At 52.2% G+C, this 60,948-nt stretch overlaps 1 protein-coding gene across 3 annotated transcripts; it reads right to left on the reverse strand.

Moving 5' to 3' along the window:
- Positions 1–23,738: 23,738 nt before the first annotated feature.
- KIF18B (kinesin family member 18B) lies at positions 23,739–60,407 on the reverse strand. Of its 3 annotated transcripts, none has more exons than XM_005283105.4 (16): positions 60,274–60,407; positions 55,294–55,640; positions 53,698–53,855; positions 52,683–52,787; positions 47,131–47,241; positions 39,660–39,857; positions 39,126–39,302; positions 38,540–38,614; positions 35,246–35,358; positions 34,591–34,726; positions 34,222–34,322; positions 32,495–32,712; positions 30,386–30,977; positions 27,935–28,048; positions 27,452–27,549; positions 23,739–26,745 (listed from the first exon to the last, which is right to left on the reverse strand). In XM_005283105.4, exons 2-16 carry the CDS (start codon positions 55,613–55,615, stop codon positions 26,639–26,641), a joined length of 2,625 nt encoding a protein of 874 aa, XP_005283162.2. In that variant the 5' UTR covers positions 55,616–55,640; positions 60,274–60,407; the 3' UTR covers positions 23,739–26,638. The 3 variants fall into 3 exon arrangements, with proteins under 3 accessions (XP_005283162.2, XP_042700747.2, XP_065433520.1); XM_042844813.2 differs by having other exon boundaries at positions 55,294–55,738; positions 60,274–60,318; XM_065577448.1 differs by lacking the exon at positions 60,274–60,407 and adding an exon at positions 59,662–59,782.
- Positions 60,408–60,948: the final 541 nt, after the last annotated feature.

The raw sequence follows: 60,948 nt of genomic DNA on the forward strand, positions 1-60,948 counted from the left end.
ATTATGGGAACAAGTAAATAACTTTTCCTTATTCACTTTCTCCACATCACTCATGATTTCATATACCTCTATCATATCCCCCCATAGTCTCCTCTTTTCCAAGCTGAAAAGTCCTAGCCTCTTTAATCTCTCCTCATATGGGACCCCTTCCAAACCTCTAATCATTTTAATTGCCCTTCTCTGAACCTTTTCTAATGCCAGTATATCTTTTTTGAGATGAGGAGACCACATCTGTACACAGTATTCAAGATGTGGGTGTACCATGGATTTATATAAGGGCAATAAGATATTCTCCATCTCATTCTCTATCCCCTTTTTAATGATTCCTAACATCCTGTTTGCTTTTTTGACTGCCGCTGCACACTGCGTGGAAGTCTTCAGAGAACTATCCACGATGACTCCAAGATCTTTTTCCTGATTCGTTGTAGCTAAATTAGCCCCCATCATATTGTATGTATAGTTGGGGTTATTTTTCCCAATGTGCATTACTTTACGTTGTCCACATTAAATTTCATTTGCCATTTTGTTGCCCAATCACTTAGTTTTGTGAGATCTTTTTGAAGTTCTTCACAGTCTGCTTTGGTCTTAACTATCTTGAGCACTTTAGTATCATCTGCAAACTTTGACACCTCACTTTTTACCCCTTTCTCCAGATCATTTATGAATAAGTTGAATAGCATTGGTCCGAGGACTGACCCTTGGGGAACACCACTAGTTACCCCTCTCCATTATGAAAATTTACCATTTATTCCTACCCTTTGTTCCCTGTCTTTTAACCAGTTCTCAATCCATGAAAGGATCTTCCCTCTTATCCCATGACAACTTAATTTACATAAGACCCTTTGGTGAGGGACCTTGTCAAATGCTTTCTGGAAATCTAAGTACACTATGTCCACTGGATCCCCCTTGTCCACATGTTTGTTGACCCCTTCAAAGAACTCTAATAGATTAGTAAGACACGATTTCCCTTTACCTAAACTATGTTGACTTTTGCCCAACAATGTATGTTCTTCTATGTGTCTGACAATTTTATTCTTTACAATTGTTTCAACTAATTTGCCCGGTACTGACATTAGACTTACTGGTCTGTAATTGCCGGGATCACCAATAGTGCCCTTTTTAAATATTGGCGTTACATTAGCTATCTTCCAGTCATGGATACAGAAGCTGATTTAAAGGACAAGTTACAAACCATAATTAGTAGTTCCGCAATTTCACATCTGAGTTCTTTCAGAACTCTTGGGTGAATGCCATCTGGTCCCAGTGACTTATCAGTTAATTCCAAAACCTCCTCTAGTAACACCGCAATCTGTGACAATTCATGAGATTTGTCACCTACAAATACTGGCTGAGGTTTGGGAATGGCTGGAAGGTGAAAAGAGACAAATTCCTATGACAAATAAGGCACAAATATTCAACAGCGAGGATGATTGACCACAGGAAGAAGCTACCAAGGAAAGTGGTGGATTCTCCGTCTCTTGATGTCATTTAAGAAAGACTAGATGCCTTTCTGGAATGTGTTTACCCCAACAGTAGCTATTGTGGTAGACAGGAGGCCTGTGATATGCAGGGGGTCAGATTAGATGCTCTAACTGTCTCTTCTGCCCATAAAGTCTACTCATTTCTGAGAAACCGAGTGTAGCATTGGGAGCAGCTTGTGATGTTTTACTGTCTAGCCGGCTTGCTTCCTAGAATGAACACTCATTGAGCGGGGTGATCCACAGGGAGTAGCTCAAACCTCCAAAGGGTCTGGCCTGCGGCAGAACATTAGCACTGCAGGGGAGGGGTGGGTGTGGCAGTGACATCACAAAGGCCTTTTGCAGGACCTCCGCCTATTGGTCAAAGGTGCTGGGGAGGTGGTGACCTCACAGACAGATGCTGACATCAGCCAGGCAGGACAGGGGCGCAGGGCCATGGAAACCTCAGAGTCCCCTGTAGCTTTGCTTCAGCAAGTCTCCTTCTCGAGGTCTCTCTTTGAGGACTGAGAGAGTATTTAGGTTCACGTATATGAGAGCCAGGAGGAACCTCTTTTGAGTTTTCTCTTTTGTTTTTCCTGATTTTACTAGAAAACAGACGTCCCTGTTTAGAAGGTAAGAGCCTCCGAGAGGTTTGGAACCTGTTCAGTCTGATGCATCTGGCGCCAGCTGAATTCTAGGCATGGAAAACACTAGCTTAAGGTGGTCGAATTTTATTCCCCACCTGGGATTTTGTCCCTTAGAATCACTGGGGACATTAGGGTTTGTCCTTTTTGTTTTACCTTTTCCTCCATCCCTCCCTCCTTTCTCTTCATCTCTTACATCTTCTGTCCTTTCCTCTGTTCCCCTCCCACCACCAGGAGGACTCTGTGTGTGTGTCGTGGGGGGTGCTTTGCAATGGGAACAGGGACAATTCTCCAACTTTGGGCAGTCGAAAGCCTGGGTGAGATAAGGGGCGTTAAAGCCCTTTGTGAAGGAGAAAGGGGAGTTTCACGGTGTTGAGCACCAAGGAATTCTAAACTTTGCTAAAACATCTAGTCTGCAGAAGCCAGAAATGGTCGTGGCCACATTATAACCATTGTCTTTTTTAAAGCCCATTGAGGGATGTGAGTCCCACCTTTTTAGGTATCTGGGGTGCTGGGAGGAGAGAAGAGGTGCCTGTCTCCATTTTATGGCCTCAACAAACTAAGTGCTGTGCCCCAGTTCTCGTCAGAGATCCCTGAAAAAGAACGCCTTCCCATCCATTAACATACCTGGAAAGATACTGGAACTCCTTATTAAACAATCAGTTTGTCAGCACCTCCAGGACAATTTGGTTCTTAGGACTAGTGAGCATGGACTTGTCAAGAACAAATCATTCCAAACCAATCCTAGCTCCTTCTTTGGCAGGGTTACGGGCCTAGTGGAGGTGGGTAAACAGTAGATGTGATCCATCTTGGTGTTAATAAGGACATTCTCACAAACAATCTAGGGAGATGTGGTCTAGATGCAATTAGTATAATATGTGTGCACAGATGGTTGCAAGCCCGTACTCCAACAGCCCAGAACCAAACAGCAGGAAGCAGATCATGCAATGAACTCCTGCCAGTGCATGTAGATTGCATTACATGCACCCCTGTGCGGGGAGGAGGAGCTGCTCTGGCTGGGGCAGGGATGGGGAGGGACCAAACAGGCTGGTTAGTGAGAGGCTGCCTTGACCCCAGACTCACGCCCGCTCCCCGCTCGGTTCCAGGCTGGCCAGGCTCCTGAGGATGTTCAGGAAGAAGGCTCTGCAGGTGGCCCCAGAGCCTGAGGGAAGCAGCTGCCATCTTCCCCAGGAGCAGAGCGGCCCCTCCGTCCCCGCTGGCGGGGAAGGAGCTCCCGGCCAGGCCAGGAGGTGGAAGTGCCCAGCCTTCTGGCGGAGAAAACGCGCTCCCAGCACAGGCGCCGAGGTGGGAGAGGCCAGGTCGAAATGGAGCTGGGCCAGGCTGCGGCTGGGCAGGCAGGACCCAGCGCAGGAGGGGAGCCGGGCAGGGTGACTCTGGGGCATGTTGTGTGGGCAGCAGCAGCCCCAGGAGCCCAGCCCTGATTCCCAGCAGGAGGCATCGTCCTGCCCGGTCACTGAGGACCTTCCAGCCTCCCCAGGGCAGGAGGTGGAGGATCCCTGTCCCACCACCAGCAGCTCGGCCCGCTCCCCATGGGACAGCAGCAGTGCCTGGGACTCGGACAGCAGCCTGGCCGACGGACGCTTCTGCTTCGTTCAAGGTGAGGGGCCAGGCTGGGCTCAGGGAGGGGTGAGGAGGGGGCTGTGAACACCATTGGCCCAAACCCTCGAGCAGCACTAGGGGGGCGGGTCCCCAGCCCAGGGGTCTGGCCTGAGCCATGTGAACCCCACTGACACTAGATGCTGCCACTTTGGTCCTTGGTGCTCCAGTTGGGGGGAGGCACCTCCCAGGGAGTCCAGGACAGTGTGTGTGTGTGGGTGTCTCTTTGCTATTGGCTCCTGAAAGAGTTGGGGGCTGAAGGCATCACTGAGAGGGGGGAGTGTGGGGCCCGATCTCCCCTGGGTCCCGGAGGTGGGAAGGGGACACATTGCCCCACCGTGCCTCTGTCCTTCCCCCAAGTGGCAGCAGGCGTCACCCTGTCCCCTTCTCTCCCTGGTGCAGGGACTGCCAGGGACTCAGGGGACGAGGAGGAGGAATGGGTGGACGTGGCCACAGAGGAGGCTGCTCTCAATAACAGCCGAGAGCAGCTCCAAGGCGGAGAAAAGGTACAAACGTACCCAGCTGTGCTGGAACCGAGACTGTCCTGCCCCTTCCCAGCACCTGACCCCCTGCAGAGGGTCTTGTCCCTGATGATCCACCAGCCCTAATGGGGACCTTTCTCCTCCATGATCTGGGACCCCAGAGGTGGGGGTGTCTGTCACACACCAGCCGGGTCTCCTCCCCCCACAGGCACTGTCCCAGTTCCTGACCCTGCTTGTGGTGGAGTGGTGGGTGATTTGGACAATGGGTGGGTCCCCACTATCCCCCATTCAGGCCTGAGTCCTGCAGCTGCTGTGTGGGGGCAGGGAGGTCCCTGGCTAACTGGCTCTCTCTCCCCTAACCCCACTCCTGGTGGGTGCAGGAGGAGGCCCAGCAGCTCGTGTTCCTGCACGCCATCCACCTCGCGTCTCGCTGCACAGCAGAGAGGCAGGACACATTGGAGCCGCACTGCTGCAAGGCGGCTGTGGCGGAGAGGATTGTGGTGAGCAAGACACGGTGCCCAGCAGCTGGAGGAAAGACAGAGACATGGGAGGGGCAGGGGTCTCCCCAGGCCAATGGATGGGGGATGGATGGTGCTGGAGGGGCAGCAGAGGGCAGGGATTGCTGGGGCTGAAGACTGGGGAGAAGAGACGGGAGAAATTCGGAGAGTGGTCACTATTGGGCAGGAATCGGAGGAGCGGGAGGCAGGTGGGGGGATCTTGCTGGCTGTGTGGGGCCCTGGCTGTGTAATCTCCTCACTGAGAAGTGTCAGTGAGGCCCGAATCTCACACGCTCCTTTGTCTCCTTTGGGTCTCACAGGAGCTCATTGAGGAGCTGCCTGATAACTCTCCACCCGGCGCCGTCCTCGCTAACTCCCTGATTGCTGTGGGCAACCTCAGGTACCGAGACCCTCCGGCCCGGTTCCCCTAACCCCGGTGCTGCTCAGGCCCGTGGCTGGGAGTCACTGCCCCTCCCACTCCCAGGTCACCGCCCAAGGGTGGCTCCTCTGGCAGAGGTGGGGGGAAGGTTCACTCTCTCCTGGCTGGGCTGTTCTTTTCACTCCAGTAACATTGCAACGGCTTTGGGGAGAGGCTCACACCCAGGATCAGATACAGGAGGGGCAGCAGGGTCCAGGGAACAGGGGCTATTCCTGCCCTGCCACTGTCTGTCTGAGAAACCTTGGCCTTGTCATTCCCTGGCTCGGTGCCTCAGTTTCCATTCTCGCCAGCCTGTGCCTATTTCCCTGCAGTTTCACCTGCATGTTGGTGCCAGTCCCATCCCCGCACTGCACAGTCTAATACCGGCTCCTCTCTCTTGCCAGCACCATGACACCTGCCCTGGAGCCAGAGCTGGAGACCCACCTCCTCCGAGCTGCCCTGCACGCCGTCTTCACCCTGGGCATGGAGAAGGACACCACCCAAGTGCAGGTAGATCAGCTAAAGTCATGGATTGAAGAGCCAGCTGTCATCCTGCCATGAATCCTTGCTAATTGCCTGCAGTGGGATGTGAATGAGAGAGGCCAGGATATGTGTTTGGGGGTCTCACCAGTGCTTCCCAGAGACCCCATTTCCCATCCTGTGGCAGGTGTAGCCCCAGTTTCCCTAACTCTGACCCATGGCTCTCCCTTGCTTTCAGGATCTGCCTAGGGTCTTGCCAGACCTCCTGGACGCCATGCTGGGGAACCTGCTGGCAGAGTCCCCAGACACCGACAGGCTCCAGTACATCTTGGAGGTGAGCCCGATGAGAGGGGTGGGGGCAATTTTACCTTCACTCTTAGATCCATTTTCCAGTCTGTCCTCCTAGCTGAGCCCCCAGTGGGCATCCTTGGTCAGGGCAGTCAGTGCAATGCAGTGTCAGGCCCTTCCTCCTTAAAGGACAGAGGAAGGAGCTGGGACTTCAAGCCAGAGCTCTGCCTGGTTGTGTTGAGCACTAACCACAGGGCCCCTGGCTGGCTTGGGGAGTGAGAGTCTGAACCCCTCCTGGGAGATCCAGAAGAGGGTCCTCAGAGAAGAGTCACAGGCTCCTTCCTAGAGAAACAGGAGGGCCCCAGAGAATCAGCCCGTCTCTCCGACGGGCCCTGAGATTTCTGAGGGGATTGTTCAGGAATCAGGAGTGCAGAGAGGATGGGACCAGCCCCGACACTGAACATTGTTCCAGTCTAGAGAGACAATGACAAGTTGTGACCTGCAGGATTCAAGAATCGTCCTGCGGGCAACAATCCCCTTCCAAAGCTCTGCAATCAATGAATCAGATATTCCACCCTGCGCACAATGTCTCAGCCCCCTGGGGATGGGTGTGTGTCTGTGTCTCATTTCCACAATACGTGCACCTGCCCATTGATCCTGATCTGCCTCCTTTCCCCACAGCACATTAACTACTGGATCGTGTCCAGGGTGCCGCGAGAGAGAGCCAGGGCCGTTAAGAGCAGCACGGCCCTGCTCAGATTCACCATCACCCTCCCTGAGTTTGACATAAGTGACCTCTGACCCCAGCTTCCTGACTCCAGGTGTAGGTGATCTGGCTCCGACGGGCTGTAGGATCTGCTGCTGCAGGGGCTGTGGGTTAGGAGTGTTCCTCTTGGGGAGGCAGAGTCAGAGCAGAGAGTGAGCCTGGCTTGAGTCAAGTTCTTCTTGTCCTAGTTAAGTGGTGACTCTGGGCTTTTAAGGGGACTGTGCTCCAGGTTCATGCCTCCCTGTCATCCTGGAGCAGCTGGGGAAGCAAGTCCTCATGGAGGGCCCTGCCCACAGCCCTGTGCTCCAGGCTTCCTTGGGGGCAGAGGAAATTAAGGGTCTGGCTCTAGCATCTCCTGCAGAGGGGCTGAGGGGAAGGAGAGTCCTGGCCCGGGGGGGACGGGGAGCTGACAGGAAAATGCTGATGGAGTCCCCTCTCCCTCTCCCGTCCATTAGAACTCAGCGGAATTCCCCAGGATGGGTCACCACATGGCACAGCTGGCTCTGTCCGTCAGTGACCCAGCCAAGGACATCAGCCGGCAGGCCAGGGAGGGGGTTTACCGGCTCTCCCAGCTGCTGCTGCACCAGAGGGGTAACGAACCCAGCTGGGAAATGGCACCCGCTAGAAGAGTGAGACTGGGACCCCAGCCAATTTCTCTCAGACTGACCCCGGCTGGAGGATGAGTCTCTCTGTCTCTTTCTGTGTTCCACACCACGCCCTGCAATTCTGTTGGGCCGGGCACGCAGCGAGGACTCTGCCCACTGTGCAGCCACCAATGGGATTGGAAGGACACAAGCCCTGCAACCAGAAGGACAAATGTGTGTGTGTCTCTCTCCCTGTCACCTACTCCCTCCTGGGGGAAACCCAGCAGCTGATGGGGGACAAGATGAGCAGCTGCATTAGACTCAGGAGATTGGGGCGGGGCCCAGGCCTCATTCCCATCCGGTGGCCATTCGCTGGCCTGGCACAAGGAGCCTGGTGGGGAATGAAAGGGAGAGCAGGTGCTCCGTCCTGGGAAGGGAGATGAATTCACCTCCATGAGCAGGAGCGAGCCAGCTTGTCCCCGGAGCAGCTCCACCCAGCTCTTTAGCCAGGCTAATTAATGACAAGCTTTGCCTCATCCCAGACTTATGTTCTTAGGACACGGTGCTATCGCTCTTGGGAAGGGCAGGAGAGTCCCCCAAGTGCCCTCTGCGAGACTCTCCTGTCCCACAGGGCCGCACCCAATTCCTAGTGGTCTGGTGTCTGTGTCACCCGAGCCACCACCCAGAGTTGCTCCCATCACTGGCAGCCTGGGAGGCCAAGGACTGACGGGTGATGGCGTCTGACCAGGCAGGGCTGAGGCACATGGGCAGGGGACGCTTGCCCTGCTGCTGGCAAGGCTGGACCCGTTCTGGAGAGAACAGGAGGATTCAGTCAGCAGTAGGGTTACCATGTCTAATAAATAAAAAAAGAGGACCCTCCACGGGCCCTGGCCCCGCCCATTTCCCCTCCACTAGCCCCGCCCAACTCCACCCCTTCCCCCGCCCTAACTCCGCCCCCTCCTCCCCACTCCCAGCTATGGGGAAAGGGCTGCCCCAGCGCTACCGGCTTCACGGTTTGCCGGGCAGCCCCCAGACTCTGCGCCCCCGGCCGGCGCTTCCCCCGAGCCGCCGGAGCAGAGCAGCTGGAACCGGGAAGGGAAGTTCCTGGCCCGTGGCTCGGGGTCCGGAGGCAGCGGGGGCTGTCCGAAGCCGGTAGCGCTGGCTCGGGCAGCTCGGCTCTTAAAGTCTGAGAGGGGAGGAGCGGAGCAGCTCAGCTGGAGCCCGGGAAGGGAAGTGCCTGGCTGGCGGCTCGGGGTCCGGAGGCATGGGGGGCTGCCCGAAGCCAGTAGCGCTGGCTCGGGCAGCTCGGCTCTTAAAGTCTGAGAGGGGAGGAGCGGAGCAGAGCAGCCGCGGGAGGGGAAGTGCCCGGCCGGCATTTTCCCGGACATGTTTGGCTTTTCGGCAATTCCCCCCGGACAGGGGTTTGATTGCCGAAAAGCAGGACATGTCCGAGAAAAAACGGACGTATGGTAACCCTAGTCAGCAGGGGCTGCCGATCCGTCCCATTCACCAGGGCTGCCATCCTGCGGCTTCAGCATTAGTGGCTGGGGTGACTTGGGGAAAGGTCTCAACCTCCCCACATCCCACTTCACTGCTGCCAGAATCCCTCCTGGCCCCCCCCACGCTACAGTCCCCTCCCTACCCAACCTGGGTGGGGGTGGAGGAGAGGGGTCTGAGAACTTGAGCTGTGGATTGGAGGTGGAACAGCTGTCAGGGGCACTGAGGGGGACGTGGCAGGAGCTCCCCGTACAAGGAGGGGGGTTGCCACTGGAGGTCACTAGGAAGGAAAACAAGATTCCATCCTGGGGGTCAGGCGGGGGAATCCATCCCTCAGAGGTGGGCAGGGGCTGGGTGGAAATGCTGCTGGTTCCAGGGGCCGTTAATCCCCCCTGATTCCTCGGAGGCGTCTGAGTCTCAGACAGGTTCTCGTTCCCTTGCAGCAGGAGGACGTCACGGCCAATGTGATGCGCCAGCTCCGTATCATGCGGCACTTGCGCCAGGTGCCCGAGGCGCTGCAGGGCCTGTGCCTCTGAGGCCACCAGCAACTCCCGCTCCCTGCTGCAGGTACTGCTCTGGCTCTCTGTAAATGGGGAGCTAGTGGAAGGGGAAATGGAGCCCCCTGGCACTCACAGAAACCCTCTCCCCTCTCTGTGGAGCAGGGTCCTTTCCTCTGCCCCCAAATTCCTTCATCTGGGACAGGAGCTCTTTCCCTCACACCCATTCCCCTCCCCCCTTTCCTTGATCTACCCCCATCCCATTTCCCCTGCACCCAGGCAGAGCTCTGCCTGCCCCATATGGTGCAGAAAGGCCTGTGATATGCAGGGGGTCAGATTAGATGCTCTAACTGTCTCTTCTGCCCATAAAATCTACTCATTTCTGAGAAACCGACTGTAGCATTGGGAGCAGCCTCTGATGTTTTACTGTCTAGCCGGCTTGCTTCCTAGAATGAACACTCATTGAGCTCAAACCTTCAAAGTGTCAGGCCAGCAGCAGGACATTAGCACTTCTGGGTTTGGTTGGGTGTGGCAGTGACATCACAAAGGCCTTTTGCAGGACCTCAGCCTATTGGTAAAAGGTGCTGGGGAGGTGGTGACCTCACAGAGAGATGCTGACATCAGCCAGGCAGGACAGGGGCCCAGGGCCAGGGAAACCTCTGAGTCCCCTGTAGCTTTCCTTCAGCAAGTCTCCTTCTCGAGGTCTCTCTTTGAGGACTGAGAGAGTATTAGGGTTCACGTACGTGAGCGCCAGGAGGAACCTCTTTTGAGTTTTCTCCTTTCTTTTTCCTGATTTTACTAGAAAACAGACGTCCCTGTTTAGAAGGTAAGAGCCTCCGAGAGGTTTGGAACCTGTTCAGTCTGATCCATCTGTTCCACAAGTCCTTCAGTCCAATCCACTTCCCTAACTAATTTCCTTAATTTTTTAAAGTTAGCCCTTTTGAAAAAAAACCCCTAGTCACGGATCTATTTTTGTTTACCCTTCCATTTAGTTTAAACTGAATTAGCTCATGATCGCTCAAACCAAGGCTGTCCCCTTCAACCATTTCTTCTAAGAGATCCTCACTACTCACCAAAACCAAATCTAAAATGGCATCCCCTCTTGTTGGTTCAGCAACTACTTGGTGAAGGAATCCATCAGCTATCACATCTAGGAAAATCTGAGCCCTATTATATTAATAGCACTTGTCCTCCAGTCTATATCTGTTAAAGTCTCCCATGATCACACAATTCCCATTAGTATTTACTTCATTAAAAACATTGAAGAGGTCTCTATCCCTATCCAAATCAGACTCCTGTTCTAACAGATAGCAACCCCCCCCCCCCCCCAAAGGCAGAGATAGAGCCCAGGAATCGAGATGGTGGGGAAATTTCATTGAAACCGTTTCTGACCGAAAATCCTATTCAAACAAAACCAGTTTGTTTCTTGAAATCATAACAAGTGGCAATGAAAATTCTTTGTCACAATGTGTTAAATTGTCTCGTCGCACTCAAAGAAGAGACACTTAGATCTCAAAAATTAGATAAGATGCTTCAGTCTGAGCTAAGTAGTTGCTGCTCTTAACAATTGCAAAATAATACAATACAAATAAAATAAACTCTTTCAGCCATTCTATTATGTCCTAATCTGCTCTGAGTAAACATGATAGGACACCTCATCTTATGCACTGCTCCTAGTGACACTCTCCAATAGACCCAGCAGTCCTTATTTCCAGGCCCTTTCACTAACCACTGCTGCACGCTCCCTCCCACAGCTGGCAATTACAACCAGGCCCTCATGTCCGGTCCCCCTGCTTTGAGAGGGAGTGTGCTCCGCTGGAGTGATTGGAGCAGGGAACTGGGAGTCAGGACTCCTGGGTTCCATTGCTGGTTTCCTATTGACCTGTGGGACTTGGGGTAAGTTGCTGCCCCCTCTAGGCTCTGTCCCCAGCAGTCAAATGGGGATTTCATACTTTCCCACTATTGGAAAGTGCTGGGAGAATCCCCCAGCAAAAGCTGCTCTGACAGTGCTAAGCAGCATCTGTTTGCTTGTGAGAATGTCCTATGGGACTGTGTCAAAAGCCTTATTAACACCAAGATAGATCACATCTACTGTTTACCCACCTCCACTAGGCCCCTAACCCTGCCAAAGAAGGAGCTAGGATTGGTCTGGAATGATTTGTCCTTGACAAGTCCATGCTCACTAGTCCTAAGAACCAAATTGTCCTGCAGGTGCTGACAAACTGATTGTTTAATAAGCAGAGGCTGCTCCCAATGCTACACTCGGTTTCTCAGAAATGAGTAGACTTTATGGTCAGCAGAGACCGTTAGAGCATCTAATCTGCCCCCCTGCATATCACAGGCCTCCTGTCTACCACAATAGCTACTTTTGGGGCAAACACATTCCGGAAAGGCATCTAGTCTTTATTATATGACATCAAGAGATGGAGAATTCACCACTTTCCATGGTAGCTTCTTCCTGTGTTCAATCATCCTCGCTGTTGAATATTTGTGCCTTATTTGTCATAGGAATTTGTCTCTTTTCACCTTCCAGCCATTGGGTCTTGTTCTGCCTTTCTCTGCTCGATTAAAGAGCCCTTTAATACCCAATATTTTCTCTCCATTAAGGCATTTCAACACTTCAGTGAAGTCACCTTTCAATCTTCTTTTGATAAGCTAAACAGGTTGAGCTCTTTCAATAGCTCACTAGAAGGCATTTTTCTCCAGCCCTCAGAACATTTGGTGGCTCTTTGCTGCCCCAGCTCCAATTTCTAGGACCATCTTTTTCAAAGGAGGACACCAAGACTGGAGGCAGTATTCCAATAGCAGTCTCACAGCTGCTGTGTCACCTCCCTATCCTACTCACGGCTCTGCTCCTTCGTCTAATGATGGCTTTAGCCCTGTTCACCACAGCATCACACTGGGAGCTCATGTTGAGTGGCTTCTCCACTCTGGCCCCTAAATCCATTTCAGAGTCACTGCTTTCCTGGATACACGTCCCCATTCTGGAGGTGTGGCCGGCGTGCCTTGTTGCCACGCATAGGACCTTGCATTGGGCTCTGCTCAAACTTGTTTTCTTTGAATGGGTCCAGCTGGCTGAATGAGCCAGATCGCTCTGTATCACTGCCCTCTCCCCATCAGGAATTACCACTCTGCCTGTATTTTGTCACCCCCCCAATCTTATCCGCAGTGATTGTATGTTTTCTCCCAATTCATTGATAACAATTATTTTTAAAAATTAGTCCTTGAGAGCTTCTTCAGACCCTTAGTACCCAGGACCTGCTCCCCACATCACAGTGAGAAATGCTGTCCAGCCCTGCTGGTACATAGGGGATAAGCACAGAACAAACGTACCTTTAGGAGCTGTGTTGTCCATAGGCTCTGAACAACATGTGGGGGTCAGCAGATTACAAACGCACGACAGACCTGTAGTGTAGACAGGTCCCAACTGTGTCTCGGTTTCCCACCCTGTAAAATGGGGAGAACAAACAAAACCTTGATTAGCTCCATTTGATAGCTGGGGAAACCGAGGCACCCAGCGGTGCAGAGATTCACTCATGGTCCGAAAGCCAGGAATAGAAAACAGCAGATCTGATAGCCAGGCCTGGGACCTAACCCTGGTTTTCCTGGCCTTGCTGCTCTAAGTTTAGTCATAGCCTCCATGTCTTTTCCCCCGTGTCCCTTAACCCCACATCACTGCAGAAGAGAGATTTTCTGGTAGCCAGCTGGCTCTCCTGCATGTGGACGTCGTTCCAAAAGACATGCTCTGGCTCAGTCCCATGCTATGGTTGGCTGAAGGAACCACTTGGTCACATTCTAGCCCTGAGTTATACAGGAGGGGCGACTAGATGCACATAATGGTCCTTTCTGACCTGAACCTCTATCAATCGCTACATTTTCTGCTGCTAGGAAGAGAACTCTGGACCTATTTTCTCTCATTCACTTTCAGTCGGAATAATTTCAATCCAGGCCAAAGGATTTCCTCTTCCATTGTGTCTTCAGCACCTTTGCGAGCAACCAGTTACTGTTACCCACAGGTTTCCAGTTTCAACCTGTCCCTGGTTGAGATGGCCAGGAAAGGGGTTGGAGCTCAACTGCACCTGGCCCAGGTGATGCAGCTCCCTAGGGGGATGGGAATAAGTGTGGGGGTCACGTGACAAGACGCAGCCTGTGACTAGGACCGAGGCCTGCTGAGAGATAGAAGGGCAGCCTGTGCTCAGCCAGGAGAGAGACCCCAAGGGAAGCAGGCATGGGAGGGGCTTGGAGAGTCCTTTAAAGGTCAGGGACAAGCTGGGAAGGGGCCAGGCTGAGCACTAAGGACAAGGCCCTAGGAGGGAAAGACAGGGCAGTTTAGGAGATGGGGCAGATAGTCCAGTTGGTTTTGGCTCCCAGGACCAGACACCCAGAGGTGAAGGTGATTGTCGGGGCTTCTGTCCTTCTTCCCCAGTGTAGATTTGATAGTGGAGAAGACTGATGCCGTAAGGGGGAAGTGAGTTACCCCAAGGTCACCCTGTGAGTTTATATCACAAATGCATAGTCAGAAGTATCCAATAGAAACATGGATTTTCCAGTCTCTTCTTTCTAGGAGTCCCCAGGGCTAAGGTAAAACCCCTGCGGCCCCTCCCCATTCTGCTCACCTCCAAGATGTGCTGGAGTTTGTCTGTGCTGGGGGGTGCTGTCAGCAGGATCGAGAGCTCGTCATCCATGTTCTCTGGGCAGGCCTTGCTCAGAGCCTGCCAGCGGAGGGAGACCAGGGGTCAGGATTATGGAACCTGAGTCCAGCAACCAAAGCCCAGCATCTGCAAGGAAGGGATTCCCCACAGAGGGGCAACATCATCTCCCACACACAGGGAGTCTCCCCCTGACACTTGATTCATCCTATGGCCTGTTCCCATCTCTGCCCACCACACTCCCAACTCAGCAGCTCCAGCTACCGAAGGGAGCACGAACCAGAGGCCTTCCTGCTCCTGGGACAGAGGAGTAGGTTGATGATCTACCTGGATGTGAGCATTGGCCTTCCCCATGCCCAGGGTCTAGACTCCATTCAGGGCAGGGCACAGGAACTGCGATTCCTATTCTGGATCTAGTGGCAGCTTCAGTTTGCTGGCAGGAGACTGTACATGAGACCTTGCAGTTGCGGGGGTGACACAGGCACTAACATGTGCATGGGAGTTTGAGCAACAGGGCAGAGGCCTGTGTGGGGCAAGGAGGGCAGGGATTTGGGAAGCAAGAGCAGAGGATCAAACCCTTTCTTAATGTGGGTCGGGATGATCCCCATTTCAAAGATAGAAAAAGTGAGGCACCAGGTGGGAGAGTGACCTGGCCAGGATCACGTTACCGCTCAGTGGCAGGACTGCAAACAACCCGTTCCCTGATCTCCTCACTGGACGCTGCTGCCCCTCCTGTATGACCCCTCCAGCCATCCTCGCCCACAGGCCATCCCCACCACTCTCTAATACCAGGCTGTTTCCACAATGGAAGCAGGCTTGTAACAGAGTTCACTCACCGATAGGTGCCCCTTCCTTCAAGGCCTGGGGTCACAGATTTCTCGGGCTAGCACGCCTGCCAGCAGGTTTTGGGCTGGGAACTCAGCCCTTCGGCCAGGCGACCATCTTTTAGTCCCACTCCTTCCTGGGTCGCGCTCATCCCAAACGAAAAGTCAAAAAATGTCTTTAACTGAAACAAGATCCTCTGTCCCTTGGGGGCTTTTCCTCAGCCTGACTTTGGCTCGGCCTGCCCTTGTTGGCCTTGGTAGCCCTTTCTATGGCCCTGTACATCCCCTTCCTTAGAGACCGTGGGAGAACCAGTCCTACCCTGGATTCTAGGTTCTGCCCCAAGGCCCTGTACCGAACAGCTAGGCCTGCTCCTGTACCTTTGTTGCGGTTTCCCCGGTTTCCCCTCAGCTGGAGCTCACTCTGTAATCCATTTGGCCTAGCTCCAGGCTTTATAGCCCACAGGCCAAGCCCCCCGTTATATACCCTCCTCCTTAGAACCTGGCCCACGCGGGGGCAAGTTCTATTCTTCTCCAAGCTTCATCCCTCCTCATCTCATCGCTGTCACCGGCTGCGCGCTTGTACAGCCTGTGCGCAGTGTCTGCAGCTCCACTCCCAGCTCGCTCGGGGCAAACCTTCTCTTCTGCAGTATCCCGACGCTCTTCCTGCAGCCTCTCAGTCTCATGAACAGCTGCTTGCAGAGCCTCTTCTGAAGCCTTTAGCGTCTTCTGTTGCCTTTTTGCTACTGCCGCTGCATCTGCCAAAACCTTTTCGGTCATGGTCTGAGAACCCACCATGGACTGCTCCACCCTTGTGTTTGTCCCTGCTCCAGTCTGCTTCATCTCTGGGCCAATCATTTCATCCTTCATCTCCCTGCAGCACCCGACAGGGTGTGTTGGTGGAGGGTCTGCAAGGTCCATGGCCACCCCAGCCACCTCCACCTTGCCTGCCTCATGGGGGTTTGTGTCAGAGGACACCTTCTCCTTTCTTTCTAACTTCTTAGGGCCCTGGCCCCTCGTTCAGCCACTCAGCAATTTCCTAAGCAGGCCGTGTCTTTTGATATGGCCTGCTTCTCTGCCCCCAAAACAAAGAACTCTTGCTCCCATCTTGGCATTAGGCCACGCTTGTACACTTTCTCATGCCCTTCTCCCTGGGCTAACCTTCTCAGCACAGCCCAGGCATGCTCTCCTTCTCAGCTCTTTTTGTCCATGGGCATAGCAGACCCTGGGTTGATTTCCCTTTGCAGGATCTCTCACAGGTATTGCTGCTGCTGCGTCTGTAGCTCCACCTGCACTTCCTTCTGCGTCTGTTGGTTTTCTAGGAGCTGCTGGAGAAACCCCTAGATCTGCTTTGGCTGCTTAGCCAGTCCCTGGAACTGAAGTGGGAAATCCAGCGACCAGCTTGGTCCCTTGATACACCTGCTTGGGGGAGGGATAGCTCAGTGGTTTGAGCATTGGCCTGCTAAACCCGGGGTTGTGAGCTCAATCCTTGAGGGGGCCATTTAGGGATCAGGGCAAAAAACTGTCTGGGGATTGGTCCTGCTTTGAGCAGGGGGTTGGACTAGATGACCTCCGGAGGTCCCTTCCAACCCTGATATTCTATGATTCCTTCAGCAACCAAGACTTCCCTCACGGATCACAGGGGGAACTCAATCCTGCCAACTATGCCAATCATAAATGAATCTACTCATCGTTAGGTGCCCCCCGGCGGCCAGGCATGGCATCACAGCCCTCTCGCTGGGCTAGCGTCCCCCATCCATGGTCGCTCCAGCACCACGGCAGTTTCTCTGCCTGGTAACTCCGGCCAGGTCACCACCTTTAGTCCACCCTTCTGGGGCCCAGCTTGCCTCACACTAAAAGTCCAAAGAGGTCTTTCCACAGACAGAAGTCCTTCTGCCATCGCTGGGGCACTTGCTCAGCCTGTAGCCCCCTTGCTGGGCTTGGGAACCCTCTCCAGGTGCGTGTACGCCGCCTCCTCTGGGGCCGGTAGGGGAACCCAGTCCCACCCTGACATTGATAGCAGCTCAGGGCCCTGGACCCAACAGCTAGGTCTGCACCTTTCTCTTTGCTGCACTTTTCCAACCTCTCTTCTCAAGTTCCCCTCCAGGCTTTCCTTGCTGCTCTGAACTTCCTCCCTCGTTCTCAATCCTGTTGCTACCCCAGCTGGGCTGTATCACCACTGAAGTCTGGCTCTTTAGGGGGGCGGATATGGTGCCTCTCAGTTCGGGCTCATTCTGTAATCAGCTTTCTGTGAGTGCCAGGGGGCTCCATTTCCCCTTCCACTAGCTCCCCATTTACAGAGAGCCAGAGCAGTACCTGCAGCAGGGAGCGGGAGTTGCTGGTGGCCTCAGAGGCACAGGCCCTGCAGCGCCTCGGGCACCTGGCGCAAGTGCCGCATGATACGGAGCTGGCGCATCACATTGGCCGTGACGTCCTCCTGCTGCAAGGGAACGAGAACCTGTCTGAGACTCAGACGCCTCCGAGGAATCAGGGGGGATTAACGGCCCCTGGAACCAGCAGCATTTCCACCCAGCCCCTGCCCACCTCTGAGGGATGGATTCCCCCGCCTGACCCCCAGGATGGAGTCTTGTTGTCCTTCCTAGTGACCTCCAGTGGCAACCCCCCTCCTTGTACGGGGAGCTCCTGCCACCTCCCCCTCAGTGCCCCTGACAGCTGTTCCACCTCCAATCCACAGCTCAAGTTCTCAGACCCCTCTCCTCCACCCCCACCCAGGTTGGGTACGGAGGGGACTGTAGCGGGAGGGCAGGAGGGATTCTGGCAGCAGTGAAGTGGGATGTGAGGAGGTTGAGACCTTTCCCCAAGTCACCCCAGCCACTAATGCTGAAGCCGCAGGATGGCAGCCCTGGTGAATGGGACAGATCGGCAGCCCCTGCTGACTGAATCCTCCTGTTCTCTCCAGCAGGGCCGGCTTTAGGAAGGGCGGGGCCCAATTCAAACATTTTTGGCGGGGCCCCGGCAGGGATGACTAACAAAAAAAATAATGGAAAAAAAAGCCTTTAATTTCTTCCATGTATTATTTACTTTCCATAACTATATAAATAATAAAATTATATATTATGTACATTGCATCATATATGCTGTTGATCGGTTATTAATGAGCTCCATTTCATGTGCGTGGGTCCCTGCCACTCCCTGGGGGTGTGCTAGGGTGACCAGATGTCCTGATTTTATAGGGACAGTCCCGATTTTTGGGTCTTTTTCTTATAGGATCCTATTTATCCCCCACCCCCTGTCCCGATTTTTCACACTTGCTGTCTGGTCACCCTAGTGGTATGCACATGTGTGGGTCCCAGCTGCTCCCTGCCCCCCTCATTGAAGCAGGTGTGCAGGGTTACTGCCCTGGGAACTGCAGGGCACCAGTGGACATGGGGCTGGCTGGAGGCAGGGCAGGGGCTCACTGGAGGTAGGGTCTGGCTGCAGGCCGGGCAAGGGGTGCGGGGCTGGCTGGAGACAGGGGTGTGTGGGGCTGGCTGGCTTTGGGCAGGGCCGCAGGGGGGTGCGGCAGGGGTTGCCTGGAGACAGGGCAGGGGGTGCGGCAGAGGCTGGCTGTGGGCAGGGGGTGCAGGGCTGGCTGCAGGCAGGGCAGGGGGGCGGGGCTGGTGCGGGCAGAACAGGGGGTGCAGGGCTGGCTGGAGACGGGGCTGGCTGCGGGCAGGGGGTGCGGGGCTGGTGCGGGGACGGGGTGCAGCAGAGGCAGCTGGAGCCCCGGCCCTTTAAATAGCCCCCGAGTGCCCCACTATCCCAGGGCTCTGGAGGCTATTTAAAGGGCCCAGGGCTCCCCTGCTTCTACCGCCCCGGCCCTTTAAATAGCCGTGGGAGCCCTGGGGAAGCAGTGGGGCTCCAGCGGCTATTTAAAGGGCCGGGGCGGTAGAGGCAGCGGGAGTCCCGGACTTTTTAAATAGCCCCCAGAGCCCCGCAGCCCTACCCCAGGGCTCCAGCAGTGCGGGTCTGGTAGCAATTTAAAGGGCCTGGGGCTCCGGCCCCTGCTGGGAGCCCTAGGTCCTTTAAATTGCCCCCTGGGGAAGCCGGGCCACCCTGGTACAGCGCACCGGCTCTTGCCGGTACACCGTACCGGGGCTTGGGCCCGGGGCCCGATTCAGGGGAATTGGTTGAATTGGCCTAAAGCCGGCCCTGGTGGGGGTATGGCCACAGAGCCACAGGGAGGGGAACCCTGAGGTGTGGGGGCTGGGTGGGTACTGGGAGTTCCTCCTGAAGGGACGGGGGTTGGCCAAGGTCACTCAGCCCCGGGGTGTGGGAGGGGGACAGGCTGAGGGCACTCAGAGCCCCAGGAGGTGGGGGGGGGGCTGAGGGGAGGGACTGGCCAGGGGCACTCAGAGCTCGGGGGAGGGGCTGTCCGGGGGGGCACTCAGAGCCCCAGGAAGTGGGTGGGGGAGGGGCGCACAGGATTTCAGGAATTCCCTGGCAGTGAAGAGCTGCTGGCGGCAGGGAGGAGCCAGCCGTGACAATCCCCACTTGGGATCCCTGGCTGGACTAGTGGCTATGGGGGCCCGTGGCCAAGCTGCAGCGGAAGGTGACCTGAAGGAAATGCCTCGGCCTCGGCCTCCGGCTAGGAAGGGCCTGGGCCAGACAATGACCCACCGCGCAGTGTCCCAGCTCCTTGCCCCCTGGGGATGCTGCTTTTGGCCAAGTCCAGCTTCCCATACAGAGATCGCCAGCAGCCCTTTAAACAGCCAAAGGCACACTCCACAGTCATTCGGCGCCGGCTCAGCCTGTAGTTGAACCGTTCCTTGCTGCTGTCAAGGCTCCCTGTGTAGGATTTCATGAGCCACGGCATTAACGGGTAAGTGGGATCTCCAAGGATCACAATGGGCATTTCAACTTCCCCTACCGTGATCTTCCGCTCTGGGAAAAAAAGTCCCGGCCTGCATCTTCCTGAACAGCCAAGTGTTCCGAAAGATGCGTGCGTCATGCACCTTTCCGGGCCAGCCTGTGTTAATGTCAATGAAACGCCCACGGTGATCCACAAGCGCCTGGAGAACCATAGAGAAATACCCCTTCCGATTAACGTACTTGGATCCTAGGTGGGGTGGTGCCAGAATAGGAATGTGCGTCCCATCTATCGCCCCTCCACAGTTAGGGAACCCCATTTGTGCAAAGCCATCCACTATTTCCTGCACGTTACCCAGAGTCACAGTTCTTCTGAGTAGGATGTGATTAATGGCCTTGCAAACTTGCATCAACACGATTCCAACGGTCGACTTTCCCACTCCAAACCAGTAGCTGTCTGGAGTTGCCAGCTTCCAGACTGCAATAGCCACCCACTTCTCCACTGGCAGGGCAGCTCTCAATCTCGTGTCCTTGCGCCGCAGGGTGGGGGCAAGCTCCTCACACAGTCCCATGAAAGTGGCTTTTCTCATCCGAAAGTTCTGCAGCCACTGCTCGTCATCCCAGACTTCCATGGCGATGTGATCCCACCACTCAGTGCTTGTTTCCCGAGCCCAAAAGTGGCGTTCCACGGTGCTGAGCATGTCCATGAATGCCACAAGCAATTTCGTGTCGTACGCGTTACGTGGCTCGATAGCATCGTCGGACTCCTCACTCTCACTGTCACTTTGGACCTTAAGGAATAGTTTGACAGCCAAACGTGACATGCTGGCGAGACTCGTCAGCATACGCCTCAGCAATTCGGGCTCCATTTCCCGCAGACAGATCGCGCTGCACAGAAACCGTTGAAAGATGGCGCCAAAGGTGGACGGAAACAAAGGGATTTCTGGGATGCGAAGCAATGCATCACTGGGCGTTGGGACAGGACCCAGAATCCCCCGCACCCACGCCCCCTTCCCACAACCCACGGCGCCAGAATGGGAAGAGGTGCTCTGTAGAATAGCTGCCCATAATGCACTGCTCCCAATAGCGCTGCAATTGCCGCAAATGCGGCCACGACAGTGTGCTGGGCAGCTGTCAGTGTGGACAGACTGCAGCGCTTTCCCTACTCAGCTGCATGAAGTCAGGTTTAACTCTCAGCGCTGTACATCTGCAAGTGTAGCCAAGGCCTTAGCGTGCTACTGGTAGGTGAGAAATCATTTTGGATTTGGAAAATCCACCGTGTGTGTGTGTGTGGGGGGGGGGGGCATTAACCGTTTCCTGCTATGCAGGACTGTGACTCTGGACAATGTGCAGGACATGGTTGATGGATTTGCAGCAGTGGGGTTCCCGAATTGCGATGGGGCGATAAATGGCACGCACAGCCCTAGTTTGTCCCCAGCCCACCTTGCTACAGAGCACAGCAACAGGAAAGGCGACTTAGGCATAGTTATGCCAGTGTTGGTTGCTCACCGGGGACGCTTCACCGATATCAGTGTGGGATCATCAGAGAAGGTGCATGACACGTGCGTCTGGAAGAACACAGCACTGTTCAGAGAGCTGGCTCCCTCCCGTCCAGGTTATGTCTTATGGTCCTAAAAAGCTCATGGTTTCAGCCAGTCACCAGCAGGGATAAGGAAGGGAAGGGACACCCCCTCACTCCCCGCAATAGAGTCTGTTTTTTTATTTTGTTTAGCTCCCTCCTCTGGAGCCTCAGGATGGCCGTGGCTGGGCTGGGACACTGTCTGGGGAGCGCCAGGGCTCTGGGGTGGCACTGGGCATTTTCTCTCTCTCAGGGGCTTGGCTGGTGGGTCTAGCCCACAAGCTCAGGGTCTAACTGGTTGCTACATGTGGGCTGGGGCAGGACTATCCTCCCAGGTCAGATGAGCAGAGGCCTTGGGGGGTTTTGCGTTCACCTCAGCCTGCAGGGGGTGGGGGTGTCACTGGCTAGGATTAGCCTGGTGTATCTCACACAATCTTTTCCCTGCCCTTGCAGGGGCCTTGGGCCCTGGCGCCCCTCGGCCTCTGGCACACCGTAGTCCAGTGTCCTGAGGGCTGTGATGCTTTGGGCTCATTTCGGTTGTTGGGGTCCGTGTGCGGGGGCTGGGTGGGGCTGGTGGGGGCCTGTGCTGTACACAGGCTTGGCAGACTTTGCTTTGTATTTGTTTGTAATGTTGCTGGAGAACAGCACGGTTTACTTGGAAGCATTTCCCCCCATTTTTATCCATGTAAGTTATCCCAGCTGAACAGAATTACGGTGGGGTGACATCACACTTCACAACATCCAGTCTATTCTATTCCCCATTTTTCATACTCTTGCCTGCTCGTGCATTGCGATTGCTGGCCAGGGAAGTACTTTTGTGGGTATGGTGAAATGCACGTTTCCCGACGGAAAATCCAGCCCATCCCAGTGGAGCTGTACAGGCAGTCAGCCCCGACGATCTGGGGTCCCTTCTGGCCTGAAATGCTAGGACTCCGTGACTAGGCCACACTGCTGTGAGGAGAAACCAGAGCCGAGCAGATCAACCCCCTGCAGCAGATGCCACCTGCTCGCCAAGCCCCAAATCTCCAAGTGTGTCCCCTGCTGGCGCAAATCTGGGCCCAGCAGCAGCTCGCTGCTTTCCTTGAAAAATACCGACAGTCTATACATTACTGTCAAGTACCGGGGGGAGCCGTGTTAGTCTGTCTCCACAAAAACAACAAGGAGTCCGGTGGCACCTTAAAGACGGAGTGGCTGGCTCATTACAGAAGCAGCTTTTCCTCTCCTGGAATTGACACCTCCTCATCTATTCTTGGGAGTGGACCACATCCACCCTGATTGAATTGGCCCCGTCCACACTGGTTCTCCACTTGTCTCTTCATGTGTCACTATATAATGCCTGCCTCTGTCATTTTCATTCCATGCTTCTGAAGAAGTGGGCTTTTTACCCACGAAAGCTTATCCCCAAATAAATCTGTTAGCCTTTAAGGTGCCACCGGACTCCTTGTGGTTTATATAAATGACCGTGTACCAGGGCAGGCCTGTGCAAGCACCGCCCTCCACTGGGTGGCATCAGAACTGCACCAGTGTCCAGGCCGCAGGGCACGAACTCCCAGGGGAGTTTCTCCTTCGGCTCAAGCAGCAAGGGGCTGGATCCCTGGAACAGGAGGATTTGAGCTCCAGCCTTCCTGCCCCCCAGGGAGCTCCGAGTGCCCCGCTGTGCAGCATGGGGATGTGACGCTCGAGGGGGCTGCAGGTTTGTTACAGTCTCTCCTCAGCCCTTCCCGTCCCAGCAGCTCCATGGGGATAATTCACAGAGACGTAGGGGCTGAAGTCCTGGTTTATGCCCCACAACACTCCGGCCTGACCCTTCAGATATTGAAACTCCCAGGGTAAAAGCTCACCAAGCGCCTACGTTTCTGCCTCTGGACACACGTATGGCTGCCTCCTTTCACCAGCTAGACACCATCTGCCACCCGGCTCCAGCGGGGAGAGGCTAGGCACATGCAGGCCTGAGCCAGTGGGTGCTCAGACGCTGCCTACCAGTGTGGGGCTGGCCAGAGAGGAGACAGTGGTGACCGTTAGCCTGGGGCTGGAGCACTCCCCTGGGATGTAGACCAGGTGTTTCCACCTCTCGGGAGAGCGCCCTAACCAGCGACCAGTGTGAGACTGTACCTGGAGCCCTGGGGTTAGGGCACTGAGACGGGAGAGCCCAGTTCAAATCTGTCCATCCCCGCCACATGGCAGAAAGGGGGGATTGAACCTGGGCTTTCCCCCATCCCAGCTGGGTGGGCACCAGCACCTCAGTCCCTGAGACGCCTGCCTAACTCCTCCTCTGCCTAAGGCCGTGCCTCAGGGGGGTCCTGGTCACAGGTCATAGCCTGGATTTAGGGGCACCTCTCACTGAGAGGCGGGGCTTAGCACCCCCCGTTGGCTGGCATAGGTGATTCCCATTCCCAAGGGCCCAACTTTCCCCATTCATTGCACCAGAAGCCTGGGCACCTGACTTGGCTTTGTGGCTCCCAGCATTCCCAGGTGTTACACTGCTCAGCATCACAACACCCACCCCCCTGGTGACACTAGCTCACCCATGTGCAGCTAATTAAACCTCCCAGGGCCTGGGGAGATGGGCAGGCTCCTTGACCCACGGACAGACACCACATGCTGGTTGCTACCCTTCACCCTCTGCTTACGTTTCATCCCCGTCCCCCCTCCATCTTGTCTGCACAGACTGTGAGCTCTTTAGGGCAGGGGCTGTCTCTCCTGTTACGTGTTTGCAGCAGGGGACCCCGGCCCTCATTCGGGAACATAAAGCAAACCAGAAATGAGCAGGAATGGTGTCAGCTGGGCAGCAAGTCAGGAGCAGAACCCAGTTCCCTGCTCTGGACATTTGACCACGCTGCCTAGTTCTGAACAGCGGAGACATCCGGCAGCAGCTGACGTTGTGCATGCAGGCAGCGCAGATCTCACCTGGAGCAGGGCGCAGGTGGGGGGATTTGGCTACAGCATCCAGCTGCACCTGCACCCCCATTTGATCTCTAGAATCACACCCAGGCCTTTTAAAACAACAGCAGGCAACTCTGACCCACTGCGACACTTTTTAATTGCTTGTCTGCCTCACCTTGCCAGGCGGCGCGTCTGTCGGCTCAGCTCTGTGAGCTTGTTAGCTGAGGCAACGGCTTTTCTGCAGCGCAGGAAGGATGGATTGAGAGATGTTGCAGGGAGGGTGGGGGGAAGGTCTTTGGGGTGAACAGAAAGTCTCGGCTAATCTCCCCAGATATTTATTTTTTCCCAGCTCCTACGCAGATGGGATCAAAGTGTTAACGTCTCTTGTGAGAAACGTCAGTCACTCAGCTCCAGAGAGGCAAAGCTGGGTTCTCCCCCAGCCCCCATCCGCCTCTTAATGAGAGGACCTAACTTTAAGGGAGCTGAAAGTTTTAATTATAATCTTCCAGCCTCCAACAATGCAAAGGCGGGTGCACACGAGCATCTGCCTTTGCAATCCAGCTCTCTCCAGCGTTACACCAGAAAGGGGCTGAAATAATGAGGCCAGTGGAAGTTTGTAACCCCCCCAGGAAGCAGCAGATCGCTAAGCAAACCCGGGGCTGGCTGTCAGGAAGGGCTGCATCAGAAGCAAAGGGGACAGCTCGCTGGGAATTGAGCCTGGTGTTAGCATACTAAACAGATCAGCATATTGAAAATCCTTGGCTTACTGCTGCACCCCACTCTGTGGATTGTAACAGGCTTGTGAATCTTCAGCTGGGTTGTCTGGGCCCATGGCTTTGTGCAAGAAAGTCCTCGCCCCCAAACGGCTGCAGGGTTAGTGTAGCTGAGCTGGTCCCAGGATACTATAGAGACAAGGTGGGGGAGGGAATATTTTTTATTGGACCAACTTTCTGTTAGCGAGAGAAACAAGCTTTTGAGTTCCACCGAGCTCTTCTTCAAGTCGGTCCCTCACCCCCTTTGTGGGGTCCCAGTGTCCAGACTCCGGCCTGAGCCCAAAGGTCTACAGTGCAATTGTACAGCCCCTGACGCAGGCCTGCCCCGGGTGTTTTATTGCAATGAAGACACAGCCTCAAAGCCCCTCTGCCAGCACGTAAGTATTAGAAGGAAAAGAAAATTGGGGCCCCACAAAGGTCCATGCAGAGCTGTCTGGGAGGCAGTTTGACTGCACTGAGGAAGGTGATGTGAGCTGGGTTCTGGGGGGCAGAGAAGAGGTGACGTCAGGGGGTCGCTAGTGAGACTCTTTCCCCTCCCCTGGGCAGAGGCAGTGCCAAGCACTAGTTATGGAATGATGCAAACCAATGGCTGGAACTGGCCTGAAACGAACGGTCGCTGGAGGGGGCACCAGAGGAGGCTCCAGCAGAACGGAGAGGTTGGGACATTTCCCACTGCAGTTCACACCCAGGCCCTGCTTAGGGTTAGCAGGAGGCGTGGCCGCTCACACCCACTATTTTCTCTCTAGCTCAAGCCGTTACCTGGGGTTTCACCCTGTTTGCCCTCAGGGGCACTGGAAAACTCCCAGCTGGTGCAGCACTGAACAGAAGACAGGGGGGGGAGAGGCCTTGGCTGAGATTTTCAGAGAGCCTGGGCCATGGGGGACATGCTCATTGGACATCCAAATCACTGGCCATTGAGGGAGCCGGAGCAGGGCCCATCCCCAAGCAGCTCCACGCCAGGCTCTGGCTGGGAGGGAAGTGAGAAGTATCACACCTCAGAGTTTGATTAAAAAGGGACGTGCTGCAGCCATCTGTTAGCACCAGACACCGAAGAGGAGTTTACACAGGAGCTAAAGACAGAACAGCGATAATCCATCTGGTATAAAATACAGGGCTCTCTCTGCCTGGAGGAGCGTTACACAGCCCATGTGTGCTGCTCAGGAGACCCCCCGAAGCCCAGCTCAGAACCCAGCCCCAGCCAGTTTCCATTGGGAAAACCAAGCCAGGCGCACTGTGAATGCCGAGCAACTCCAGCGAAGTCACTGGTGTAACGGAGATCAGACTCTGGCCCCAGAGGAGAAGAGTTTCTGGGCAGTGCCGGAGCAGGAGGGGTCAAGGACGCTTTGCTCTGGGGTGGGTGGAGGTGCAGCAGTCTGCCCACAGCCCTGCAGTGCTCTGCCACTGCTGCTCCGCTCAGGAGCTGGGGATGCCGGGGTGCTGCACGGCTCCAGTGCCAGACACCCACGAGGAGCTTTTGGACACTACTAGGATCTGCAGAGGGGATCTGCTGGCAGAACACCCCATTCCAGTCTTTTCCTTCCAATGCTGAGATGAGGAGCAGGATACTGCCACCCTGCAGAGGGGGAAAGGGCGAGGAGACACGCGTCCTCCTCTCGTTGCTACACTGCCAAGGGAGGCAGCAGGATCAGGAAAGGCCTGAGGAGACTGTACTGAACAGCTGGCACTGATGGGAGTGCTGCCCAAACGCCCAGGGAGTGGCAGCTCAGGGAACACTGCCACAGAAGGGAGGTGCGAGCCCAGTCTGTACATGAGGAGAGGGGGAAGATGTCCATGCTCCAGGCATGCTGGCCTTGTCGCAGGCCTGGTCTGGCAGGCAGAGCTAAACTAAAACAGCCAAGTGGCCCCTGCGTTGATGACCCTGGGGTCCAAGGACATTTCAGCAGAAAAGCTTCATGGCCTGGGATCTGGGTGCAGCCAGCATTTTTCCACCAACTACTTCTAGATCTGCTCTGCTCCTCTTGGCCAGAGTGCAGGAAGGACGCTCTGGAGGTGAAAACACACAAACAAGGAAAATAAAAGCAGAGGCCTGAGCATCACTGGACAGGATCGCTGGCCCCTGCAGCCCCTCAGAGCTTCCCAGACCTGCAGCAAGCCCACACTTCCACAATGGAGCAGAGTTCCCACCCCTTGGCACCAGCCAGTAGGTCCCACATCCTTCCTTTATAGACATGCTGCCCTCCTCCTCTTGTGCTACGCAGGCATGAAAGCTCAAGGGGCAGTGCCAGAGCCACCGCTCGGACAGGAGGAGGAAAGGATCTTCTGATCCGTGTTTCTGTTCCCCTCCTTGCCACAGTCCAGCCCTCCAGGGCCCAGGAGTGCTGCTCTTTGACAGACAGGGCGGGATGCAGTGAGGCCAGGTACGCTTTGCACCCTCGGGCTGTGCATGCTTTTGGGAACAGATGGCTGTGGCAGTGGGGGATGGGTACAGGCACCCAGGGTGGACACAATGGGGAAACACAGGGATTTGCAGAATTACCTCGTCACTGCAACACTGGCATCTCCAGCAGCTCTTCCCTGTACCCCACCCACTGCTCAGATGTAGCAGGGGAGCGTCATCTGGCACTGGTACTAGCCAAGGCCAGGCCTAGCACCTGCCTGAGCCCAGGGGTGGCTCCCATAGTATATCCCCAGCCTGGGGGCCCTCCTTCCCCAGCCTGTCTAGCCAAGCCCTGAGAAGAGACGGGGTTACCTGGGATACTTGGGGTCTGCAAGGACTTCACAGTGCTGCTCCGGAGCCTGGCAATTCGGCTCTGGCTCTGCCGTCCACCCAGCGAGCGGGAGGCAGTGCTGGAACAGAAGGCAGGGCAGTTAGCGACACCCACTAGAGAGTCGGAGCCCATTTCAATCCTAGCCCCCAGGGCAGGGCTCCTGAACAGCCCCAGTCACCTCTAGGCTCCGGGGCAGCATTTACCTTCATCCCCCTCAACATCAATCCTGCCGCCATTTCCCCTGCCTCAGCCCTGGGGAGAGAAGGCCTGTTACAGGAGAGGGAGAGCAGTCAGGCTCAGAAGGGACGCACAAGAACCGCATGCTCCAGTGGTCCCTCAGACACTTGCTCCTCCATGGGCTTCTCTGGACAGCTGCTGGGGAACCAGAGAGGGAGGATATGGACGCACACAATCCACCAGCTGGTGATCTGGTCTTGGGCTGGCTGCCTCCAGCGAGCTCTCACCTCACAGAACGCCTTCTCTTCTGTCCCATTGCTTTAGAGACCAACGAGGATGGCTTCGGGATGCTGCCAGGTGGGATGGAGGAGCCCTTCATGGTGAACACGGGCACGGAGGCTCTGAATCCAATCAGATAACAAGTTAACACACACGCACTGAGACACTTTCTCCTAGACAGAATCTCAGGCCCATCTCCTCTGGACTGTCATTGCCATTGTAAATATAGAAGAGTTCCTATAATGAAGGCAAAGCAGTGAATATAACAGGGATCGGCAACCTCTGGCACACGGCTCGCCAGGGTAAGCACCCTGGCGGGCCAGGCCAGTTTGTTTACCTGCCGCGTCTGTAGGTTCGGCCAATTGTGGCTCCCACTGGCCACGGTTTGCGGCTCCAGGCCAATGGGGGCTGCGGGAAGTGGCGCGGGCCGAGGGATGTGCTGGACGCAGCTTCCCGCAGCCCCCATTGGCCTGGAGTGGTGAACCGCGGCCAATGGGAGCCGCGATCGGCTGAACCTGCCGACGCGGCAGGTAAAAAAACCAGCCCGATCCGCCAGGGTGCTTACCCTGGCGAGCCACGTGCCAGAGGTTGCCGACCCCTGGAATATAATAAAGGCAAGCTAGCCCTATGGGCTACACCATGGAGAAATGGGACATTAACTGAGACTACTGAGGGGTTGACTGCATAAACAGTCAGGGAATTGGGGTCTCACTCACCAGCTAGATCGGGGTGGGCAAACTTTTTGGCCCAAGGGCCACATCGGAGGTGCGAAACGGTATGGAGGGCTGGGTAGGGAAGACTGTGCCTCCCCAAACAGCTTGGCCCCCGCCCCCTATCCACCCCCTCCCACTTCCCGCTCCCCCCCCTCAGAACCCCCAACCCATCCAATTCCCCCTGCTCCTTATCCCCTGACCATCCCCTCCCAGGACCCCGCCCCCTATCCAATCCCCCCACACCGCTCCCTGTCCCCTGATTGCCCCGACCCCTATCTACACCCCCGCCTCCTGACAGGCCTCCCATGCCTATCCAACCCCCCCATTCCCTCTCCCCTGACCGCCCCCCCAATCTCCACCCCATCCAACCGCCCCCTGCTCCTTATCCCCTGACCACCCCCTCCCAGGACCCCGCCCCCTATCCACCCCCTCCCACTTCCCGCTCCCCCCCTCAGAACCCCCAACCCATCCAATTCCCCCTGCTCCTTATCCCCTGACCACCCCCTCCCAGGACCCCGCCCCCTATCCAACCCTCCCACCCCGCTCCCTGTCCCCTGATTGCCCCGACCCCTATCTACACCCCCGCCTCCTGACAGGCCTCGTGGGACTCCCACGCCTATCCAACCCCCCTGTTCCCTGTCCCCTGACCGCCCTCCCAACCTCCACCCCATCCAACCGCCCCCTGCTCCCTGTCCCCTGACTGCCCCCAGGACCCCCTGCCCCATATCCAACCCCCCCGCTTCCCACCCCCTTACCATGCCGCTCAGAGCGGCAGGACTGGCTTATTGGAAAGCCTGGGAGGTGGGTGGGCACAAGCCGCGCAACCCGGCAGGAGCGGTGGGTCAGAGTGCTCCCCACGTGGCAGCGGGGGAGAGGGAACAGCAGGGGAGGGGCCGGGGGTAGCCTCCCTGGCTGGGAGCTCAGGGGCCGGGCAGGACAATCTCATGGGCCGTAGTTTGCCCACCTCTGAGCTAGATGGATGAAATGCAAACCTTTATAACTAACGTTTCAAGCAAGGCTGCAGCATCTATAGATTTGAGTAGGAGACTGAAGTCAGGCTTCCTGGGCGCTATTCCTGGCTTGCAAGGTGACCATGGGCAAGTCACTACCCCACTGTGCCTTAGTTTCCCCACCGTGCCTCAGTTTCCCCACTGATTCTTATAGAAAGGGTATTCTGGAGTATCTACTTTGTCAGCAAGCACATTCCCAGCCAGCATTTACAGACCAATACACATTCGGTTTATACAACTCAGCTCAAACCGGAGTCATTTTTGAAGTGCAGCTGCAGGAGGAGTCAAAATAAAGGTGGTACAATGGAACAGTCTCGTCATTCGTTTACCTGCACTTGCTAAGTGCCTTAGGACAGCATTCAGAGGGGAGGCGAGGTACTGCTGGATTCTAACAAGCTTTTAGAGCTGGACAAGCTATCTGAAGAAGAGATTCCTCTTGGATATCGACAGGAAAAGACGAGGAGGAATGGATTTTTTAAACACTTTCCAATTCTCCATAAACAATGGTGTTTGTTCACAAATCTGACTGCTAGTTTGGGGGTATACGAGTCTCAGAGAAAGAATCTCCTTGTAGCATTTTGACTCCAAGCCACAAGAACATCCTACTAGTACAGATGAACCAGAAAATGAAATTGAGAAGAAGGCAGAATGAAATGAACCAGCCCAGTTCCCCATCCCAACCCAGTGAGTAGGCTACAGTGGAACTGGTAGATAGGAGTGTCCCAGTAGCACTAACCTGGGCATGAAGGAACCTTCGGGCTTTTTAAAGACGCACTGGACGTTCTCCCAGCCAGGGAACTCGGGGGCACTGAATTTCACAGGATTGTCCACACCAGATGAACAGCTGTCCTCAGCAAGGTCAAAGGTTAGATTCAGGTCTCGGATGGTCAGCGTAGCTGGAGTGCAACAGTTTTGGGCAGCAGATGTTGTCAGGGGCACCCGACTTTTGGTGACTGTTGTTGGGCAGGGTTTTGGGGTGCAATAAGGCACTAGTTGAGCAGGTTTAGCTTCCTTTATAATGGGGGTGCTGTGACTGATTGTCACTGGAGGAGCAGCTGGTTCATTTGCGGAGCCCCTTCGCCTTCGCCGGCCAGGAAGGGAGGATTTCCGCTGGCGCTTCGCCTGCAGTTTTGGCGTGGCAGGAGTTCCTGTTTTGGATGGGCTGCTCATTTCCGACCTCCTCCTCTTCTTCGTTGGCAGGCTGGGAGTCTTGGCTGAGGGACTAGGGACCAACACAAGCTCCTGCAAGGACCGCGTCACAGCCCTCGTCATCGGGGCAGCACGCTCTGTGGCAGGCGCACCCTGCAGCCTGGTGGCCAATGGCACAACTAGGAGAGTAGGTAAGTAGAGTGTTAAGAGATATAGCCACATCTCCCCGTATCTTCTTAAGTGCCAGCCCGTCCAGAGCGGACACCTGGGGCAGTCACTAAGCAGTCCTACAGCGGAGCCTCCTGCATGCCCCCCCGCCCCCCAAAGCAGGTAGGAAAGGCCATGCTGGCACAGTCATAGACATTAGGAGTTAGGTCTTCTGGGTTCTCCTTCTGGCTCACAGAGGGATGATGCCCAACTCCTCAGTGATTCTAAGGCATCTGTCACTGCCTGGTGTGCCGGAGCTTGATGTGAAAACCAGCCCTCTGGTTTACAAGGAAGGGCGCTGCTAGCGGGCTGTTCTCAGGGAGGGGCAATAGACGTTCACATTTGCTGTCTCCCGTTCCTGCAATCCAGAGACCCCCTTCTACCCAAGCCAACCAAAACAACAAAGAAGTAAACATTACCCTGGAACAAGTCAACCTCAAGAGAACAAGTCTAAAAGAACAAACAAAAAGGCTTGCCCACCCAGAGCAGAGTTTTTACTGTGAAAAGGGGGAGGAGGTCCCTGAGACTCTGAAGTCCATTAGGCACTTTGGTATTGCTACTGATTTTACATGGCCGGTGCCTCTGGAGATGGGCGGCAGTATCTATGAGAGACGGATCCCTAGGCCCGTCTGTGAATGCTGGTTCCCCATTTTGGGGAGGGGTAGTCAGCAGCTGGAAGAGCTGTGGGGTCACTGGGCTGAGTTTTGTGCAGGCACCAAAAGCACTGAAGTCTAAACATAGAATTAAAAAGAAACCCTGTAAAGTCTCTAAGCCTCACTTCCCTGATCTGTAAACCCAGGAAATACTGACCTGTCGTACAGAGAGGAGCCTTGCAGAGCCTCAGCTACACGGTGCTGGGAGATGGCCTACAGGGCTATGCCCAGGCTTCTGTGAGTGTGATTAACCTGCCATATCCACATTTTTAAAATGTGTGTATAATTGCAGTGCTGGTTTGTTTGAAACAACAAGTGCCCCTGGCCCCTATTGGTTACAGAGAAAGCCTTCAAACATGAACCAAGTGTGACCAACGCCGCGACCTGCACTCAGAGCTCGTCTGCCCGGAGCTGTAATGATTTAACCGCGCTTGATTTTAACCAGAGGGACTTAGCTGGGGGTAGAGGCTGTGCCACTGCGCCAAGTCCCAGTGCTGCAGCCACTCAGTTGCCTTTGTCCTCAAAGTGCATTGGAGTTGGGTCCCAGATGCCGAGTTCATGCTGGGGCTACACACGTCGCACCCAGCTGTGCTCGAGCCTGCTAGGGAGTTTGGGCCGCAGGGGACGCTAGGGAGCAGCACCAGAGGTCCAGGGCAGGCAGCCACTCCCACTGGGAGGGAGGACAGTAGTGACCACCCCAAAGCGTGAGCCACTGCACAGAGCCTTCCAGGCTTCTCCGCCCTGTCACTCAGGCACACACTTCAAATCCTGGGGGGACAGCAGAACATAGAGGTTGAGGCCCAGCTGTTCTGGAGACCACACCCACACAAGCTCACCGTTATCCGAGTGCTGCTGCTCCTCTGGGGCTGGGATGCTTTCACTGGTCACCTCGGCTCCACCCAGAGTCCCAGCTGGCTCTTGACTCCTACTGGTTTCTCTTTGCACCAGGTATTCCAGTTCCTCAAACTCTGAGACCATGTCAGGGGTTAGGAGGTTGGCAGCCTTCAGCAGAAAGTACTGCCTTTGTGCCACATGCAGGACAGCAAGGACCAGCCTGGGATAGAAAGGGCCAGAACATGAGTTTCGCTAGAAGAGATTAACACTGTCACCAATAGGCTAGCGCAGTGTAGCACTGGAGGGATAGATAGCTCAGTGGTTTGAGCATTGGCCTGCTAAACCCAGGGTTGTGAGTTCAATCCTTGAGGGGGCTATTTAGGAATCTGGGGAAAAAATCTGTCTGGGGATTGGTCCTGCTTTGAGCAGGGGGTTGGACTAGATGACCTCCTGAGGTCCTTTCCAATCCTGATATTCTATGCCTCCCATGTCATGTGAGAACCTGGCCCCAAGAACCAGTTAGTAAGCTGAAAATAGTGACTTTGACCTTGGTCTTCTGGGCACCGAGGTTCCATCACCAGCACCTCACACCCACATACCACCTACCTGCATTGGTTCCAGGAAGCACCGACACACCTGTTCAATTCCAGGTGTCCTCTTAGGGCCACGCAAGAGCACAGACTGTTAGTACAAGGGGTGGCCAAACTTTACTGCAGTGTTGCAGCTTGCTGCCAGTCCAAAGGCTGCATCTCAGCTGTAAATGGATCGGGCAGTGGAGCCCAATCCAAGGCGGTAAGATCTGGTCAGACTATTTTAAGACTGCAACAGCAGAGAAGGAATTGCTGCTTGATGAGTTCACCAGCAACAGAACCTGCAGGTTGTCAACTCTATAGTCACCCTTTGGTTCCAGAGCTGGTATCGGGGCACTTGGGACTCTGGGCTGGGCTTTTGGGACCTCTGGTTCTTGGCCAGGCTGGCAGTGAGACTTGGCCAGGTTTTAAGTTAAATGCCCCCCTCCCCCAGGCCTCCCCCTTAAGAGTAACTTTCCCAAGGGATCCATTCTGGCAGGAGACTTAGGGCAGAGACCCCAGCAGACTGTTTCCTGGACCCACCCCAGGCACACCCTATAGAAGCCCAGGACGTAAGGAGAGCTTCCAGAGGTGAATTCTACCAGTCTGAAGTTCGGGTTCACATGCCATTTGCCACATTGGGAATTCCGACTCCGCTCTGCTGGCAGAACCCATATTACTGGGATTCCTGGAGAAAGGGCAGTTACTTTCCTACCACTAGTACCTTAGGATATAAATTACTTGGGCTGGATCATTATTGTTCCTATGGCAGCTTTGGCACAGAAACAAAGTCTTCCCTACACATGGTACATTGGCCAGACCTTGGTTTTGTCTCCCCCTGGAGCATTTCACAGAGATCACCCATTAGGATCAGGTAGGGGCATCCCATATGATCAGTCTCCAGTGGGCTACGGGAGGTGCTGCCTTTATAGGACAGGTAACTGCAGAGGCCCTATATCCCTGTGAACTGTTCCTGCCCCTTCACAATCCCCATGAGGAGCACAAGCACCCTGCAGACTGGGCTGGTTATTTCAGCCTGGGCACAGCCTCACCCCAGTACTGCCGCACAGTTCACCTCACCACAGGAAGGAGCACGTCCCTTGCCCCTATGTGCGCGTATGTGGGGGTGGCAGTGGGGGAGGTGGTGAGGGAACACTCACCTCTGGGTCTGATCCCGGGGCAGTCCCTGTAGCAGAGAGCTTGGTTTATTGGTTTTCTGCTGAAGATCTGTGGCATAGTCATGAAGTTCCTTCTCTGGCGTCTGAATTGATCACAAGGAGGGAACGTTAGTATCAAATGCTTTTGCTCAGTTTTGCCAGCTCCTGCCACTCTCACCTGGTGCAGGTTTAATGGAGGAGAGAGTTTACTGTAGAGCAGAGGACACAGCTTCAGCACACACTGTAACTGGCCCCCCCTGCTATTCCTCGTCAGTGTCTCATTGCACTTCCCCATACCCTGCAGCTGTCTCATTCTCGTCAAGTCTCCAGACCTGCCTGAGGGCTCCTCTGCCAACCAGCCCCTTCTCTCACCTGTTCCACTGCTCCCAGGTCCTGTTGCTGAAAGGGGGGTCTCACTTTCCGCTCCTGCTGCTGTATCACCATTTCCTGGTTCCCCTTATCAGGGACTTCATGATCTGGGGACACCTCCTGTGCAGCCTCTGCTGACCTGTAGCAATGCAGAGGAAGAAGCAGCCATAACAACACAGAGACAAGCTCTTTAGGAGCAGTTGCCAGAGCAGATTTGGGTGAAAAGCTGCCGTGTTTTCTGCCACCACTCACAGGCTTCTCTGGGGAGCTCAGAGACCCTCATGGAGACCTTTACTTTACAGTCAGATTTTGCAAGTCTAGTCCTGTGCTTAGTCTGTCAAAAGGCCTTCATGGACCACCTTCCCTCTCACTTGTCAGTGAGTCACTCTGCCCATCCGGGCTTCGGGAAGCACTGGTGGGCAGACTATGGCTTCATCATATGCCGGAGTGTATGACTGACATGACCATGTGCTTAGCAAGTCAACAGGTGTGGCTGCATTCCAATCAGCTCTGCTTTCAGACACGTGATTTGGGATCCAATCAAGAGTAAAAAGAACCCTAAAGCTCCTTGATGGGGAAGCCTGGGGGATAGGATGGAGCATTCAGCACTGTTCCGGTCTCCCGGAAGGACAAGATGTTGATGATCAACGAAACGTACCTGAGCAGCTCCACCTGCCAAGGGGTAGACTGTGCCGGAGGAGCTGGAACCTGGTGGTCTGGATCCTGGGTGTTTCCCTCGTAAGCTTGGAGCTTCTCTCGCAGAGCTGCCACCTGCAAGGGAAATTCCACCCATTTAGATCCAATTTCCCCATCCATTCATGGCATTCGCTGTCAACGCCACACAACTACACCTCCCTTCTGAGAGCGGCAGCCTACGCACTGCAGGAGAGACCTTGACGCTGAGGACTTGCTGTGTTCCTCCTTCGCTTGAGCCCCTAAGCAGCAAGGGACACCAAGCATGTCTGCCACTTGCTCAGGAGCCGGTAGTCATACTCCACTACAGAAACTGCAGTCAGGAGAAGTTCATGCATTTCCAGGAGACCCCTCCCCAGCCCCCACCCATGACACTTGGAGTCCTTGGAGAGCAGCCAGGTACCTGCCCTTTATACCCCTTCTTCCCCCAAGCAGTCTGCCAACCCCCCTGGAGTCTGTGGCTCACTTGTATGAGACTGTGCAGCACCTTCAGGTCCAAGTGTTCCAAGGAGGTCGTTACCAGAATCCAGCCACTGCACTAGCCCCAGCCCCCTGTGTTGGTTTGACATTCAGTTCCGTCTTACTCTGCCCTGACATTTGTCAGTGTTGTGATCTGTCTAGCAGATTGCCAGCTCCGGCTGGAGCAACAGGGCAATTCACTGGTGTGGGGATAGCAAAGAAATGCTAAAAGGACATTGTGTGTTCAAGCCAATTCACAAAGGGGGATGTTATCACATTGCATTTACATGGCAGATGCCCCCTAATTACATTTGCTCTAAATTCATGAAAACTAGCAAAATGCTGATGTTATTGTCTTCACTTACCTATAACCTGTCGTTTACTATTGCATTACATTATGTAAACCCCGTACTTAATTAACCCTAGGTCAGAAGTGTATGTTAGTGAGAATTTACGTGGTGTGTAAACTGCATGAAAATTAATGAATGATACTTGTATTGTTTTCACTTCTCTATCCCTATCCCTCTATCTATCCTCTATCCCTGCCTGTAACGGCAGGCGATTGCATTCTGTATGTCACTGCAACTGCATTACTTGTGAAGGGTAACTTCAGAGCAAGAGTCGTTGGGTTCAGCAATGGATACAAAAGCGGTCAGCTAATTTTCTGTGAGCAAGAATCTATCAATACTGGTTCAAGGGAATGATTCTGCATCTTTGAACTGTTTTGGATTTTAATAGGGTGGAATATTGAACAAGTGGGCAGAGATCCCCACAGTTATTCTGGGTAACGCGGAGAGACTTATTGAAATCTAGCAGCTCACTACATCTCTGCGATCATATTGGACTTACAAACTTCGACTCCCTGTGAATGCATTTTACCTGCTTTAACCTCTCAATAACGCGTATTGCTTTTTCTTAGCTAATAAAGCTTTTGTTCGTTTACTAGAGAAACTGGCTGTCAACATTGTCTTTGGTGTGAGATCGAGTACCCATTGACCTGGGGTAAGTAACCGACCCCTTGGGGTCGGGAGTAACCCAATATGAGGTGATGTTGGTGTTAATAACCTTTCATCACAAAGTTCAGTTTGTCTGGATGGTAAAGGGGGGCTGGAGAGCCTAAGGGGACTGTCTGTGGCTCCATGGCAGAATGCCAAGCGGAGTGCCCCAAAGGTCGGTCCTGGGGCCGTTTTTGTTCAATATCTTCATTAATGATCTGGACTTGGAGGATGGCGTGGACTGCACTCTCAGCAAGTTTTCAGATGACACTAAACTGGGAGGAGTGGTAGATACGCTGGAGGGTAGGGATAGGAACAGAGGGACCTAGACAAATTAGAGGATTGGGCCAAAAGAAATCTTATGAGGTTCAACAAGGACAAGTGCAGAGTCCTGCACTTAGGACAGAAGACTCCCATGCACTGCTACAGACTAGGGATCAACGGCCAGGCAGCAGTTCTGCAGAAAAGGACCTAGGGGTCACAGTGGACAAGAAGCTGGATATGAGTCGACAGTGTGCCCTTGTTGCCAAGAAGGCTAACGGCATTTTGGGCTGTATAAGCAGGAGCATTGCCAGCAGATCAAGGGACGTGATCATTCCCCTCTATTCGACATTGGTGAGGCCTCATCTGGAGTACTGTATCCAGTTTTGGGCCCCACACTACAAGAAGGATGTGGAAAAATTGGAAAGAGTCCAGTAGAGGGCAACAAAAATGATTAGGGGCCTGGAGCACATGACTTATGAGGAGAGGCTGAGGGAACTGGGATTGTTTAGTTTGCAGAACAGAAGAATGAGGAGGCATTTGATAGCTGCTTTCAACTACCTGAAAGGAGGTTCCAAAGAGGATGGATCTAGACTGTTCTCAGTGGTGGCAGATGACAGAACAAGGAGTAATGGTCTCAAGTTGCAGTGGGGGAAGTTTAGGTTGGATATTAGGAAAAACTTTTTCACTAGGAGGGTGGTGAAGCACTGGAATGGGTTACCTAGGGAGGTGGTGGAATCTCCTTCCTCAGAGGTTTTTAAGGTCAGGCTTGACAAAGCCCTGGCTGGGATGATTTAGTTGGGGATTGGTCCTGCTTTGAGCAGGGGGTGGGACTAGATGACCTCCTGAGGTCCTTTCCAACCCTGGTAGTCTATGATTCTGTGGTAAGACTGGTAGAGTGATCCAGCAGCACACATTTGTTACCGGCTTCGTGAAATCTAATTACAGAACACACCCCTAGTTTTCTGACAGTCTGACCTGAGATTGGCACACTCAGTTGTAAGACACACAGTCTTACTTTGCCCCAGTATTTTTCAATGTGTTGCAGGTTTATTGACCATTTGCCTTGTAGAAGAGGTCAGGGGGAATGTGGAGATTCTGGCAGCTGGCTGGGGACACTAGGAGCTTTGGGTATCAATAGGGCATTTCACACTTCAGTGCCATTGTTTCTGGCTGTCCTGCTGCAGATTCAGGCAGGGAGGGCTACAGCAGTTACACGCCATTCACCTCTCTTCACAAACAAGGCAGAGAGTGATTCATTACTGGGGCCTAGAGCAAGTGCTGCAGGATCCCAGAATACCTGGGCCCCTGGATCTGTCCAGCAGCAGCGCTCTCATAGCAGCCCCAGAAGAGTCCATTCCAGTCCTCTGCTCTTCCTTAACGTAAGACACTGCCCACTGACTGGGCTAAGCAGTTCTCCGGCAGCACAGCCAATACCACGAGCCTATCACAGCACTCCTGGTACTTATAGTCCCAGAGTAGTGCTGGTCTCTGACAAGGGCTACAGACAGAACTGCTCACCAGCCCCCTGTAAGGCATCTCACCTCTGCTTTCAGCTGCTCACAGATAGCTGCGTACTTCGTGATGTGGCAGTCCAGGCTGAGCACGTTACTCTTCAGCTGCAGGGTGGAAAGGGGGCGGGGAAGGAGGAGAGAGGGTTAAAGGAACAGAGGTGGAGAGAACTGAGAGGCCAGTGAGTCCTGGTGCTGAGTCCCAGGCACTCTATGGGTTCGTTTAAGCAGAGCTGCTGGGATACCCCTGGGATGCAGGGAACACCTCTACGGGACAATTCTGAAGGGAGAAGCTCCCTTTCATGGTCACTAATGCCCACCCATGAAGTGACGCTTTGCTTTAGCCAATGCTCACATCTCCTCCAGAGTGAGCTGCATCACCATCAGCAACTCTAGCTGTGCTTGTCCCCAGAGCAGGCACAGATCCGAGGACGAGACAGTTCAGAGATCTAAAGGAATGTCTACCAGTGGATTAACTGAACTAAGACCCCTTTAATTATCCAGAGGCACTACGGTAGTGCTCACGGAGCCAGCTTTTGCCCCGGCCCACTTGCCAACAGCCTCTCAACACAGTGGCACCGTACAAAGAGAGGTCTGTACACAGATGTGCGGGACCCACCGACAGTTTGATCTCCTTGGCCCGATTGGCATACTTGAGCGTGTTGTAGGTGTCCTCATAGGCGAGTGCAGATGGGCTGATGGCAGCAATCATGATGGTCCGGCAGTTGCCCCCAAGAGAGTCCTTCAGCAGGCGTGTGAGCTTACTGTCCCTGTACGGGATGTGGGACTTCCTGCTCTGTTCGGAGACATCAGGGGACTCACCTCAGTTGTCAGGTATCTCTGAGAATCCTGGCATGCTAATATCCTAATGCTCAGACTCATTCCCATAAACCCAGGCTAGGAAGCAAGTGCCCGAAGAGGCAGTTGGTCCAGTCCTGTTTTACCACAGTTAATGTCAGAGACTATTCCTAATCCTGTGAAGTCTTCCTGAGCTAGATGTGTCAATATCCTGCAGCAGAGAGTTCCTTAGGTTTGTCAGACAAGGACATACCTTATGTCAAGTGTCCTTTTAACCCCTGCCCTTTGCACTGCAAGGATGCAAGGTGGTTTTCCGAGGAGGGTGTATTGTGGAAGGGTGGATCAGGGGCATTACCTTTGCATCAGCCAGGGCGTTGATGACATTGATCAGGGCCAGCAGTGAACGGTTGATGTTGGCACCCTCTCGGAGCCGCTCTCCCTTTGTGTTGGTGGTTGAGGCACGCTCCGAGCCTGCCAGGTCAATCAGGCTCATCTTGGCCACCTGCAGGTCCTGAGTGATGCCAACGACACGGTCCTGCTGCTTCACATAGATCTGCGAGGACAGGAAGAAAAGATAAAGATAGTGAGGAAAGATAAGGCAAGGCCTCAAGACCTGCTCAGCCCAGTCAGCAGGCAATGTCTTATCGAAGGGGACAGCAGAGACCTGAATATGAACTCTCCTGGGGTCTCATAAGGCCACCACTCAAAGGATTCGCTGCAGGACTAGCCATCATCACAAGCAATGAAAGCAAGGGCATGTGTTTCCTCTCCACTCACTGATCTACAGAGCCACCTTGCCAAGCTACAGGTCAACTATCTTCCCCCGACTGAGGGTCTAGAGGAGAGAAAACACTGCCCAGTGTTCCCCACACTCAGTTCTAGGATCTCGCAGGCCATAAGGCCAACTCTGATTGGTCTCAGGTTGTGGGAGAACTTGTAATGGATACAGGATATGACAGGTTAGCATGTGTATGTCTGTATCAGTCTGCAAACTCCATTTTGATTGTAACTTGTACTGCACCTTTGCTTTTGCCTTTTACCCTCCATCATATTGGGCCGGGATGTCTAGAAGGTATGAGCAGAAACCTTGCCCGCTAGCGGCGGGTTAACAAGAGAGCAATCAAGAGTCACTAACCTGAATGATCTTCCATTCAAATGGGAGTGTCCTAGAACAATAAGCTGTCCCTTGGGTGGTGGGCTTATCAGGGGGACCAGTGTCGCCAGTCTGAACTGTAGATGGGCTGTCACCAAGCAATGACACGCCGGACAAGGGACTTAAAGTTGACGGGGGGGCAGGGGCACCTGACAGACAGTAGCGTAGCTGGGGAGGAGCGGGGCAGCGGCCACTCCCCCACTGAGCACAAGTGGCGCCTGGTCAATTTCTTGGCGCCTTTTGTACTCACCCAGGGGAGCGATACAACAACAACAACAAAAGGCGCCACCCGCTGCAGCGCTTTTACTCACCCGCGGGGCTCCGGGTCTTCGGCGGCAGGACCGTCACTCACTCCAGGTCTTCGGCGGCAGGTCCTTCAGTGCCGCTGAAGACCCGGAGTGCCGCCGGGTGAGTAAAAGCGCTGCAGCGGGTGGCGCTTTTTTTTTTTTTGTATCGCTCCCCCTGTTCCCTCCACCTGGCTACGGCACTGCTGACAGAGGGGACTGGAACTGTATAAAAGGACAAGTCCTGCTCTTACCAAGGGCTCTCTGACTGACCAGAACAAGATAACAAGGCTGTGCAGGAGAAGAGGAGGGTCCTGGGACGCTGGAAAGACTGACCAACCCCCAAAGGGCTCTCAGAGTGGTGAGGACACTGGAAGGAGGGTTTGATGTGCAGATGTTTGTTATATTCTGTAGATTTGTATCGATCAGTGAAGAATGACTGGTTGAGAAATTCCTTTGCTGAGTCTACGCGTCCCTTGTTTTAATGGTCATGTAGTCTCCAAGGATGAAATAGCAATCCAGAGGGTGCATTGCTTCGGAGGAACTTTGGGGAGCATGCATTTGCTACAGGGGAGGCCAGCAGTAGCTGGATTGCAGAATTGCGTATCTCAGGAAGGGGTGCTAGATAGAGGATATGCATCCTGAAAGTGTGCCTGGAAGCCCAGACCTTGAGACAGTGACTAGACTGTCCAGATCCAAACACCCTAAGAGCATGTGGGATCTAGTAGTTGCATCCAAACAGCAACCTGGTGAGTGTCCACAAGGGGGAGCTCAGCCAGGGTTGCAAACACACGGCTTCTCATTTCTAGGCCAGCTTCACCTCTGGCTCCGTGAGTGACTGAAAGTCATTGCCATTTGTTGGCCCATAAGAAATGAGATTTGTGGGGCTCTGACCCATTAAGGGAGTTTATAGATACTTTATATACTATAACAGGGTTAAAAAAAATGAGATAAGGTCATGGAGAACAGGTCCCTCAATGCTTGTTAGCCAAGATGGTCAGGGACACAACTCAATGCTCTGGGTGTCCTTAAACCTCTGCCTGCTAGGAGCTGGGACTGGACAACAGGGGATGGATCACTTGATAAAGTATCCTGTTCTGATCATTCCCTCTGAAGCATCTGGCACCAGTTGAAAGACAGGACCCTGGGCTAGGTGGATCACTGGTCTGATCCAGTGTGACTGTTCTAATGATCTGAAGCAAACCCTGTTCTCAACTACTCTCTCCCTCTCATCCCCACAAAGCCTCAACTACTCTCCCTCCTCACCTCACTAGCTCTCTCTCCAAGCAGTGGCTGTCCCAGTGGGCCAGCAGCCTTACATGGGTTAAAGGAGAATATAGTAGTAGGAATATCCTATCCACTACCTGACAAGGATGGTGACCATGGTTGTGAAATGCTCAGGGAGACTAGAGAGGCTACAAAGGCAGAAAATACAATAATAACCGGGGATTTCAACTATCTTGATATTAACTGGGTATGTCACTTCAGGAAGGGATGCCGAGATAAAACTTCTAGGCACATAAAACGACTGCTTCTTGTAGCAGTTTGTCCTGGAACCCACAAGGGGAGAGACAAATCTTGATTTAGTCCTAAGTGGAGCACAGGGTCTGGTCCAAGTGGTGGATATAGCTGAACCGCTCAATAATAGTGGTTTAAATTAGTGCAATTAAACGTAACATGCTTGTGGGATGAAAATGCCAAAGAAACCCACCACAGGAGCGGCACAAAACTAAGGAAGCTAGTTAAATGGAAATTAAAAGGAACAGTCACAACTCACATGCCTGCAAAGAGCATGGAGACTATTTAAAAGCACAATACTAGAGGGTCATATTAAATGTATATCCCAAATGAAAAAACAAAAACAAACCAAAAAAACAGTAAGAGGACCAAAAATATGCCACCATGGCTTAAGAGCAGAGTAAAAGAGGTGGTTAGAGGGAAAAAGGCCTTTAAAAATTAGAAATCAAATCCTAGTGTGGAAAACAGAAAGGAGCATAAACTCCGCCAGGTCAAGTATAATAGGGCAGGCCTAGAAAGAATTTGAAGAGCAACTAGCTAATGACACAGAAAAAAAATTGCTGTTACTTTTGAAGTATATCAGAAGCAGGAAGCCTGGCAAACAGTCAGTAGCGCCACTGAACGATCAAGGCGTAAGGAAGACCAGAGTGTTGTGGAGAAACTAAAGCAATTCTTTGCATTGGTCTTCACTGCAAAGGAGGTGTGGGAGATTCCCTACACCCGAGCCATTCTTTTTAGGTGACAAATCTGAGGAATTGTTCCAGATTGAGGTGTCGATAGAGGGGATTTTGGAACAAATTGAGAAATTAAAGAGTAGAAGTCACCAGGACCAGATGGTATCCATCCAAGAGTTCTGAAAGAACTTAAATATGAAATTGCAAAACTACTAACTGTGGTATGTAACCCATCACTTAAATCAGCCTCTGTACCACATGACTGGAGAGTAGCTAATGTGATGCCGGTTTTTAAAAGAGGCTCCAGCAGCAATCCTGACAATTACAGGCCACTAAACCTAACTTCAGGATGTGGACAAGAGTGACCAGTGGATATAGTGTACCTCAACGTTCAGAAAGCCTTTGACAAGGTCCCGCACCAAAGGCTCTTAAGCAAACTAAGCAGTCCTGAGATAAGAGGGAAGATCCTCTCATGGATCAATAATTGGTTAAAAGATAGGAAACAAAGGGTAGGAATAAATGGCCAGTTTTCCCAATAGAGAGAGGTAAATAGTGGGGGCCCCCAAAGGATCTGTGCTGTTCAACACATTCATAAATGATATGGAAACAGTGATGTGGCAAAATCTGAAGATGATGCAAAATTACTCAAGATAAATCCAGAGATGATCGTGAAGAGTTACAAAGAGATTTCACTAAACTGGGTGACTGGGTGACAAAATGGCAAATGAAAATTCAGTATTGATAACGATCAAGTAATGCACATTGATGAAAATAATCCCAACTATACATACAAAATGATGGGTTCTAAATTAACTGTTACTGCTCAAGCAACAGATCTTGGAGTCATCTGACAGTTCTCTGAAAACATCTGCTCAACGTGCAGTGGCAGTCAAAAAAAGCTAACAAAATGTTAGGAACCTTAGGAATGGGATAGATAATATGACAGAAAATATCATAGTGCTGCTATATAAATCCATGGTATGCCCACATCTTGAATACTGTGGGCAGTTCTGATTGCCTCATCTCAAAAAAGATATTAGAATTGGAAAAATTGCAGAGAAGAGCAACAAAAATGGTTTGGGTGATGGAACAGCTCCCATATTAGGAGAGATTAAAAGACCGGGACTGTTCAGTTTAGAAGATAGATAAATAAATAATGCCTGTATCTGTAATTTTCACTCCATGCATCTGAAGAAGTGGGTTTTTTATCCACAAAAGCTTATGCCCAAATAAATCTGTTAGTCTTCATTGTTTTTATGGATACAGACTAACATGGCTACCCCCCTGATAGATAAATAAAGGGTGGCATTACAGAGGTCTATTGTCACACCCCAATGGCCCCCTCCCTCAAGGGGTCCCCTGGGGGAGGCAGATCAGCATTGTATATTGCTAACGCATTTTGGAAAGGATCAAAGGTGTGAGTAAGTGTGGAATGGAAAATTCCTTTGCCGATCCGAGAGGCCAGAGGGGGAAGAAGGAAAAGAGCAAAGAACGGGTTAACTCGACACTTTAGCGAGCTCTGTGTAAAAATAAAACGCTGGCCCCGGTCCAAGGTCATGGGTGCGACGAGAAATCTGCAGCTGTCTAGAGAAAAACAAAGCTGAGCAGGGCTGCAAAAATAGCAGTAAAAACAGTGAAAGCAAATGAGATGGCGAAGGCCAACAGGGGGAAAACAAAGTCTCTGGAGCTGGAATGTTTTGGGAAGCCAAAGGGGCCACAGCGAGCCAGTATGGACTGGTACAAAAAGCACCAGAAACAGAGGGTCCTGGACAAAAAACACCCCCAAAAAACCCAGGACTTAAAACCCTCCCGAAAGCCAAAGCAAGTTGGAGATTGCAGCGGACCCCGGACAACCTGTGCCCAGGACAGAACTCCCATCCATCCTTCCCCCTCTTCTTCTTACGTTACACCCAGGCTTGGCCAGCCTCGGGTAAAGCGTGTGTGAGTATGAAAGTGGGTTAGGGCTTGGGGCACTAACGCTTTCTTCCTTCCACCCCTCACTCTCTGCTGTTACTTTATTAATAAAGCTTCAAAACTTAAACACTTGGTTTGTTTTGTCATCTCCTTCCCTAAAAATCCTGTGGCCTCAGCCTAATCACCTGATGCCTCAGGCAAATTGGTAACAAAAATCTGTCACGCTATATCATCATAAATGGTGTGGGGAAAGTGACTAGGAAAGTGTTATTTACCCCCTTCACATAACACAAGCACTAGGGGACCAGCTGATAAATTAACAGGCAACGGGTTTAAAACAAAACACAAGGAAGTACTTCTTCACACAACGCACAGTCAACTTGTGAAACTCATTGCTGTGGATGCTGTGAAGGCCAGAAGTATAACTGGCTTCAAAAAAGAATTAGAGAAGTTCCTGGAGGACAGGCCTATCAATGGCTATTAGTCAAGATGGTCAGGGGCACAACCCCGTACTCTGAGTGTCCTTAAGCCTCCAGCTGCCAGAAGCTGGGGCTGGACAGCAGGGGATGGATGGATGACTAGATAATTGCCCTGTTCCATTCATCTCCTCTGAAGTATCTGGCACTGGCCATTGTCAGAGACAAGAAACTGGGCTAGATGGACAGTTGGTTTGACCCAGTGTGGTCCTTCTTATGTTCTTAAGGAGCAGGGCCAACAATCAGCCCCGCTTCCCTGCACAGAGCCACTCTGAGCCAGTTCCTCTCCTCCCACATGATTAGTTGCCAGCCTAAGTGAAAGGAAGAAGCCACCTGTAGGAGAGGAGGTGTGATGGGGTGAACTAGGCCAGAGGCCCCCTGGTGGAGGCCTCAGGGTCCTGCCACACTCATCCCAGGTAAGGAGCAGTGGAGAGGTCCTCCAAGCAGGCTAGAGTGAACCCTATAAAAAGGAGCTACAACGCCAGAGACAGGGCAGTTGCTGCTTGGAGCTGGAGAAGAAAGGACTGCATGCCTGGCTGCCTGGAAGAGCAGCAGGGTCACGGACAGCTCAGTGTGGGCAGGGACTGGGGGAGCAAGAGGCTCCTAGCTGGCTGCTAGGACTGAGCCAAAGCCAGTTTGCTAGCAGGGACTGGAGAAGCAATGAAGGAGCTCCTGGCTGGCTATGGGTACCGAGTAGGGACTGAGCCTGGGGAGGGCTGCAGGAAGATAGTATCTCCAGGGAGGAAGCCCTGGGGATACAGCCCCATAACCGGGCTAGACTAGTTTAAAGACCACAGACACACCCAACCAGAGTGGGTGCTCGCGAGAGGTGGGTGCTGACTCCGTTCGTTACAGGAGGGTTTTCCAGTGTGGCCAGCTGGGAGTCCAGGCCCTAACGACTAAACCTGCCTCCCGGCAAAGTGCCCTAACCTGGCCTGGGACTGGCTAGTCAGTGTCCTAGGTGCAGCACAACAGCAGATTCAACCTTGAAAATGCAGCTAATCCACATGAGGAAAAATCATCCAAACTTCGTGTGGAGAGAAAACTTGGGAAACAGGAGTGGTCAGAGCTGGGGCGAATGATAGCAAGTTAGAGATGAGTCTGCAGTCAGAGAGATCATAGTCTCTTTGTACAGTCCTGGAGTTACTCATTTTTTCCATTCTGGGCACATCACTATGAAGAGAAATTGGAAGGTTTTCAGAGAAGAGTAGCAAGTGATCGTAGGCTGCAGGGACTGATTTCCAAGGAAAGACTGAGAGCTCAGTATGTAAAGTGTGTCTAAGGGAAGGTGTGGAGAAAAACCTGCAAATAGGCCACCAAGGAAGGAGGCGAGTTGTTCATTGCAGTACACAGGGGTACAGGGATAAAACAAAACCAAACAAACAAAGGGAACATTTAGGCCAAGTATTAAGAAAACTATCTTGACAGTGAAATCTAGTAGAGAATGGAAGAGTCTCCCAAGGGAATGGGGGGAAGGGAAGTCCCAGAACTTGGGACATTTAAAACTACACTGGACGCACTGCAGGAGAACCCCACCCTGGCAGGACAGAGAGTAAGTGGATGACCCAGTATGTCAGCTCTAGTTGCAAGAACAAACCAATGGTCCAGCCCAGTATCCTGTCTGACAGTAGCTATTGCCAGATTCTTCAGAGGAAGACGTAATCCTCCTGCTTCACATACTGAACAGAAGTAATAACTGGAGACCCTGCATTCCAAGACTGCAGGAGCTTTCTTCCTGTTTCTTCATTTGGCTCCTGAAGATAAGAGTCCTGATAACATCCCAGTAGGTGTTGCTGCTGCCACTTGCCTGGAAGACCGCGTGTGAGCGTGAGGAAGTAGCATTGGCGTCTGTGGGGTGCTGTGTGCGGTTTCTGTTCCCACTCGCTAGCATCTCCAGGAGCTGCTCTGCTGATTTTGGCTGGAAAGAAACACAGAAGGGTTAGTACTATACAGTGCTTCAAAGGGGAGGTCTTTGCAGCGCTCACCCATATGGGGAAGCTATGCCTTCCCCCTCCCAAGGGACTGGTAAGCACATCAACCAATGCACTAGTAGGTGCATACAAATCTTTGTGGGGAAGGTGAGCATAGGGCTGGGAAAAGATGCCACATTAATCTCCCTTGAGACTGAAGCCCTGTTTATCCAAAAAATGGGCAAAATCAGGACAAGCTTCCCCCATGCTACCCTGCCAAGGTGCCTCAGCTCTCACCTTGAGGGATCATCTCTGTGACGGTGCAGACTCTCCATGGCTCATTCAATCGTTGGCACTCTGATGAGAGTGCCAATGAGCAGATCAATTGCGATACAGATTACTGTCCACTGGAACTAGACTCAGACCAATCACATTTCACACATAACTGCCATCAGATGGCAATGGTGGCCAATTACTCTTCAGCTGAGCTGGGGGTCAAACACATGTCCTGTGTGAATGGGGCTCCATATCCCATTATGGATCTCCTGAACCAAGTGTCTTAGCACGACGCTGGGAGCCAGGGACCTCTTGGTGCCAACTGGCAGAGGTACAGGTAATACAAGAGTTACAACAGGGGTTCCCAAACTTGGTTCACGGCTTGTTCAGGGTAAGCCCCGGGCGGGCCACGAGACGCTTTGTTTACCTGAGCGTCTGCAGGTACGGCCACTCGCAGCTCCCAATGGCTGCAGTTCACCGTTCCCGGCCAATAGGAGCTGCGGGAAGCAGTGCGGGACACTCCACTACTTCCCTCAGCTCCAATTGGCCGGGAACGACGAACTGCAGCCACTGGGAGCTGCCATACCTGCAGATGCTCAGGTAAACAAAGTGTCTCGCGGCCCGCCGGGGGCTTACCCTGAACAAGCCACGAACCCCTAGGTGTGATATCTACATACTAGTTTGCCAAAGGGTGTCATGTCAGGTATCTGCTGAATCCTGCCTGTTCTCACAGCCATTGTGAAGTGAATCTATGGCTAATCAGTATAGAGTTATGTAAATACACTGAACATAATGTTCTTAAGGTCTTTGACTTGGGGCTGGTCACCAATGAGAGAAAAGTTTCTTTCAGGCCAGAGATATTTATCTTTCAGTCTATGTGAAAACGGAGTATTGTGTACTTCACACTGAAAGCCTATTTGCAATCTGAGCAAAATGCTAATCAAGGGATTGCAAAGGCTGTAGGGGAGCTTAGACAGGAAAACTCAAGCATCGTGAGTTATCCTATTTCCAAGTACAGACAATGGATTTCTGGGACTAGAACTGTAGGTGTAGAGACCCAATGTGCATCTTTCCCCTAGGAAGTAAGCTGACAGTGTGCTTGTTTTGCAAATAGAAGACAACTGCCAGTCCTGGCTGAAGTACACTGGAAGGGTTTGGGGGGAGCTTTTGCTCTGTAGGACAGAACAATGTCCTATTTGTTAAGCTTAGGCTCTAGTACACGTGCTATGATTTGATTTTGTAGGTATACCTTTGTTTCCAATATCTGCGCTTGCTATCATTTGAATTTCTGTTCTTTATTATTAAGTAAACTTTACATAAGAACAGCCATTCTGCATTAGACCAATGGTCCATTAAAGCCCAGTATCCTGCCTTTTGACGGTGGCCAATGACACTTGCTTCAGAGGGAATAAACAGAACAGGGCAATTTCAAGTGATCCATCCCCTGTCCAGCCCCAGCTTCTGGCATCTGGAGGTTTAGGAACACCCAGAGCATGGGGTTGCATCCCTGACCATCTTGGCTAACAGCCAACCTATCCCTCATGAACCTAATTCTTTTTTGAACCGTTGTTATATTTTTGACCTTCACAACATCCACAGCAACAAGTTCCACAGGTTGACTGTGGGTTGTGTGAAGTATTTCCTTATGCTTGTTTTAAACCTGCTGCCTTAATTTCATTGGGTGACACCTACTTGTTGGGTTATGTAAAGGAGTAAAGAACACTTCCCTATTCACTTTCTTCATACCATTCATGATTTTATTGACCTCTATTATACTTCCCCCACCCCCCTTAGTCATCTGTCATCTAATATTAATGGCCCCAGTCTTTTTAACCTCTCCTCCTATGGAAGTTGTTTCATACCCTTAAACATTTTTGTTGCTCGTCTGTACCTTTTCCAATTCTAATATATATTTTTTGAGATGGGGCAACCAGACCTGCACACAGTATTCAAGGTATAGGTGTACCATGGATTTATAGGTTTCAGAGTAGCAGCCGTGTTAGTCTGTATACGCAAAAAGAACAGGAGTACTTGTGGCACCTTAGAGACTAACACATTTATTTGAGCATAAGCTTTCGTGGGCTACAGCCCACTTCAGCGGCTGCATAGAATGGAACATATAGAGAGGAGATATATATACATACAGAGAACATGAAAAGGTGGCAGTTGCCCTACCAACTCTAAGAGGCTAATTAATTAAGAGGAGCTATTAACAGCAGGAAAAAAAAACCCTTTTGTAATGATAGTCAAGATTTCAGACAGTTTGACAAGAGGTGTGAGGATACTTAACATGGGGAAATAGATTCAGTGTGTGTAATGGCTCAGCCGTTCCCAGTCTCTATTTAAGCCTAAATTGATGGTATCTAATTTACATATTAATTCAAGTTCAGCAGTTTCTTGTTGGAGTCTGTTTTTGAAGCTTTTCTATTGCAAAATTGCCACAGATTCCTTGCCATGGATTTATAAGGTGGCATTATATTTTCTGCTTTATCATCTATCCCTTTCCTCATGGTTTCTAACATTGTTTTAGCTTTTTTGACAGCCAATCACCATTTAGCAAGGAATTATCCACAATGATTCCAAGATCTCTTTCTTGAGTGATAACAGCTGATTTAAACCCCATTGTTTTGTATGTATAGTTGGGATTATTTTTTTTCCAATGTGCACCACTTTGCACTTAAACATTGAATTTCATCTGCCTTTTTGTTGCCCAGTCATCCAGTTTTGTGAGATCCCTTTAACTCCTCACAGTCTGCTTTGGACTTAACAATTGAATAATTTTGTTTTGTCTGCGTACTTTGCCATGTCATTGTTCACTCCCTTTCCCAATCACTTCTGAATATGTTGAACAGCACTTGTCCAGTACAGACCCCACTGTTCCCCACTCTGCAGTGTAAAAACTGACCTACTCTTATTCTTACCCTTTGTCTCCTATCTTTTAAGCAATTATTGATCCATGAGAAGAACTTCCTTCTTATTCCAGCACTGCTTAGTTTGCTTAAGAGCTTTTGGTGTGGGACCTTGTCAAAGGTTTTCTGAAAGTCCACATACACTTTATCCGCTGGATCACCCTGGTCCACATGCTTGACGACACACTCAAACAATTCTAGTAGATTGGGGAGGTATTGTTTCCCTTTACACAAGCTGTGTTGACTCTTCCCCAAGTGTTCATCTACATGTCATCATTTTGTTCTTTACTATAGTTTCAACCAATTTTCCTGGTACTGAAGTTAGGCTTACCAGCCTGTAGTTACCAGGATCACCATGGGAGACATTTTTAAAAATCAGCCTTTCATTAGCTACCCTCTAGTCATAGGGTACAGAGGCTGATTTAAGTGATAGGTTACATACCACTTAGTCATTCTGCAATTTCATATTTAAGTTCCTTCAGAACTCTTGGATGAATATCTGATGCTCTCTAAGTCCTGGTCACTTTCAATTCAATTTGTTCCAAAACCTCCTCCTATTGACACCTCAATTTGGGACAGTTCTTCAGATTAGTCACCTAAAATGAATGGCTTGGATGTGGGGGCTTCCCTCACATCCTCTGCAGTGAAAATGATGCAAATAATTCATTTAGCTTCTCCACAATGGCCTTGTCTTCCTTGAGTGCTTTCTATTGCAGCTAGATTGTACAGTGGCAGGCTTCCAGTATACTTAATTTTGTTTTAATCTTAGTTTTTGATTAATTAGTTTTGTCTTTAGCTCTTCAAATTTGTTCTTTGCCTGCCTAATTATACCTTTATACTTGACTTGCCAGATGTTATGCTCCTATTTTCCTCACTAGGATTTAATTTCCAATTTTTAAAGGATGCCTTTTTGCTTGTAAAAGCTCCTTTACTTTGAGTAGCCATGGTGATGTTTTTTGGTTCTCTGACTGGGTTTTTTTTTTTGTATTATTATTTGAGGGTATACATTTAGTTTGAGCCTCTGTGTTTTTAAACAGTCTCTATGCAGTTTGTAGACACTTCACCCTGGTAACTATTCCTTCTAATTTCCATTTAACTAGCCTCTTCATTTGTGTGTAGTTTCCCTTTTTGAAGTTAAATGTTACTGTGGTGCATTTCTTTGGCATTCTCTCCATCCCTACCCCCCCCCCCCCCCCCCCGATGTTAAATGTAATTCAGTTATGGTCATGGGTACTGAGCAGTTCAGCTATTTATATTTTTTGGACCAAATCCTGTGATCCACTTAGGACTAAATCAAGAATTGCCTCCCCTTGTGGGTTCCAGAACTAGCTGCTCCAAGAAGCCGTCATTTATGGTGTCTTGAAACGTTCTCTCTGGCTCCTATCCTGAGGGGATAGACCCAGTCAATGAGAGAATAGTTGAAATCCCCCCATTAGTAGTAGTAGTGTGTTTTCTGCGTTTGTAGCCTCTAATCTACCTGAGCATTTCACAATCACTAGGTGGCTAGTAGGATATTCCTACTGCTATACTTTTATTGTTCAAGCATGGAATTTCTATCCATAGAGATTCTATGGTACAGGTTGATTTATTTAAAATTTTTACTGTGACTATGCCTTCTGTCAGATATAGCACCACTCCCACACCAGTATAACCTACTCTGTCATTCCTGTATATTTTGTACCCAGGTATTACCCTGGGCCATTCATCATTCTCATTCCACCAACTTTCCACACCGGCTATTACATTAATATCCTCATTTAACATCAGGCTCTCTAGCCGAGTGCTGCGTGTAAAGCAGAGCTGTGTCACCAGTAAGCTGTGGTATGCAGGTCTTTTGGGAACAGGGATGTGGAAATTCTGTAAGTGCCCAGGGCATCCAGGACTTCTCCAGGGACACACATGGAGGACTGGGGGGCTGATGTGTGCCTATTGCTAACTTCTAAAGAGTGAGTGGGGCCTGTGGAGGCCCAGAAGGCCGAGCTTGCGTTGCCAGGGGCTGGTGGTGTTGGCGAACTGACCCATGCCAGGAACAAACAAGACTCCTCAATCTATGGGTGAGTGGTAGCGAGGTATCTCAACCCTGGCTATCCCCAGGAAGCACTGTAGATCCACCATCACCCAGCTCTTCAGGAACAGTGGGAAGGGCTCAAGCAATGTAACATCTTCTCTGCTATTTTTCCTTTATTGAAACTCAGTTAGACCTGTAGCTGTGCCTAGTCCATGCACTCTGTTGTTGTAGGGAATCCTTATACTGTTATACGTACCTGATGGAAGGAGAGTCCCTGTACCACTACCCCTTTCTCTGGGTCCTCCCTGATTGCTAGAGGGCCCTTCGGCTCCAGGAGATCATGAATCTGCTCATTGTACACCTAGAACAAGGAATCAAGAGTAAACATCCTAAACAGCGACCCTAGGAAGCTGGGTGCAGGAGGCCAGAGGAAGTCTTTGCATGGACGGAGACAGACAGGATCAGAGATTACAACAGGAGCGAAGAGAGTGGACTTCAAACAGGTCAGACAAGTTCTTCCTAGGGAGGAAGGGCTGATTCTCTGGAAAGGCTTTACCCAAGTTCCATCAAGGAAGAGTGCTGCAGCACCACATACGCAAGCACCTATTTCCAAGGACAGCCTTAGACAGTTACAAGGACTTTATCCCATGTCACTGCAACTGCCCTTCTAAGAGCCCCTTTCATCCAGGAATCTCATAGTGCTTCACAAACAAACACTAAGCCTCACAAACCGCACACCCCTTAAATCATCCTTGCGATGCAGGGAAGTGTTGCCATATTACAGAGGCACAGAGAAGTGAATCAGCGTATTCAAGTTCACATGAGCAGTTGTAGAGCTGGGGACAAAACCCTGTTTACAGGTGACCTGAGAGTTCAGACTGGGGATTTTAGATAGACTCTGCTCCAACAAGAAAGCTGGATGTAGACACAATACACTGTATTGGACTCAGTAACGGCCTAGGAGAAGGGACTACACAAGTGAAAGTCTCCTTCCCTAATGGTTAAGGCAAGCACAGGAGAGTCACCGTAGAGTGTCTGTACAGCAGTGAGAGGATGCCAAAAAGCAAGTGGGAAAAATGGAAACAGAACTTCTTTCCCACCCGAGGAACAGCTGGACTAGTCAGTGGCATCGTGCTATGGAATCTCAGCAGCTTGCTGGCACCATACTGAACCTGAGGGGATAGAGCCGTGTAATCCTAACTACCGCTCCCTGACACTCCTTCTTTAAGGTGGTAGCAGATGGAAAGGGGTAGCGTCAGACACCCGGGTACCTCCTGGTAGGAGATGAGCACCTCGCAGCTCTTCTCCTCCTTCCTTGCCTCAATCCTCTTATAAAGCTCCACCATGGTGAGGTACATGATGCCTGGACTCTTCTCAGAGCCCAGCATGGTGTAGGTTTTTCCTGCACCTGTTGCACCATAGGCGAACACTGGAAAGAGAAAGACAAGACACACTAAAAATTCAAAGGCCAGAAAAACCCACTATAATCTAATCTGTCCTCCTATATATAGGCCAGAGAATTTCACTCAGTAATTCCTACAACCCCCTCTGGGGTTGAGCCAGGGTCTATATTTTTTAAAATAAGGATGCTTATCTTGATTTAGATTTCAAGTTACAGAGAATCAGCCCCATCCCTAGATAAATTATTCCAATGGTTAATTACCCTCATCGTTGGAAATTTGCACCTATGGTCTACTCTGCTTTTATGTAGCTTCAGCTTCCAGCCACTGGATTTCATTATGCTTTTTGTCTGCTAGATTCAAGAGCCATCTAATATCAGAAATCTGCTCCCCATTTAGGTACCTATAGACATGATCAAGTCATCTAACCTTTTCTTTAATAAACTCATGAGACTGAGCTTCCTAAATCTTTCACTATAAGGCAGATTTTCCAGACCTTGACTCATTCTTGTAGCTCATCCCTGAGTCCTTTGCAATTTTTCAACATCCTTTTAAAAGTGTTGACTTCCAAATAGGACATGGTATTCTAGTGATTTCAGTCTCTCCCCATTAACAATACTTTGTACTTCTACAGCATCGTATTAAAGGATCTCAAAAATATTTTGCACAAGAAGGGCATGTTAAAAGAGAGCCAGTCACAGGTCTTTGCTCACAACGCACCCCAAAGAGAGCCAGGAATAGAACCTAGGAGTTCTGATGCCCAGTCCCATGCTCTAACCACTAGACAACTCCCTTCTGTTTTTAGTTCCTTATTACTGCACCAGCATGGCTGACTTGCAGAACTGCATTAATGTCTTCATATCAAAGGGGAGCTCCATGTTTGGTGGGTCCAACAGAAGATGGTAGCAAATCGGACAATTGCCTGGGGCTCCACACCACAGGGGCCCCACACCGAAGGGGCCTCCGTGAAGCTAAGGTGCTCAGCTTCTGCTTCAGCCCCTGGGTGGTGGGGATCAGGGCCCCAGGCTTTCTACCCCAGGCCCCAGCGAGTCTAACACTGGCCCTGCTTGGTGGCCCCCCTGAAACCTGCTCGCAGCCCCTCAGGGGGCCACGGACCCCTGGTTGAGAACCACTGGTCTGACCCTCTACTGAGCCAGTCTAGTCTGGGATCCCATCTCAAGCTAAGTTATTAAAGTTTAATTGTGTGGACCAAACAGTGGGAAGGAGGCTCTGTTGGGGGAAATCAAACGAGTGAAAAAGAGTGGAAGAGCCTCTTCTACGTGCAGCAACTCCCTGCAAATTACAGTGCTGGATGTGATAAAAATTCCCCTCATACACGCTGCAGGCAGTCGGCTCAGGCCCTGAGCAATGGCATTTGACTACGTTCACTGCATACTTAACCCTGCAATGTGTTCTGTTAACTCTGTAGGATGAAGCCAAATAAAATGCCACAGCAGGGCTCCTTACCAGAGCAGTTGTAGCCATTCAGCACCCCATCCAGGATCTCCTTAGTTGTGTGCTGGAATACTTCCTCCTGTATAGCACTCTCACCAAACACTTGGTCAAACACAAACTTCAGATCCTTGCCCTTCCGCCTGGGGGCATCGTGGCCCCGGAAGCCTGTAAAAACTCCCGATAGACAGGGTTCCTCAGGGTCAAACACCAACATGCGGTCATCGATCACCTGCACCACAGCGTGTCGACTCCCTTCCTGCTCCTGCTGAGTCTGGGGCCGTACCCGCACCACCACTGCCACGTTGCCCTCCTCTGTGGGTAGGACTGACACCATGATTGCAGAGCCGCTTCAGGCAGTACTGCATCCAGAGAGGAAACGAAAGCCACAGTCAGAAGCCGGACACTGAATACCCATCACTGATCGCTGGATTCACACCTTTTCAACAATCCAGAGGGGCTGGCAAGATGAATGGATCCGAATTACCAACCACTTAGGGAACTAGCTCTCTTCTCAGGGCAATAGACCCCTTTGTTTAAAAATACTGGACTGCTGTTTGCCATAGGTTCTCGGCTACCAACCTATTTGTCTCTCACACGCTGTGTAATGCTCTAAATGCCAGATTTACAGTCTGGAGACTAAAGCCGATGTATCTGCAGAAGTACAACATGGGAACCTTGCCTACCCCTACCCCCACCCCCTCCTGCCTCCCATCACTATCACCAGTGCTCAACCACCTCCAGGGGAAAGGTCTTTCTGCTGTGACTATTGATAAAAAGGCAGTTAGCACTGCCAATTGCAATGACATTTGGTTTACAGGGTCACCTGTCCAAACACTGGACTGACATCTGCCCAGTTCCTTTAATATAAGAACAGCCATACTTGGTCAGACCAATGGTCCATCTAGTCCAGTATCCGGTCTTCCAACAGTGGCTGGTGCCCGATGCTTCAGAGGAAATGAACAGAACGGGGCAATTATCAAGTGATCCATCCCGTTGTCCAGTCCCAGCTTCTGACAGTCAATAGCCATTGACCTGTCCTCCACAAACTTATTTAATTCTTTTTTGAACCCAGTTATAGTTTTGTCCTTCACAACATCCACAGCAATGGGTTCCACAGGATAACTGTGCATTGTGTTGAAAAAAAGAAAAGCTTCCTTTTGTTTGTTTTAAACCTGCTGCCTATTAATTTTAATCAGGAACCTCTGTTGTATTTGAGAAAGGGTAACTATTAGGGCTGTTAAGCGGCTAAAAAAATTAATCGCGATTAATTGTGCTGTTAAACAATAAGAAGACCATTTATTAAAATATTTTTGGATGTTTTCTACATTTTCAAATATAGGATTTCAATGACAACACAGAATACAAAGTGTACAGAGCATCTTCATTTTCATCATCTGAGTCAGATGCCACCAGCAGAAGGTTGATTTTCTTTTTTGGTGGTTTAGGTTCTGTAGTTTCTGCATTGGAGTGTTGCTCTTTTAAGACTTCTGAAAGCATGCTCCACACCTCATCCCTCTCAGATTTTGGAAGGCACTTCAGCTGCTTAACTCTTGGGTCGAGTGCTGTAGCTATCTTTAGAAATCTCACATTGGTACCATCTTTGCATTTTGTCAAATGTGCAGTGAAAGTGATCTTAAAATGAAAACGTGCTGGGTCATCATCTGAGACTGCTACAACATGAAATATATGGCAGAATGTGCGTAAAACAGAGAAGACGACATACAATTCTCCTCCAAGGAGTTCAGTCAAATTTAATTAACACTTTTTTTTTTTTAAAAAACATCATCAGCATGGAAGCACGTCCTCTGGAACGATGGCCAAAGAATGAAGAGGCATATGAATCTTTAGCGCATCTGGCATGTAAATATCTTGCGATGCCAGCTACAACAGTGACATGTGAATGCCTGTTCTCACTTTCAGATGACATTTTAATTAAGAAGTGGGCAGCATTATCTCCCGTAAATGGAAACAATCTTGTTTCTCATAGCAACTGGCTGAAGAAGAAGCAGGACTGAGTGGACTTGTAGGCTCTAAAGTTTTACATTGTTTTGTTTTTGAGTGCAGTTATGTAACAACAACAACAACAAAAACCCTACATTTGTAAGTGCACTTTCATGATACAGAGATTGCACTCCAGTACTTGTATGAGGTGAATTGAAAAATACTATCTTTTTCCAGAGCAAATATTTGTAATAAAAAATAAAAAAGCGAGCACTGTACACTTTGTATTCTGTGTTGTAATTGAAATAGATATATTTGAAAATGTAGAAAAACTTCCAAAAATATTTACATTTCAATTGGTATTCTATTAACAGGCAATTAATTTTTTTAAACGTGATTAATTTTTTTGAATTAATCGTGAGTTAACTGCCATTAATCGACAGCCCTAGGAAATATTCTCCACACCATTCATGATTTTATAGACCTTTATTAGATCCTTGGTCTCTTTTCTAAGATGAACAGCCCCACTCTTTTTAATCTCTCATCCTAAGGAAGTCTTTCCATACCCCTAAATAATTTTTGTTGCCCTTCTCTGAACTTATGCAATTCTAATCTCTCTCTTTTAAGATGGAGTGACCAGAATTGCATGCAATATTCCATGTGTGGCCATACCATGGATTTATACAGTGGTACTATGATGTCTTCTGGCTTATTATCTCTCTCCTCCTTAATAGGATCTCTTTCCAAAGGTCAGATAGCCACCAGATGATAGCTATGTGCTGGTCTCTGCCAACGTGAACTAGATTCAAAGTAACAACCAGGAGCAAGGGTGGGCAAACTATGGCCTGCAGGCCGCATCCAGTCCGCCAGCCATTTTAATCCTGTCCTTGAGCTCCCGTTGAGGAGTGGGGTCTGGGGCTTGCCCCGCTCTGGCACTCCAGACGTGAAGCAGGGTCAGGGGCTGTTCTGCATGGCTCCCGGTAGCAGCAGCATGTCCCCCCGCCAGCTCCGATGCGTACGGCCAGCCAGGGGGCTCTGCTCCGCATGCTGTCCCCACCCCAAGCGCCGCCCCCGCAGCTTCCATTGGCCAGGAAGCCAAGCCAATGGGAGCTGCAGGGGCAGCGCCTGCGGACAGGGCAGCATGCAGCAGAGCTGCCTAGCCACACCAGAGCTGGGACATACCACTGCTTCCGGGAGCTGCTTGAGGGAAGCACCGCCTGGAGCCTGCCCCCCACACCCCAAACCCCTGCCTCAGCCCTGATCCCCCTCCCGCCCCTCAGTCCCAGCCCAGAGCACCCTCCTACACCCCAAACCCCTCATCCCAAGCCCTACACCCCCACCCTCCCTGCCTCAGTCCAGAGCCCCCTCCCACACCCTGAACTACTCATTTCTGGCCCCACCACAGAGACCACACCCCCTCCCAGAGCCCTGTCACAGAGTCCCCGGGCAATGCTCTGGAACTGCTCCCCACAAAGCCAGTCAGGACTCTGGGGAGCCTCCTCTCCCATGGAGCAGACTGTCTTCAGGGCAAGAAGCTCATATGGCTTCACCTCCTGGGTCTGACCTTGGCGCAGTCGGCATATGCCCCTCCGTGCGCTTCCCACAGCGAGTCCACCCAGGCAGGGCCCTGGGGAAGCCAGAGTGTCTTGCACCCCCACTTCGCAGTCAGACATGACTCTCAGCCAGCCAGTAAAACTGAGGTTTATTAGGTGACAGGAACACGGTCTAAAACAGAGTTTGTAGGTCCAGAGAACTGGATCCCTCAGCCGGGTCCATCCTGGGGCCCAGCGAGCCAGATATCCACATCTGCCCTCACTTCCCGTCCCCAGCCAGCTCCAAACTGAAACCCCCTCCAGCCCCTCCTTTCTGGCCTTTGTCTTTTTCCCAGGCCAGGAGGTCACCTGATCTCTTTGTTCACCTTTAGCATCCCCTTGCAGGGGAGGAAGCGCCTCGGCCATTTGTTGCTAGGATACAGAGTGTCAGCCATGTACGCACACTGGAGACTTAAGACATGCATAGGGAAACTGAGGCACTCACACAGTCCCACTTCATCACAAGCCCAACCTCAATTTCATGTGCATTCATGGCCCATCATACAATTTCCATACCCAGATGTGGCCTTCCATACCCGATCTAGAGGTTAAAAGGTCATATAGCCTCCTCTTGTATATATTAGTGCAAGGAGACCAGAAAAGGGGGTCATGAAAGATCCCTTCTGATCCCTATTAGCTTCTCCACAGACATGTTACAGATCAGCAAAGCCCTTTATTTTGGGCATGAATAGCCCGATTGTCAGAGTTGTCCCACACCCACTGATCCTATTAATTATAGTGGGAGTTGTGGGTATTAGACACTTTGGGGCAGGGAGAATCAGACACACGGATGTCCTGAATGTACCCACTCCAGCAGCGCTCTGAACACCAGGTGGCACGGACTCACCTTCTACGGAAGAAACTGAAAAGGCAACAGCGATGAACTTCGAATGACCTGCCAAATAATCCTGCCCTCCCCACCCCCTTTGGCCACCTTTTGGAAGCGTGAAATTTAAGTGTAGTTGCTTAGAGATCGCACCCATGTGGCGCGCGCGAACCGGTTAGTTATTTTAGACCTGCCCTCCCCTCCCCCCCCGGCTCCCCGTGTTCACACGGATTTATTTAGGAAACGGAGCAGGTAAGGTAGACAGTAGGACGGCGCATTGCGCCGAGCGCACGGGGGGGAACCCGCAGGGCGCCGCGCTGTGCTGGGGAGAGGCTCTGGCAGGGGGGCTGGAAGTGGGGGCGCGTGCGGGGTTCGCAGCTCGGCTCTCACCCCCCCCCCCGCGCTGTCCCTGGGGCGGTCTGAGGCCCCCCCGCGGAGGCGCCGAGTCCCAGCGGGGCGGGAGGCACGTGACACTCCGCCCCCCCCCCCGGCTGGTGCCCCTTCGCCCCCCCCCCCGGCTGGTGCCCCTTCGCCCCGGGCCCGGCCCAAGGCCCCCTCAGCGCCTCGCTGCCAGGCGGCGGCGGCGGCTCGGGAAGGGCCAGGGCTGCCCTGGCGCCCGGCCGCGGCGCTTACCGTGGAACGGGGCTCGCCTTCCCGGCGCGACCTCCCGCGCGACTAGCCACTTCCGCCTGCCGCCTTTCAAATCACCCGGCAACGCCCGGCCGCTCTCCCCATTGGCGGCCAGCCGTCTTCTGATTGGCTCTGCGCCGCCAGAGGGCGGAGCCCGTCTCCGTCACACACCCAATAGGCGTGTCCTCAGGCGGAGGGGGGGGTCGCAGGGCACGCCGGGAGTTGTAGTTCTTTAAGGAAGGGTCCCGCGGACGTACTGCGGCGCCGGGGCTGGCCCCTTGGGGATGGGGGCGCGGGGTCCCGCTCCAGGGGTGCGCCGCGGGCTGCAGGTCACTGCTCAGGCCCCCTCAGCAGGACGGACGGGTCCCGTTGCCAGCTCAGCCAGGGCGCTATGCAGTGATGTTGGGCATGGCCCAAGTTGGGGCCTCAGTTTCCCCACCCGCCGCATGGTAGCGCTGAGCCCAGACGCCTAGGCCCGCAATGGAGATTGGGGCTGGTAAAGCGCTTGAGATCCTCCCTGGGAAGGGGCTACCCATGCAATGGACAGTGCTATGCACTGGGGTGCAGTCAGCATGGGGGATCTGCAGGGTTGGACCCACAGGGCTGCCCCTAAGCACCAGCAAGGCCAATAACTGCTTGGGCCCCTGTGCTTAGCTATATATTACTGGGTTTTATTTT

The sequence above is a fragment of the Chrysemys picta genome, chromosome 24 (genome assembly GCF_011386835.1).
Source record: "Chrysemys picta bellii isolate R12L10 chromosome 24, ASM1138683v2, whole genome shotgun sequence".
NCBI lineage: Eukaryota > Metazoa > Chordata > Testudines > Emydidae > Chrysemys > Chrysemys picta.

Bases quoted from the DNA above. Each gene is read 5' to 3' on its own strand.
- KIF18B (XM_005283105.4), bottom strand. From the start codon at position 55,615: ATGGTGTCAGTCCTACCCACAGAGGAGGGCAACGTGGCAGTGGTGGTG. The intron at 39,858-47,130 runs GCAAGTGGCAGC...CTGTCCTCGCAG, and splicing joins GCTCACACGCGGTCTTCCAG to ATCTATGTGAAGCAGCAGGA. The intron at 38,615-39,125 runs GTGGGTCCCGCA...TCCACCCTGCAG, and splicing joins CCAAGGAGATCAAACTGTCG to CTGAAGAGTAACGTGCTCAG.